The sequence below is a fragment of the Heterodontus francisci genome, chromosome 4 (genome assembly GCF_036365525.1).
Source record: "Heterodontus francisci isolate sHetFra1 chromosome 4, sHetFra1.hap1, whole genome shotgun sequence".
Lineage (NCBI taxonomy): Eukaryota > Metazoa > Chordata > Chondrichthyes > Heterodontiformes > Heterodontidae > Heterodontus > Heterodontus francisci.
The window spans coordinates 185530251-185602339 of NC_090374.1; positions in this window are offsets into that span (position 1 = coordinate 185530251).

Sequence of the window (72089 nt, forward strand, 5' to 3'; positions counted from 1 at the left end):
AATTTCATTGCCACTGCTCTACCCATTTTACCAGCCCATCTATATTGTTCTGTAATCTAAGGCTTTCCTCCTCACTATTTACAACACAACCAATTTTTGTGTCATCTGTGAACTTACTGATCAAGCCTCCTATATCCGTGTCTAAGTCACTTTTTTATGCAAAAAGTTTTATTATACAAATACACAAGTAAATTAAAAACAGTATATTACAATGTAGAATTTCACTTCATTTGTATACTTGAAAGTATGATCAAATTAATGCATTTTAAACGTAAACAATCCTATACAAGTTACAGCCGGTTCAAAACTTCTAGATCATCTTCATGGTAAGCAGCCGTAGCAGAAAACCTGATCATAGGCTTCATTATAATCATCAAATGAACACAGTGAACAGCAAATTCTTGCACAGTGGTCACACACTTTGCTGCAATGTTGGCATATTAAGTGGTCACACTGTGAGCATGGCTCCTTGAAATTTGACGGTTTCAGACAGGTAAAACAGTTCATAGTTGGTGGCTTGATTGATGATCTGTACGAATATAATGACCCCTTTACGAGTTGACCATTATGTCCTAGACATCTCAGGGTGTGTCAAACCTGAACCTTGACTTTGACTACCAACTCCACTTAATGGTTGGGACTGTGAAATTGATTAGTCTTAATCAAAGACCCTGACTCACTTTGCTCTACCGGTGGATTCTGTGATACCAGCACACTTTCAGTTCTTTGCAACATTGGTTAGACACCACCTCAAAAGCATCTGGCCTATCATGGTGAGGAAAACATATACTTTATCTTCATCTCCTATTTTACTTGCTTTTACCAAATGTGTAACCTTCATTTGTAATTACACCACTCCTCTTTGTTGGGATTGAATTCAGTGTCATTTTTTTCAATTACGTACAGTGCTGACTCACGGAATTGCAGCTGAACGTCTGGAGCAATCTTTCAAATCACCCAAACTTCCTCAAAATTGTCTTTGGGAGTTCTAAAAAGTGTGTCACAATGTTCTTCAGACCATAATTTTTCAAACGAAATGTAAAAGAAAGAATTCAGTCCCATCTCATTGCCATCTTTTTGTTGTGTATTCATTCATATTTGTCTAGCATGAGGTCTCACAGTGCAAGCAACTATTGTTAAACAAACCTAATCGTCCACACATGCAGTAATAAAGCCATTGTTGAACAAACTTTATTCCACCTCCCCAACAGGGAGGACAGCAGAAAGGGCAGTATACAAAATGCTCAACTATTACAATATATCACACAGACAGGCCTGCAACACCAGGCCGCAGCCTGAAAGAAAAGCGTTGGGAGGGAGGGATTTTGTGTTTCTCTCCAGAAATAATTGCATTTTTAAAAACTGCAGATGTTAAAATGTTATTTCTGTTGAACATAATTGACTTGAACAGGATCCTGACTGAGAGATTTCAGGACACAATCCACTGCATCTTTCTGCAGGCCATCAGAACATCTAGTTTATTTGTGGCCACTTGAGGGGGACATCTGGGGGGAATGGGGTGACTGTTGCGGGGCAGAGAGATTGTGGGTCAGAGGGACATGGGGGTGTGTGTGGTAGAATGGGTGTGAGCAGAGCAATCATGGTCTGAGTGGCTATGGGGGCGTGCAGAGAGATGGTAAATCGGGGGGAATGGAGGGCATCGAGAGATGGTGGGTCAGGTGAGCATTGGGGGGAGGGAGAAGGTTACAGATCGGGGAGGCTATGGGAGGTCGAGAGTTTGTGAGTTGTGGGAACTTGGGGAGAGGCAAGCTGGAGAGTTGGAGTGGGGGTTGCATCGATCACGAGGAGGTTAGCTTGGGGAGATGGTGGAGGAAGCACTCCTGCTCCTTCTGGCCCACAAGCAGTGCTAGAAGGGCACTTACCTGTTGGATCCAACCATTCTCGCCTCGAATCAGCGGCCAGGTTTCCCAAGGCCTGGAAACCCTGCCTGCAGTTGTTAAATCTGAAACAGAGGTCAAATTGCGATTCACATCACTTACCGTATCTCATCTCGCCACAAATTTCTGTGTTTATTATGTAGCAATAATGTCCTGTGTATTAAACTCACCATTAATTTCCCAGTAAATTCTAAGTCATTGTCCCAGGGTTTGTGGTAGAAATCCCACATTTACTCAAATCAAAGCAATTAGGGAGTCCTATTGTGATTCATCTTGCAGTCTTACTAATGACTCATTAATAATTCTGGAAGCATGTTGCTTTGCACAAACCTGAAAAACAAAAGCAATTATTTTAGAGTTGCAACTTTGACCTCGCAGAAAAGCTTATTTCATTGCTGTGGCATTGAAGATTTGTGATTCCCCAGTTGTTGCTGCCACAGCAACTATTGTGGCCGTAACTCATACTGCGCTGTAATGACTTTATATACGGTGTCAAACTGTTCTATACTGGTGATATTACATACTTGCTTGGTGTTATTCAGCTTTCTTTCCTAGTTGTCAATATTTAATTGCTCAATGGCCTGGACCCCTGTTTAGTTACGATCATTTCTTAAGCAATGTTGCTAAACTTGATCGAGTTTGTTATATGTACATCTATGCTGTGTGCTCCCATATGACTCCACACGCATATGCACACATTTTGGGGTGGAGTTTACACTTGCCTAATCTACAGGGAGCAGGTTTGTCAGAAAGTCCCATTTGGGATTCGCCCCACTATGCTGGAGTTTTAACTTCACAGTGTGTTGCTGGCATCAGTGATCGGTTCCCTGCCTGGAGGCCCAGCCTGTTTGAGAGCTGGGCATTCAATCAAGCAGGGAGATGGTCACTGTCAGCCGTAGCAGCAGGTAAATCTGCCATGGGGGCGTGGTGGTCTACCAGAGAGGGGGAACAATCTAAGAGGAAGCAAGTGTGTTGGTGAGGGGGGGGGGGGGAGGGGGGTGGCAATCAGAGCGGGAGGAAGAACGGAGGGGACTACTGAGCCTGGGAGTGGGGAGGTCAGGTCCTTAAGGGTGATCAGATGCCTTGAGGGGAATTGGCGCCTGGTGGGAGGGGGAGGTCAGAGGCCTTGTGGAGAAGGTCATAGTGGAAGGGAGAGGGACCCGATCATGGAGGCTTCTCAGGCAGGCCCCTGGACTGGGGAGTACACTTGAAGGCACTCACCTCCTGAATCCACCAAGTCGTCACCTTGAGGAAGCTGCCGGGTTCCCCGATGCTTGGGAAACCTGGCCGACAGCAATTACATTTCAAAAGCTGAATGACAAAGAGGCTCATAGCCTCATCATATTTAACTTTCCAACATGCCTTCTGGCTTCATTTAAAGCTGGAAATGGGCAGTTTGGAATCAGGTTTGTGTTGGGAAACTGATTTCCAACACTTTAACCTTCCACCAGACTCAAACCAGCCTGTTTTCTTCCAGTTAAAATTCAACCCATACAGAGAGAACAGATTTAAGATGACTGGCAAAGGAACTAGAGGTGACATCAGGAAAAACCTTTCACACAATGAATGGTTAGGATTTCGAATGCACTTCCTGATAGGGTGATGGATATGGATTCAATAGTAGCCTTCAAAAGGAAATTTGTTTAGAGATACAGCACTGAAACAGGCCCTTCGGCCCACCGAGTCTGTGCCGACCATCAACCACCCATTTATACTAATCCTACACTAATTCCATAATCCTACCACATCCCCACCTGTCCCTATATCCTCCCTACCACCTACCTATACTAGGGGCAATTTCTAATGGCCAATTCACCTATCAACCTGCAAGTCTTTGGCATGTGGGAGGAAACCGGAGCACCCGGAGGAAACCCACGCAAACACAGGGAGAACTTGCAAACTCCACACAGGCAGTACCCGGAATTGAACCCGGGTCACTGGAGCTGTGAGGCTGCGGTGCTAACCACTGCGCCACTGTGCTGCCCCAAAATACTTGACGGAGAAAAATTTCTGGGATATGGGGAAAGGGTGGGAAGTGGGACTGACTGGATTGCTGGATTACTTTTCGAAAGAACTGGCGGAGTCTTGATGGGCTGAATGGCCTCCTTTTGTGCTGTGTTATTCCATGGTTCTATGTGTATGCACAAATATGCAAATATATACTCTAACATGCACACACAGAAAAGTATTCACACACAGCCACATACACAAATGTGAACACGGAATCACACATACACACATATATGCAAATGTACAGACCTATACACTCATATGTACACACATACACACTCACACTCCTATACTCACACACATACATGTAAACACATACACACACACACATACACATAGACACATATACACATGCACAAATGTACACACATATGCCCACACACACACTCACATGCTTCCATGCATTCACACACAATATACACACGCACAGACATACACACCAATACACATGCCCATATGTGCACACACACACACCAACACACACACACACACATATAAACACACACACACACCAACACACACATGTGTACACAGGGCAGCAGCTTACCTTTGGGTTTATTGGTCATTCTATCTAGCCCTGAACACATTGGAAAGGAACAACTAGTCGACAATATTCAATTGAAGCAGTGATACGAATGGCTGCTGTGCAGTTATCCAATCTATGATCACACAACTCCATATGCTGCTGGGATTCAGCTAGGAGCCACTGGTCATTGAATTCTTATTTGCTGTGACCAGCATTCTGCCAACTTCCATTACAAGGCTACAAAAACCAACTTAAACAGATCTGACTCTTTCATTTCCACTCACTAATCGGCATCTAGTTTAATGCCTTGAGCTTTCAGACTTTTTTCACAATCAAGAATAACATTTCATCAAACACCCTGTTTGAGCCACAGCAGGAGGCTTTGTGGAGGTCAGATGTTTTCTGACTGCATGATCTGCAAGCTGCAAGAAAGATTTCTGATACAGCTGAAAGAATAGCCTTGGTATTAGCCTCTGCCCTCACCTCCCCCCATGATGGGAGGTCGTAGGTCGGAGTTTGAAGGGGTTTCAACACAGAAAACCCAGAATGCAACCTGAACCTGCCACATAGACGTCTACCACCATCTTCATGCCAATGAGTTTTGTGGCATGCGAGTGTCCCAGCTTGAGGAGGTAGGACACTTCATTAACATATTTAAATTAGGCTCCCCAGTGCAACTGGGAGCTTGATTTAAATTTAACTGCAGCCGCACAGGTTTCCCATGAGGAGTATTTCCCCCAGCCCCCAAAGAAAGCTTCAGCCTCCCTTCTGCCAATCATAGCCTTTCGCTCAAGCCTCAGCTGCAATCGCTGACTCCACCCCACATCCAGACCTGATCTGCACCCCTCCCTCATTTAGTGCTGAACTCTCTCCCCGGCCCTGCCCACCCTCCCAACCAACTGTCCCCATTCAGCCCCGATCTGCCCACATCCCATTTGCCAGGAACCACCTCCAAGGATGCTGGGCTATGGCCTCCTGCTGCTCATTCTCCCATCCGGCAACCTCCCATCCGTTCTCCTGCTCTTGACAAACTTCGAAATAGTCTACTTTGACCATAATTAAGGGCCCTCAAGTTGCACTCTGGGGCTTCAATTGATTTTACCTGCATTGTGGCCTCATATTTGACTGGATACTTCTAGTGTAAGATTCAAATCTTTCTTGTTGTTTTATCTGTCCATTGTATGAATTTGTTTTATTCTTATGTGTTCTGTCATGCATTTTCTTTTCCTATTAAAATCCATTTGCTGTCCAATATACTTAAGTTTTCAGGATCAGTTTGAAAGGAATTATTCCCCCCCTAATTGGGGTAGAATTTTAACCCCCTCAAAATGGGTGGGTTTGAGACCAGTGTGATGTGAAAATATAATAAAAGTCTCAAACCCGACCGCAACCTATCTCGAAACTGCCCACTTCTGGGTTTAACAGAGATGGGATGGGGCATGGGAAGCCAACCAGTTCTCAGGAGGCAGGTTGATCATTTAACTATCATAATGAGGCTGTGTGCCTCAGGTTTAACCATCTTCCAGGTTTAAACCTGGCCGACTGGATTTCTTGGGTCTCAGGAAACCTGGCAGCTAAAACGAGGCAAGGATTACTTCATGGAAGAGCCTTTACAGCATTGCTTGTGGGCCAGGAGGAGCAGGATTGCTTCTTTCCAACTCCCCCCAGACCTAATTGTTTCCCTGCCTACCATCAGCACCCCCCACCCCTGCAATCAGCCTCCAACCCATGATTGTTGGCACCCCCATGATCAGATCACCCCTCCAGGTATTGGCCACTGTTCCTGCCCCTGGGATCGGTGATCCTCCCTGTCAGATCCTCCACCAATCCTACTACTAAACCAGCTGCAGAGTCCCTACCTGTCCCTGGTCTGTGGCTTCCTCTGGAGCATTCCCTACACAACAGGGAGCAAAGCCTGACAATCAGGCTGGCTTCTGGGCATGAAACCTGCTGGAAGTAAAAGATGCTCACAGTGGAGTTAAAACTGAATAGCATGAGTTTTACAATCAAGACTCGTCCCCTTCCATGCCACCCACAAAAGCCACCCCAGTCAATATCGGGGCATTGGTGGCTAGCCCACATAGCTAAGTGAAAGCACCAACCTCCATGGGATCAATATAACACAACTTGCATTTATTTAGCACTTTTAACAGACTGAACCATCCCAAAGCACTTCACGGGAGCACTAACAACACAATTTGACACGAAGCCACATAAGGAGATAGTAGGACAGGTGATGAAAAGCCTGGTCAAAGAGGTAGGTTAAAAGAACCATCTTAAAGGTGGAGAGAGAGGTGGTGAGCTTTAGGGAAGGATTCCAAAGCTTAGGACCTTGGAAGCTGAAGGCACAGTCACCAATGGTGAAAGGATGAAAATCAGGGATGCACAAGAGGGCAGAAATGGAGAGGCAGAGAGATCTCACAGGTTGCAGGGCTGGAGAAAGTGACAGAGATAGAGAGGGTCAAGGCCTGGGAGAGATTTGAAAAAAATATAAGCAGTAAAAACCATAAGCAGTAAAGGCTTCAAGGTCGACTGAAGAATATCTTCCCACACAGAGCCTCTTTTATCATCACCACCCACTCTCTCTTTCCCAACCAAATCTTAACTCACTCAACTAAACTAACTGCTATCTTTATAAGGTATTAGATGTATAACCTTGTCAAGCAGCTCTCAAAAACCAAGTAAATTATGCCCACTGAGTATCCATCATCCCCTATTTCAGTTGCCTTCCACAAATAATTCCAGCACTCTAACTCCTAACACTATGTTGCTTTGCCTTATGTCATGCATGAGTTTCAGATGAACTTCATTGGCATTCTATTCAATGCTATGATATTTTCATTATCAGGGATATATTAAACTAACTGATCTTTAATTTTTCTTTAATGGAAAAGGTCAGTCTATAAATTTGTGTTCTGCTCCCTTAAAAAGAATAAGTGAGCTTAAATGAGCCACCGTTCATTCTTCAGGCTCACCTCTGTATTTGTGCAGCTCCAGGAAGTATTAACCAGAACCTTATCTGTTTCTCTACAATGTGTATTGACTATTCTAAGATGTATCCCACTGTGACCATTTTAACAATGTGGATGGATAATGTTTTCATCTTCTATTATAATACTTAATTGACCTCCAACTATTATAGATCACCAAGTTATCTATTTGCAAGTAAGATTCCCTGTTCAGTACATTAAAAAAAAGCTACATGGAAGGATATAATTGAAATGTTAAGAACGCTTTAGTTACAAATAATGAACAATGTAAATTTCCTTCTGGCTATTGACCCTTTCAATTTTGAAGGGTGTTAACAAATTTCTTCAGCCCTTTCTGTTGACAATTATCCACCTCTCAATTATCATCATTCCCTTCTGTTGTAGCCAGGTTTCCTTTTTGCTATGATGGGAACCAGATGGTTAGCAGTCAGAAGGAGTTTTATCTTTTTGTAGTACTTGTCCTCTGAATAAATTAAAATAGTCTTGTGTTTACATTAGCCACGTCCTTTAGGAATTTAGAAATGTCGAGACAAGGAGCAAAGGGATATTATGAGAGATGATTAATTCTTCATTTTGTGGCTCAGTTGTTAGCACTTTTATCTTTGAGTCAGAAGATTGTAGGTTCATGTTCCAATCCAGGAATTGAGCACAAAACTCAAGGCTGACACTCCAGTGCAGTATTGAGGAGGAGCTGTCTTTCAGATGAGACATTATACTGAGGCCCCGTCTGCCCTTTCAGGTGAGTGTAAAAAATCCTGTGCCATTGGTTCAAAGAAGTGCAGGGGAGTTATCTCTGATCTCCCAGCCAATATTTATCCCTCAATCAACATCACTAAAAAACATTATCTGGTCATTGTCACATTGTTGTTTATGGGAGTTTGCTGTGTGCAAATTGGCTGCTGCATTGCCTACTTTACAACAGTGACTACACTTTAAAAAGTAATTCATTGATTGTAAAATACTTCAGGATGTCCTGTATGTGAAAGATGCAAGCCTTTCTTTTCTTTCTGAAACTATAAATGTGTTCTTTATGGGTGGATAACCAGAGGCAGCAGGAGCTAACTAGTGGGGTCAGGCAAGGCTGTATGTCCTTACCCCCAATGGAGGATATGGTGTTTATCATCATTGGATACTTCCGAGAGCTGCACAAATACAGAGACGAGCCTGAAGAATGAACAGTGGCTCATTTAAGTTCACTTATTCTTTTTAAGGGAGCAGAACACAAATTTATAGACTAATGCCCGAGGCCATGGCCAGTGGAAGGCCTGAAATCATTAAAGATGATGGTATGTTCATGCCTAATCCTCTTTCTCACATCCTACTTCCCTGGCCCTCATCCTACAATTTCTCTTCTGATTCACAAGCTGCAGATGGTGTAACCATGCACCTCTTGCTTTACCCCTCCTCCCCTCGTTACAATCCTACCCTTGTTCCTTTCTCCTTTCCGAAACCCAGAAACTGCAACCTGGCCAGCCTGTGGTGCAGACGCAAGAAGTGATAGAGGAATAACAGACTGATGATGAAGAAACCCTGTCACTCGCTCTGACACTCGCAGTCACCAGCTCAGATACTGACACTGCGCATACTTTAGAGGGTAGCTTAGAGGTAGGATCTGCACAAGGTGAGACACTGTGCACAAGTGGCCTCAAGACAGGATGGGGAGAGGGTAGCACAGCTGCCAGCTCGCCAGAGGGCAAGGTCGCACAGATGTTCTGCTGCTGCGGACTCAGATGAGGACTTCGATGGGACAGCATACAAAAAAAGGCTGATGTGTATTCACACCAAAGTACTTGGTGCATTGGAAAGTGTGCCAGAAAATCTGTGGTCATTGTTGCGGAGCATGGAGGAGCCCGGCACCAACTTTGAACAGAGCTTTGCACTGAGCTTGGAGCCCATCCTTTCCAGCATGAAACAATGGCCACTCCATGGCAACACTTGCAGACCCACCCTCAGTCATGGCCACTCCATGGGGAAAGGGCATGCAACCATGCCTGTCCCCTGCAGGCTAGCTCCTGTTGCCTCTGGTTATGTGTCACTTTGTCCTGCAAGAGAGAGGGAAATATGTCAGTGAGTGTGATGCAAGGTGTGGCTATCACGGATGAATAGCTGGCAGCATGTGCAAGCTGGGCGATGTCCGATGGCCAATATTTCAGCTTCCATTGCAGCACAAGCAGAGACCACTCAGCATCTGAGTGCTGCAGTGGAAGCTCAGACTGAAGTCATGTCAGCTCAACTTGCTGCCATGCAAGTTTAGACTGTTGCCAACATAGCTGCACATATCAGTGCTCAAAGTGGCTTGCAGGGTCTCACAGCAGTTCAGAAATTGCACTGCAGCTGCTTGCTAGGATTGCTGAGGCATCACCATGGGAGAATGTCACTGGCTCCGTGGAGCATGGACCTGATGTCTTCTCTGAGGATGAGAGAATTCATCCTCCAACTGCTGCCACTCCACCAGTGCCCTTGCGGTTGTCTCTAAGCCTGCCAGCACAGACTGTTGTTGCCCATGCCGAGATGATGCAATCCGAAGCTGGGCCTTCTGGGCCCAGAGTTGCACAAGGTTGTCCTGCAAGGCCATCTGCAGTCTCCCCCACTGAAAATCAGCAGCCTTTCACCAGCCATGCTGCAGCCACTGAGGTAGCAATGTGTAGGAGCACTGAGACATTCAAAAACACAATGGAAGACACCCACTATGGGAATGAATAAGTGATTAGTTGGCTTTTGCATGGAATACTGGATGATATGTTTGATAAAGTTGGCTTGGAATGTTAGTTTTTTGGTGGCTTTTATTTCAGCATTGTGGCCAAGAGGACACTAAGATGGCCTGTGACAGAGGTGGTGAGGTGTGGGACTGTTGTTGAATGGGGAATTGGGCTTGAGTTCACTGTTACCACAGTCAGATGCGTCAACCACAGATGTCTCGGCCAGAAAGAGGCTGTGTCCGTTGCCTTCTCCCTTCCTACTCCTCCTCTTCCTCCTCTTCCTCAGCTGCTTGCTGAATACCTGGTGGAAAGGGCTATGCCCTCATGCTGGCAAGGTTGAGCAGGATGCAGCACACCATGATGAATCGTGATACACTCTAAGAAGAGTACTACAGGGCTACTTCAGAATGGTCCAGACAGCAGAAGCATTGTTTAAGCACCCCAATGGCCTGCTGTATCACAGTTCATGTCGGCATCATGGCTCTCGTTATATGCATGCTGCCCACATGTGTGTGGGTTGCGCACTAGAGTCATGAGCCAAGAATCAGTGGATTGTCCGTGGCCCCCAGTCGTCACCATTTGATCTCTTGTGGGAGCTTAAATGCTGATGGTACAATGAACTGGTGCAGAATAAATGCACCATGACTGCTGCCAGGATATGGGGCATTTGGCCTGCATGATGCTTTGACCATTGTCGCACAGCAGCTGGACATTGAGTGAGAGGAACATTTTGCGATTGTGGTGCATGTCTACATTTAGATGTGGCACCCACAAAGCAATGTGTGCGCAGTCAATGACACCCTGCATTGTGCGGAAGCCTGTTCTCCTGGCAGAGCCACGTGCAAGCTCTACCTTCTTCTTTCTGGAAAGAGAGAAAGCAACGTATTCCCATCTCTTCACATATACTGCAGCACCCACTCCCCTTATACGGCAGTGAATATCAAACTGTCAGATGTTGGAGATACTCCATGCTGCAGCCTGGAAGGAGCCAATACGAAGAAGTTCATGGGCACAGTGACCTTCACAGCCACTGGTAATGCCGTCCTCGTCCTGCTCTGTGGCTGCATGCCTGCCTGCAAAAGGCAGCAGATTTCATTGAGCACCTCCTTAGAGAATCAGAGACATCGCACACACTGTTCCTGGATAAGGTTGAGGTAAGAGAATTGCTCCCTGAAGGAAAAAGCAAAATACTGCGGATGCTGGAAATGTGAAATAAAGCAGAAAATGCTGGAAATACTCAGCAGGTCTGGCAGCATCTGTGGAGAGAAAAATAGAGTTAACATTTCAGGCCGTGGCCTTTCACCAAAACTGGGAAAAGTTAGAAATGTAAAAGGTTTTGAGCAAGAGAAAGTGATGGGGGTGTTGTGGGGTGCAGTGGGGGTGTAAAGAAGAACAAAACAGAAGGTTTGTGATAGGGTGGAGGGCAGGAGAGATAAAATGACAAAAAGTTTCATGGTGCAAAGGCAAACAGAGTGGTGATGGGACAAGTAAAGAAACAAAAGATGTGTCCAGAGGAACTGTGAATGGTAGGATAGCTGCTGTCCAAATGCAAAGTAAAGGGATTAAAAAAAGAGACAAGAGAAAAAAACAAACCAGCAAAAAAAATTAAACAAAATGGGGACAGATGGTATGATCTAAAATTTTTGAACTCAGTGTTGAGTACAGAAGGTTGTAAAGTGTCCAGTTGAAAGATGAGGTGCTGTTCCTCGAGTTTGCATTGAGCATCATTAGAACATTGTAGCAGGCTAATTCAGAAAGGTCAGAGGGAAGCAAGGTGGAGAATTAAAATAACAGGTGACTAGAAGCTCAGGGTCATGCTTGCAGACTGAACAGAAGTGTTCCACAAGGCAGTCACCCAATCTATGTTTGGTCTCCCCAATGTAGAGGAGACCACACTGTGAGCAGCGAATAGAATATACTAAATTTAAAGATGTACAAGTAAACAACTAAAATAAGAGCTGTTTCACTTTGAAGGAGTGTTTGGAGCCTTGGTCAGTGTTAAGGGAGGAGGTAGAAGGGCAAGTGTTGAATCGCCTACACTTGCATGGAAAGGCACTGTAGGATAGGGAGAGGGTTCTGAAGGTGATTGACGAGTGGATTAGGGTGTCCTGGAGGGAACCGTCCCTTCAGAATGCTGAAAGAGGAGGGGAGGGAAAAATGTGTTTGGTGGTGGCATCAAGCTGGAGGTGGCGGAAATGACGGAAAATAATATGTTGAATATGGAGGCTGGTGGGGTGGAAGATGGGGACAAGGGGAACCCTATCATGGTTCTGGGAGGGAGGTGAAGGGGTGAGAGCAGATGTGTGTGAAATAGAATGAACACAGTCGAGGGCCTTGTCAACCATGGAGGGGAATCCTTGGTTGAGGAAAATGGAAGACTTTGCCAGAATGAGTAGATGTGCAGAGTATTTCTTAAATGGTAAGAGATTAGAAAGTGTAGATACACAAAGGGACCTGGGTGTCCTCATCAATAAATAACTAAAAGCTAACATGCAGGTGCAGCAAGCAATTAAGAAGGCTAATGGTATGTTAGCCTTTATCGCAAGAGGATTTGAGCATAGGAGTAGTGAAGTCTTGCTTCAATTGTATAGAACCTTGGTTAGACTGCACCTGGAGAACTGTGTGCAATTTTGGTCACCTTACCTTAGGAAGGATATTATTGCCATAGAGGGAGTGGACCAAAGGTTCACCAGATTTGTTCCCAGGATGGCGGGACTGTCCCACGAAGAAAGATTGGGGAAACTGGACCTGTATTCTCTAGAGTTTTGAAGAATGAGAGGTGTTCTCATTGAAATCTACAAAATACCTAAAGGGATAGACAGGGTAGATGCAGGTAAGATGTTTCCCCTGGTTGGGGAGTCTAGAACCAGGGGACACCATTTCAAAATAATGGGGAAGCCACTTAGGACCAAGATGAGGAGAAATTTCTTTACTCAGAGGGTTGTGAATCTTTGGAATTCTCTACCCCAGAGGACTGTGGAAGTTCAGTCATTGAGTATGTTTCAAGCAGAGATTGACAGATTTCTAAATACCAATGACATAAAGGGATATGGGGATAGTGTGGGAAAAAGACATTGAAGTGAATGATCAGCCATGATTGTATTGAATGGTGGAGCAGGCTTGATGGGTTGAATGGCCTGCTCCTGATCCTATGTTCCTACATCGGAAACGCTAGTATGGAAGGTTGTATTGTCTGAAAAGATGCAATGGAGACAGAGAAACTGGGAGAATGGAATAGAGTCCTTACAGGAAGCAGGGTATGAGGTCATGTGTACAAGGTAGCTGTGGGAGTCAGTGGGTTTACAGTGAATATTGGTTGATAGCCTATCCCCAGAAATGGAGACAGCGAAGTCAAGGAAGGGAAGGGAAGAGTCGGAGATGAACCATGCGAAGATGAGAGAATGGTGGAAATTGGAGCCAAAATCAATGAAATTTTCCAGTTCGGGGTGAAATCAGGAAACGGCACTGATATAGTCGTCATTGCACCAGAAGAAGAGGTGAGGGAAGGGGTCTGAGTAGGTCTGGAACAAATAATGTTCCACATATCCCACAAAAAGGCAGACATAGATGGGACCCATGCAGGTACCCATATCAACACCTTTTATTTGGGTGGAGTTGAAGGAGAAGTTGTTCAATGTGAGAACAAGTTTGGCCAGGTGGAGGAGGGTGATGGTGGATGGGGACTGATTGGGCCTCCATTTTGTGAAGAAGCGGAGAGCTTTCAGACCATCCTGGTGGGAGATGGAGGTGTAGAGGGATTGGGCATCCATGAGGAATAGGAGGCGGTTCGGGCTAGGAAACTGTTGAAGTGACGGAGGGCATTGGAAGATTTATGGATGTAGGTGGGGGGAGGCTGGACAAGGGGAGAAAAATAGAATTGAGATCGGAAGAAATCAGTTTAGTGGGGCAGGAACAGGCTGAAATGATGGGCCTACCAGGCAGTCCTGGTTGTGGATTTTGGGAAGGAGGTAGAAGTGGGCTGTCTGGGGTTGTGGAACTATGAGCTTGGAGGCCAAGGAGGGAAGATTGTCAGAGGAGTTGAGGTTAGGGACAGTCCTAGATACAATGGCATGATGTTCAGTAGTGAAGTCATGGTCCAGGGGAGGTAGGAGGAAATGTCAGAGACTTGGTGTTTGGCCTCTACTAGGTAGAGATCAGTATGCCAGACAACAACAGCACCACCCTTGTCAGTGGGTTTGATGATGATGATGTTGGGGTTGGACCTGAGAGAACAGAGTGATGCAAGTTCAGAGGGAGACAGGTTAGAGAGAATGAGGAGAGCAGAAAAGTTGAGAGAGCTAATATCATACCAACAGTTCTCAATGAAAAAATTCCAGAGAGCAAGAGGCCAGAGGAAGGGATCTAGATGGAGCGAAAATATTGGAGATGGATAAAAGGGTCTGCTGAGCGTGGGGGAGACTCCTGGCCAAAGACGTGGGTGCGGAGGCAAAGGCAAGGGAAAAGAGCTCAGCTTCGCGCCGAGCTCCAGATTCTTTGAGTTGGAGGTGGACGGTGATGAAGCTGAGGCCTTTGCATGGCCCAAATGCCATTTTAGACCCAAAACTCCACCAGTAGTACCAAATATACAGATGTTAAGAATACAAATTTTGTGGTCATCCTCTGTTCACACAGTGGGAACTGTAGGTAAGACAAATACTACGGAGCTTCTTCCCCACGATTAAAAGGGTAGTTGTTTATCTCTGCCTAGTAACTGACAAATGGCTTGGTGGGCTGACTTTGACAACCCATTTACCTACAAGAAAGTCTCCTTCTCCCCTCAGGTACAACAGTGGTAAGAAGCAGCCTGTTGTAAAAAAAAAGTTGGTATCAGTTTGAAAAACTTAGCTCGAGGAGCATTTACAGAGAAAGTGTCTCTTTGCAGAATCTATTACATTGCCCAATTTGCTCTGGATCATGGAAGAATTGATGTTTTGCTTGTGCAAATAAATTTGATCGGAAACTTGAATTCCAACCGAATCAACGCAATTTCAAGGGCATTTTGGACGCAATTTCCCAAAGCGGAAACTCTACCGTGAGTTTGAATGCAGTTAAAGTGATATTGCAGACAGGAACTAAGTTGTACACAGTTCAGTATGGACAATTCGTAATCCAGTGCAGATAGCCTATAAACAACTGTTGCTAGCTGAGTTACAAATAGACTGAGACCATTAGTTCAAATAAAAAATGAAATGGAATTTATGTTTTAAATGAAAGACCATATTTCCCATCTGCTACAGTAATAATGAACAGTGTCATGTATTTTAGTCTGGAGACCAGTTCTATGCAGCGTGGGAGGAAGCTGTTGTGAGATTGGGAATCCTGGAACAACAGGTTTCCTGAATGTCCTGTAGAATTTAATTGCAGTGCTCCTTTAAGAGGGGTTCCTGCCACAGGCAGTCTGGAGGCCTTTTGAGTTGGATCTGCTTAACAGGGCTATAAGAGCAGGTAGGTGTATTGGGGGAGTGAGAGACATGGTGGGGCTGAGGGCTGGTCCAGATTGTGGGGGTATGTCCCAATGGTGGCCTAGCTGCACAGATAGCGAATGTTATGGTTTTGATGATGGTCTGGGCATCCCGATTGCAGGGGTGGGGGTGCAATGGTGTTCTGGGGGGACCTGATTGCGTTGGGGTGGTAGGATGGTGATCATAGGGCAGATAGTGGTTGGGGGGCGGATCTGATGGTTGTTGGGGGATCCAATGGTAGTTGGTAGGAGGGAGAAGACAGATCATGGGGGTGGAGGGTGGTTTACTGAGTACTTTGTTGAGCCTGGACAAAGCATTCCTGCTACCCCGGTCCACAAGCAGTGCTGTAAAGGCACCTTATGGATTCAGCCCTTCTTGCCTTCTATCAGCTGCTGAGTTTCCTGAGGCCTGGGCAACCTGGTCACCTGTGGTTAAAAATAGAATGAGCATTAAAATGAAGACAGACAGCCTCATTATAATAATTAAATGAGCAACCCGCTTCCCACGAGCAGATTGGTCACCCGTCCATTGTCCCGCCTCTGTTAAAACCGAATGTCTTTGAGGAAGGGTCAGTTTCTTTTCCAAATTGTTTGCATTTTAGCCTCTGACATGACTCAAACCACCTGTTTCTGGGAGTTAAGATTCGGACCAGTGTTTCTTCAAATCCCAAGGTCATTTTCTAATTATATTTCTATGTTTGTTTAGGTAAGAATTATCTCACAGGTTTCTGTTTGAGCCGCTGCTGCTAAGTGTAAAGATCTGGCAGTTTTTTACTGTTAAAGTAAAGAACGCTGAATTTGGAACAGATGATGTAAACTCAACAGTGGCCACCATAGATTTGCAAACTCTTTGACTAACTGTGAAATGATTAATATGTTCAGCGAATGCTTCATCAATGGGATTTTGTCGTTTCACAGTGCAATGGGTATTCTGAATAACAGATCCACTGATGCAACAACACAGAAGTGTTTTGTATAATTAAACGTTTTGGTTCTAGTGCATTGCATGATTCTTTTCAAAACCACTACATCTGAAAACATGACCTCAGAGATGTCACAACTCAGGGTATCACATCTCCAAAGTATCAGTCCTCCATCGGGCAAACACATGGTTCATGATTGGTTCAAGTAACCCTTTTTCTGTTAGGTTACCAATCAAATATTCAATTGACTAAATGCAAAAAAGTCAACAGCAACATTGTGAAACAAGCAACCAGTCGAATATCAGGCAATCGAATTCCCCATTTTTTTTCAAACCTAGCATGGACAAATCACCAAATAACGCTAAACTGATTATCAGGCTATTACAATCATGGCTTTGCTCTTTTATCAACTGCCATTTTTCTCCTTCAGATATGTCAAAGCATTCAACCGGGGTACATTTTGTACCATAACTGTGACAAATAATCATGTATTTTAGCTGAATGTTGTGGTAACTGTCACTTTAAAATTTGGTCATTGTGCAAGGTGAGTCTAGCAGCCAGCTAACACCCATGCGGGGATAATCTTGTAAGATTTGTTGCTGGAAACAGGCCTGAGAGAGATTTCTAGCGCACAGTTTTCAAAGGTATATCGACTTCACGATTGATTCAGTTTGTATTTGACCTTTCGAATTTGAATGATCGTATATTAAAGTCATTTCCCAGATATAAATTAGATAATTTAGTTGCATATTGGGCAGTTGGCAGCTGAAGAACTTCATTGGCAATCAGCGAATCTCATCATCCTGAAAAAAAAAACAACTTGGAAATCTCCAGAAAAAAAATTATCAACATTGATATTCCTGAAAGATAGGAAAATGCTGGGCTGAATTTAATGAGCCTGTCGCCTAGCCCGGAAAAGGGCGGTGTTCCCATGTGTCACGTGTGCGGCAGATGGTAGACCAAGGGTGGCCCCATGCTTCAATGATGCCTCCTTGAAGATTCTCCTCCAGGCGGCAAGGGAAAGGCGGGAGGTTCTCTTCCCCAGTGATGGCAAGGAGAGGTCTGTTGTATGTTTGTTTGTACAGCTTCACACTAGTCTGTGTGACTCCTTCAAAGTACGCTACATTTATCTTCAAGTCTTTCTCACAGGTGATCTCTTACATCATCCTGGTGGGAGGTATTCTTTACACTTTCTCAACATTAACACTTTCAGACCATTATACTACAAGATCCTCCCGTCTGACCAAGCAAGCCTAGGTGGAGATCACAGAGGAGGTCAGCAGCCGTGGGGTCACCCGATACAATTGGGTCCAGTGCAGGAAGAGGGTCAATGACCTCCTGTGTTCAGCCAAGGTGAGTGCTATGTTCCAGTGCTCTTTTCTGTGCTTTGGATGTGACTACAGGGTGTACGACATGGTAAGGGTGCAACTGCCAGCAGGATGACAGAGAGGTTATAACCTCACCATGACAGATGCATGGCAGTATCTGGGCCACACGCCACCCTTGTTCTTAGCTCACCCCCAGTAAATCCCAAGAGAACGTGCATCAGCATGAGATATATCAGATTCCCCATTGGAGGATGAGGAGCCCATAGTAGCAGAACTGTCATTGTGATACTTACACGAATTTATAATTTCTTCATCCTTCCTATTGCAGGAGAAGGGGGCCCGTAACAGGAGGGAGATGGCCAGGGCTTGTGGAGGGGTCCCTGATATCTGTCCTCTAAGCCAGGCTGAGGAAGAGGCTTTAGACTTGAGCTTGAGCCTGGGAGGACACATTATATCTGACAGAGAGACTGGAGCCCATGCGCAAGACAGTGATTATTGCCATTCATCGAAAAATTCATGAATGATAGAGAACCACCTCAGGTATTTTTGGCATAACGAGATATGTGCAGCCTAACCCACAAATTTCTCTGTACTCTCATGCAGGACAGTGTTCGCAGGTGACTGCAGCCACAGAGGGACATCCGTCAAACTCTGAGGAGGAAAACATTGAGGATGTACCATCCCATGACTCTCCTGCACCTTTCATCAGTGCAGATACTTTCACCTTGGTGAGTAATCGATCGCATTAGAATCAGGGTCACAAGCTGGTGAGAGTTTCACACACGCTCACAAGCAGCTAGCTGTGGCTGAGACCACTGAGGCCACTGGTATTTAGACAGCTGAGCCCCAGGCTGTTGATGAGCTTTTGTTGTCAACAGCACAGGGCATTCTGGAGTTGTAGGGAGCAGTCAGGCAATATCTAGCAGAAATGCCAGAGGCCATGCGCAGCCATAAGCGGACAATTGAGGGGTCCATCCATGCCATAAATGCTGCCATGTCCCAGGCATACAAGCGCATGGCTTCTTCCATCAAGAGATTGGCAACCCTTACGGAGAGCCAGATTCCACAGATGCCTTGAGGACCTACACACCATTACCTTGGCCATGAACTCAACTCAGCAGTGGAAATGCAAGAGAATTTCCAGGAGCCTGGAGACTTCTCCCACTCCTTGTCCTTCTCTGGCAAGCAGGGAGATTCCAGCAAGTCTCGAAAGGGAGAAGGAGAGGCTGCCCTTCACATCTGGGGGCTCCCCTCAGGGCACTCTGAGTGTGGATAATGGCTCCTCAGCCCCTCCGCCAGTGAGCCCAGCTCCAGCAACCACGGCGCCTGAGTGCCCGAAACCCTGAGGCAGCCAGGGCCCACCAGGCCCCAGGCACCCAGAGAACAGCTGCCAAAGTCATCTCAGGCCAAGGGGCATCCTCATCAGCAGCCTATCTCCAGCACAGCTGCTAGTGCAAGGGTCACACCACCTAGGAACAGCTGCAAAATTATTACGTAAAGCACCTAATCACACAGGCGTTGCAAATATGTTCTTTGCAAAGTAATGAGATGATCTTTTGTGCCAATCGTTAACCATCACTGTGTGAAAACCATTTTCCAAAATGCATTAATTGTGAGCTTCTGACTTCCACTGTGCCAATGTGACCACAGCCCTCATTATCATGGTAATGTGACTGCAGATCCATTAACATATGTTCTCCCATGGGCACTAGCGTGCATTGCAGTTGGTCGGCATTCAGAGCACACATGTGAAATGGAAGTGACAGACTACATGCATGAAGTTGAGTCTTTATTGGATTCTCAGTGAGTGGACATCAGGGGAGCTGAAAGTGTGTCATTATGAGGTTGCCTCTTGCCTCCTTTGCACATCACTCAACATGTCTGGCCTCCATCGATGTGTTATCATCATCCATTGCTGGCTGTGCCTGTCTATCCTCTGTGTCCTCCTTGTCAGAGGTTGATTGTCGCTCAGGCATTTTTCCTCCTGTAAGGGCTTCCTCCTCTGTAGTGCGAGATTATGCAGAGCCCAGCAGACATCCACAATAAACAAGACCTTTGACAGGACATACTGCAGGGCTCCACCAGATCGACTGAGACAACGGAACCTCATCTTCAGCAGCCCAATGGCCTGCTTGATGGTCACTCAGGTGGAGCCGTGACAAGTGTTGTACCTTTCCTCCGCTACATTACACGGGTTCCTCACAGGTTTCAGGAGCCATGTCTTCAATGGGTAGCCCTTGTCCCCAAGAATCTATCCCTGAAGGCGAGCGGGGCGGCCATCAAAAGCTGTGGTACTCTGGACTGTCGAAGTACATAGGCCTCGTGGCTGCTTCCTAGCAAGTGGGCACAAACCTGTAGGAAACGTTTTTGGTGGTGGCAGACCAGTTAAACGTTGATTGAATGGAAACCCTTCCCATTGATCATGGCGGCTGGTTGGTCCGTGAAGCCTTGATGGCCACATGTATACAATCTATCACACCTTGCACCTGTGGGAATTCAGTTATGGTCCCAAAAACCAATGGCCCTCTCGGCCTGACTGTCATGGTCGATTCAGTACTGCACATAGTTGCCAGCCCTCTTGAACAAGGCATTGGTCACCTCATTGATGTAGTGGTGAGCTGTTGCCTGGGAGATTCCACACATGTCCCCAGTGGATCCCTGGAAAGATCCAGATGTGTAGAAGTTGAGTGCCATGATAATCTTTAGGGCTACTGGCATAGGGTGACCCCCAAATCCCAAAGGTTGCAAATTGTCATGCAGAAGGTCACATAGGTCAGCGACGGCCTCCCTGGAGAGCCATAGTCTTCGCTGACAGTGTCGCTCAGCCATTTGCAGGTAGGTGATGCGAGTCTTGAAGATTCTCTGGCATATGTGGACCCTTCTTAGCCTGGCCAGTCAGGGTCAGGTGCAGCTGCCTCTTGGGTCTGCCTCCGTCGGATACGCCTCAGCACTAAATGGGGATCCAAAATCAAAAGGCGTATTGAGACCCATGGCAGGTGTCCTGTGGTCTTCGGTTCACTTCAGACGCAGAGACAAGCCTACCTTGGCAACTATTCTTATCACAAAAACACAAGAACACAACAAATAGGAACAGGAGTAGACCATATGGTCCATGGACCCTGCTTCGTCATTCCATACGATCATGGCTGATCTTAGGCTTCAAATTCACCTTCCAGCCCACTCACCATATTCTTTGATTCCCTGAGAGACCAAAAATCTGTCTATCCCAGCCTTAAATGTACTCATTGATAGTGCATCCACAACCCTTTGGGGTAGAGAATTCCAAAGATTCATAGCCCAAGTAATTTCTTATCTCAGTCCTAAATGATAGGCCCCTTATTGTGAGACTGTGCTCCCATGTTTAAGATTCCCCGACAAGCTGAAATAATCTCTCAGTGTCTACCCTATCCAGCCACTTCAGAATCTTGTATGTTTCAATGAGATTGCCTCTCATTCTTCTAAACTCCAGAGAGTACAGGCCCAATTTATTCAGCCTCTCATTATAGGACAACCCCTCATCCCGGGACCAATTTAGTGAACCTTCGCTCTACCACCTCCATTGCAAGTATATCCTTTCTCAAATGTGGAAACCAAAACTGTACACAGATGTGATTTAACTAAGTAAGGCTCTGTAAAGCTGTAGCAACACTTGCCTAGTTTTATACTCAATTCCCCTTGCAATAAACGCTAACATCCCATATGCCTTCCTAATTATTTGCTGTACCTGCGTACTAACTTTTTGTGATTTATAGCTATTACAGAAACATGGCTTAAAGAGGGACAGGAATGGCAGCTCAATGTTCCTGATTGCAGGGTTTTCAGATGAGATAGAGAGGGGGATAAAAAGGGAACAGGGTGGCAGTTTTGGTGAGAGAAGCAATTACAGCTGTGAGGAGGTATCTGTTGGAAGGATCATCAATTGAGGCCATATGGATTGAGCTTAGTGTTACATCTTCTAGTTGTTTTCTGGTACCCAGATGTTGGAAATAATCATATTTTAAACTTGGAAAGGCTGGATTCTTTGTTTATTCATGCAGCCAGCACATGCTGCCTGGTGCAGGACTGCTTGAGACTGGTTGCCTGCTGCAGGTCACATGACTGTCCAATGCAGCCATGAATGTGGCCCCACCGGAACACTTACACATAACAATTAGTTTCGAGCTAATTAGTTCTTAGCATTTTACAGATAGTATAACAATATATAATATCCCTCTTTCTTTAAAATATAATGCCCCTAAATCAATATAACTGTCCCAGTTATTAACTTTTCTTTAAACTAAAGAAGATTATCAACTGACTTTTGGAAATAATCTGAACCCCTTTTTAGAATCTTTTATAGCGTGTATTATTTTCTAAAAATATTGGATGGTAAGATGTTGCCCCTCCATCTTGTAGATTTGGCATTCCTTGCTCTCAGTGGTGAGTTGGCACGCAGCACAGGCAATATTGTGTCACTTGCTGGTGATGTTAATGTTTTCTTGCTGGATAATGATGATTCTGGTGTTGTTGATGGTCTTTTCTGTTGTTCCAGCTCAGGTGTAGGTCGAATATGGACTCTGTTCCTTCTCATTTGTTTACCAGTTTTGGTCTCAATGATATATGACCTTGGGGTCTCAACTTCACCAACAACTTTTGCTGGGCTCCAGGTTTTCATGATTGGATCCTGTACGTGCACAGCTTGTCCTTTCAACAGCTCGGGTAGGGATTTAGCATGCTCATCTCTTACCTGTGCTTCAGTGAGTTGTTGTCTCCCTTTGTCTTGGTCACTTGAAGGATGTATTTTGCTTGGCAGAGTAGTCTTATATTTTCTTCTATTCAACAGCTCTGCCAGTGATTCCATGTCAGCCTTGAGAGCTGTGGATCAGAGTGACAATAAGGCCAGGTTTGGGTATTCCTTCATCTCTTGGAATTTCACAAGTGTTCTTTTGACCGTCTGGCTGTGTCTTTCTATAAACCCGTGTCCCCGTGGGTAGTGTGGTGATGAGGTGATGGTGTTGAACCATGCTGGTCAGCGAATTCCTTAGATTCTCAGGATATAAATTGGGTACCATTGTCACATATTAACCTTTTAGGAATCCTTTGCTCAGCGAACAGCACTCGTACTGCTGAGATGATTGTTGTGGCTCTCAAGTCTTTCACCTTCGAGATAAAAGGGAACTTTGAGTAGCAGTCTGTGACTATGAGATACCATTCTTGATTATGTGTGAATAAATCGGCTCCTACAGTATGCCATGGTCTGGGTGATATTTCAGCAGCTATCATCTCTTTTTGCTGTGTGTTTCTGTACTTCTGACATACATTGCATGTAGACACCATATTTTTGATGTCTTTGTATATGCCTATCCAGTACATAGATGATCTGGCTCTGAGCTCCTGCACATTGTTCTCTCTGTCTGGTGTACATTCTTTCGTTGGTGTTTCACTGCATTAACCTTGCTGCCTTCCTCTTGGCTTAACTGAAAGCTAGCTGTTTGGCTAGTGAACGTCTTCATCTGTCTGCTCGTGGCTTCATGTGCTCTGGCAGTGTCTACAGCCTGTGATATTGTGAGCTTGTCCTTTCTAATTAGAGCTTTCTGTACTTCAGGATGTGCAGAACCCCAAATGAACTGATCTATCAGCCGTTCATCTACATTTACATTTTCTGGCTGCGTTTTTCAATCTTGTTATAAAATTGTCAATCGGCTCACCTAGCTCCTGTCTGAGGCCTTGAAATTCATTTCAGTATATCCGATGATTTGATTTTGGCTGGTGATGGGTGCTGAATCTTTCAAAAATTTTCTCTGGGTTTCTGCTGTCCTCTTCGCTTATGTCCCAGCTGTTAAATAAATGTACTCCTTTATCTCCAGCCCACAGAAGGATATAGCTGATCCTCTGCTCTTCACTAGTGCCTTCAAGGAAACTACAGAATGTCAATCTGCACTTTTGTTTAAACTTCTCAAATGCCTCTATGACATCATTAGCTTCCCAATTCATGATGGGCTGCAGCTGTGCATTCATTCCTGTGCCAGCTAACATTTCATTTTTTTTTCTTTTTCGCACGAGTCACTCAGTTTTTCTTTCTCTCTCTCTGTCCCTAATTTGGGTCAATTTTTTCCCAATCTAATTCTTTTAAAATGTTCTAGGTTTACTCATTGACACTCGCTGCCACCATGTTACAACTTCTGGTTGTTTTTTGGTTCTCAGATATTGAAAATAATCATACTTTAAACTTGGAAAGGCTGGATTCTTTGTTTATTCATGCAGCCAGCACATGCTGCCTGGTGCAGGACTGCTTGAGACTGGTTTCCTGTTACAGGTCACATGACTGTCCAGTGCAGCTGTGAATGTGGCCCCATCACAATTAGTTCCTAGCTAATTAGTTCCTAGCACTTTACAGATAGTATAACAAAATATAATACTTAGGAACAAAAAAGGGGCAGTCACACAACTGGGAGTATTCTATAGACTCCCGAGCAGTGAGAGGGAGATAAAAAAGCAGATAGATGGGCAAATCTCTGAGAAGTGCTAAAACATTAGGGTAGTAATAGTAGGGAATTTTAATTACCCCAATATTAACTGGAATAGTTTTAGTATGAAAGGAATGGAGGGAACAGAATTCTTAAGGTGCATTCAGGAGATCATGTAACAAGACCAACAAGAAAGGCACGGTTCTGGACTTAGTTTTAGGTAGTGAAGCTGGGCAGTAGAAGAGCATTTTGGTGGTTGTGATAATTATTCAGTTAGCTTTAACATAATTATGGAAAAGGTAAACATAGGAATGGAAGTTCTAAATTGGGGCAAGGCTAATTTTACTCAGCTAAGAAGTGATTTAGCAAAAGTGGACTGGAATCAGCTACTTGAAGGTAAATGAGTGCCAGAGCAATGGGGGATGCAAGGGGTTCTGAGTAAACATGTTCCCACAAAGAAAAAGGGTGGGACGGCCAAATCTAGAGCTCCCTGGATGTCAAGGAGCTTACAGGGTATGAAAAAGCAGAAAAGGAAAGCTTATGTCCGACACCAAGAACTTAATACTGCAGAAAGCCGAGAAGAGTGTAGAAAGTGGAGGGGTGAAATCAAAAAGGAAATTAGGAAAGCAAAGAGACTGCATGAAGAAATATGGGCAAGTAAAATCAAGGAGAACCCAAAGATATTTAATCAATACATTAAGAGTAAGTGGAAGAGGAAAGAGTAGGCCCCATAAAAGACCAAAAAGGTAACCTATGTGTGGAGGCAGAAGATGTGGGTATGGTTATTAATGAATACTTTGCGCCTGTCTTCACAAGAGGGGGACGATGCAGACATTGTAGTTAAGGAGGAGGAGTGTGAAGCTTTGGCTGTGATAAACATAGGGAGAGAGGAAATATTAAGGAGATTTGCATCCTTGAAAGTGGATAAATCACTAGGGCCGGGTGAAATGTAACCCAGGCTGTTAAAAGAAGCCGGGGGAAAATAGCGGAAGGTCTGACCATCATTTTCCAATCCTCACTGAATACAGGTGTGGTGCCGAATGATTGGAGCACTGTTAACGTTGTACCTTTGTCTAAAAAGGGAGCGAGAGATAGACTGAATAATTACAGGCCAGTCAGTGTAACCTCGGAAGTAAGCAAATTATTGAAATCAATTCTGGAGATAGGATAAACTGTCACTTAGAAAGGAATGATTAATCAAGGATAGTCAGCATGGATTTGTTAAGGAAAGGTCGTGTCTGGCCAGCTTGATTGAATTTTTGAGGAAATAACAGGGAGGATTGATGAGGGTAGTGCAGGTGATGTGGACTACATGGATTTTAGCTAGGCTTTTGACAAGGTCCCACATGGCAGACTGGTTAAAAATTAAAAGCCCATGGGATCCAGGGTAATGTAGCAAGGTGAATACAAAATTGGCTCAGTGGCAGGAAACAAAGGATAATTGTTGATGGGTGGTTTTGCGACTGGAAGGCTGTTTCCAGTGGGGTTCCGCAGGGCTCAGTACTAGGTCCCCTGCTTTTTGTGGTTTATATTAATGATTTTGACATAAATGTAAGGGGAAAGATCAAGAAGTTTGCAGACAACACAAAAATTGGCCGAGTGGTTGATAGTGAGGAGGATAGCGTGTAGACTGCAAGAAGATATCAATAGACTGGTCAGCTGGGGAGAAAAGTGGCAAATGGAATTTAACCCAGAGAAGTGGGAGGTGATGCATTTGGGGAGGTCAAACAAGGCTAAGGAATACACAATAAATGGGAGAATACTGAGAGGTGTAGAGGAAGTGAGGGACCTTGGAGTGTATGTCCATAGATCCCTGAAGGTCGCAGGACAGGTCAATAAAGTGGTTAAGAAGGCATATGGAAACCTTTCCTTTATTAGCCGAAGTATAGAACATAAGAGTAGGATGGTCATGCTGGAAATATATAAAGCATTAGTTAGGCCACAACTTGAGTACTGTGTGCAGTTCTGATCACCTCATTTCAGAAAGGATGTAATTGCACTAGAGACGATACAGAGGATATTTACGAGGATGTTGCCAGGATTGGAAAGTTGCTGCTGTGCAGAAAGATTGGATAGGCTGGGTTGTTCTTCTTGGAACAGAGGAGGCTGAGGGGAGATTTGATTGAGAAATACAAAATTGTGAGGAGCCTGGATAGAGTTGAAGGGCCTTTTCTCTTAGCAGAGAGGTCAGTGTCCAGGGGGTATAGATTTAAAGTGATTGGTAGAAAGATTAGAGGGGAGATGAGGAAAAATATTTTCACCCAGGAGGTGGTGGGGTCTGGAACCCGCTGCCTGAAAGGGTAGCAAAGGTAGAAAACCTCATCTCATTTAAAAGGTGCCTAGATATTCACCTGAAGTGCTGCAACCTGCAGGGATACGGACCAAATGCTGGAAAGCGGGATTAAAGTGGGTTCGGCTGTGTGGCTCTTTTTTTCCTGGCCGACACAGACATGATGGGCCAAGTGGCCTCTTTCTGTGCCGTAAACCTTCTCTGACTCTATGTACCAGGGTACCCAGATCCCACTGTACCATAGAATTCTGCAGTCTTTCTCCATTCAAATAATATACTGCTCTTCTATTCTTCCTGCCAAAGTGGACAAGTTCACATTTTCCCAAATTATACTCCACTATTATCACTATTTGCTTGGTGGAATGCCTGATGTGCCTCAAGACTAAAATTTGTTGATGGCCCACCATCTTTTCCAGCAGTGTGAGTCACCACTACAGAAACACAGCAGTTATGATACACTCTAATGCCCACCACACCCAAACTAAACCCTTGCAGAGTCACCAATACATAGAAACATCGAAAATAGGAGCAAGAGTAGGCCATTCGGCCCTTCGAGCCTGCTCCGCCATTCATTATGATCATGGCTGATCATCCAACTCAGTAACCTGTTCGCGCTTTCGCCCCATACCCTTTGATCCCTTTAGACCCAAGAACTATATCTAACTCCTTCTTGAAAACGTTTAATGTTTTGACCTCAACTGCTTTCTGTGGTAGCAAATTCCACAGGATCACCACTCTCTGGGTGAAGAAATTTCTCCTCATCTCAGTCCTGAAAGATTTACCCAGTATCCTTAGACTATGAGCCCTGATTCTGGAATCCCCCACCACCAGGAACATCCTTCCTGCATCTACCCTGTCAAGTCCTGTTAGAATTTTATAGGTTTCTGTGAGATCCCCCCTCACTCTTCTGAACTCCAACAAATATAATCCGAATCGACTCGATCTCTCCTCATACGTCAAACAATATCCAGGCTTGGGCTGATAAGTGGCAAGTAACATTCGCGCCACACAAGTGCCAGGCAATGACCATCTCCAACAAGAGAGAATCGAACCATCTCCCCTTGACATTCAACGGCATTACCATCGCTGAATCCCCCACTATCAACATCCTGGGGGCTACCATTGACCAGCAACTGAACTGGAGTAGCCATATAAATACCATGGCTACAAGAGCAGGTCAGAGGCTAGGAATCCTGAGGCGAGTAACTCACCTCCTGACTCCCCAAAGCCTGTCCACCATCTACAAGGCACAAGTCAGGAGTGTGATGGAATACTCTCCACTTGCCTGGATGGGTGCAGCTCCAACAACACTCAAGAAGCTCGACACCATCCAGGACAAAGCAGTCCGCTTGATTGGCATCCCATCTACAAACATTCACTCCCTCCACCACCGACGCACAGTGGCAGCAGGGTGTACCATCTACAAGATGCACTGCAGCAATGCAGCAAGGCTCCTTAGACAGCACCTTCCAAACCCACGACCTCTACCAACTAGAAGGACAAGGGCAGCAAATACATGGGAACACCACCACCTGCAAGTTCCCATCCAAGTCACACACCATCCTGACTTGGAACTATATCGTCGTTCCTTCACTGTCGCTGGGTCAAAATCCTGGAACTCCCTTCCTAACAGCACTGTGGGTATACCTATCCCAAATGGACTGCAGCGGTTCAAGAAGACAGCTCACCACCACCTTCTCAAGGGCAATTAGGGATGGGCAATAAATGCTGGCCTGGCCAGCGACGCCCACATCCCATGAATGAATAAAAAAAAGTCCCGCCATCCCAGGAATCAGTCTGGTAAACCTTTGCTGCTCTCCATCTATAGCAAGAACATCCCTCCTCAGATAAGGAGACCAAAACTGCACATAATATTCCAGGTGTGGTCTCACCAAGGCCTTGTATAATTGCAGCAAGACATCCTTGCTTCTGTACTTGAATCCTCTCACTATGAAAGCCAATACACACCCTTGCAGACCCTACATGAGGAGATCTGCAATGGACGCAGAACCCCTCCCTTCCCCTGGCCTGCAGGATACCTCCCTGTCGTGGCATTGAGGCCTCTCACCTCGGTGCCGCCAGTTTTTAACGATCACAAAGCTGAAGGCACATGACTGCCGCCTGCCATTCACAAAATCACAGTCCAGTCATTAAATCGGAGATAATTACATTTAAATTCATGTTAACCAGCATTTCAGCAATTTAAATTAGGTTCCTGTTGCGTCGGCATCAATACCGCTATGCTACTTCCCCACCTCTGACAAAATCGGAAAACAATGGAATGACGCCGGATTTCAGGGTGGACAGCTCCGCTGCAATTCTCCATCCCCCCATGCCACCGGACCTGCCTTAAATGGCTGCACAAATTTCAGCGCAATACATGTATTTGAAAATCAGCTCTAAAAGATTATCTTGGTTCTTAAAGCTGTAATCTTTTATTTATTATCTTAGTTACTTGAGATAGATAAAAGAGATTCTGCTGTGTATGTTATTCCCTTGTTCACTTATTTCATAAATTAATTTCATATTTTAAACTATATATGTGGTTTCACATCATTTTAAAGACTGAAGTGAAGTGAGAGTTTGTGGAGGTGTAGGATAATACATGGCTTAAGTCCAATGACAAACAAGGATTGTCATTGTTTATTTGGAATTTTATCCGGATCTCAAGGCAAGACATTGTCAAACCTTTAGGGATTGAGAATAAGCCATAAGAGATAGGATTTAGAGACAAAATATTTCAGTGGAAGAACATGCATTAATATACTGCCTTTCACAAGCTCAGGACATTCCAAAATGTTTCTTGAATGGTAGTCACTGTTGTACTGTAGAAAGTGTAGCAGCCAATTTGGGAACAGTGAGATCCCACAAACAGCAATGAAATAAATAACCAGATAATCTGTTTTAGTGATATAGTTAAGAGATAAATGTCAGCCAGGACACTGGAAGAATTCTCGCACTCTTTGAATAGTGCCATGGGATTTTATATGTCCACCTGCAAGGACAGATGGGCCTTGGTTTAGCATCACATCTGAGTGATGGAACCTCTTACAGTGCAGCACTGAAGTGTCAACCTCGATCGCATACTCAAATGGGGCATGAACCCACAAGCCTCAGACTCAGAGGCTAGAGTGCTAATCGCTGTGCCATGGCTAACATCTGTAAGAGATTAATAACCCAAAATATAATCATGAAACCACAGAAAAAATAGGCAATTCTTAAACACATTTCTAAATTTTCCCAAAAATTGTTTATTTAATGTAAAATAAAGGCTACAAGAAATATCCTTGTTTGCTGCCTAGGGGTTTAGTTGGAAATTCTTTGTTCTTTTGGGCCTCCTTATCTCGAGAGACAATGGATACGCGCCTGGAGGTGGTCAGTGGTTTGTGAAGCAGCGCCTGGAGTGGCTATAAAGGCCAATTCTGGAGTGACAGGCTCTTCCACAGGTGCTGCAGAGAAATTTGTTTGTTGGGGCTGTTGCACAGTTGGCTCTCCCCTTGCGCCTCTGTCTTTTTTCCTGCCAACTACTAAGTCTTCACTTGTAACAGCCCTTCAAAACACTCCCACAGGGGATGCTGAGACCAAGTGGGCCCACATCAGAGACGCCATCTATGAGTCAGCTTTGACCACCTACGGCAAAAGTGCGAAGAGAAATGCAGACTGGTTTCAATCTCATAATGAAGAGCTGGAACCTGTCATAGCCGCTAAGCGCATTGCACTTTTGAACTACAAGAAAGCCCCCAGCGATTTAACATCCGCAGCACTTAAAGCAGCCAGAAGTACTGCACAAAGAACAGCTAGGCGTTGCGCAAACGACTACTGGCAACACCTATGCAGTCATATTCAGCTGGCCTCAGACACCGGAAACATCAGAGGAATGTATGATGGCATGAAGAGAGCTCTTGGGCCAACCATCAAGAAGATCACCCCCCTCAAATCTAAATCGGGGGACATAATCACTGACCAACGCAAACAGATGGACCGCTGGGTTGAGCACTACATAGAACTGTACTCCAGGGAGAATGCTGTCACTGAGACTGCCCTCAATGCAGCCCAGCCTCTACCAGTCATGGATGAGCTGGACATACAGCCAACCAAATCGGAACTCAGTGATGCCATTGATTCCCTAGCCAGCGGAAAAGCCCCTGGGAAGGACAGCATTACCCCTGAAATAATCAAGAGTGCCAAGCCTGCTATACTCTCAGCACTACATGAACTGCTATGCCTGTGCTGGGACGAGGGAGCAGTACCCCAGGACATGCGCGATGCCAACATCATCACCCTCTATAAAAACAAAGGTGACCGCGGTGACTGCAACAACTACCGTGGAATCTCCCTGCTCAGCATAGTGGGGAAAGTCTTTGCTCGAGTCGCTCTGAACAGGCTCCAGAAGCTGGCCGAGAGTTGGAAATAATCCTTGGATATTTGTAATGAGTTTTGATGTCAACAACATCGCAAATAAGTATATGCAAAATCAAGCAAGTCAAGTAGGAAGAGATTAGGAAGGGCAAAGAAAATCTAGGGCATTGAGAAGGAATTTGAAGAGATTTTTCGATATGGTGAATTAAATTGTTTTAAGTCGGGAGTTCAGAAAGTAGGGATGAGTTGGCCTTTGATCTGACACCAAAGGTAAAACAAATGAACAAGGGGATGCATTGAAAGGCAGAGTCAGAGAAACAAATCATCTAGTAATGTATACAGAGCTGGGGGAGATTGCAAATAAGATGGGAAATGCCACGGAGAGATTAAATTATTTCCTGTTGGGGGATAGAGAGCCAATATAGGTGTTATGGTCAAGTGAGGAGAGGGCAAAGGGCTTCCCACTTTTCCCTCTCCCTGTTTGACCACAACAGGTTTAATTCTTTTTTAAAGTGGATGTACTGGCCGCTTCAGCAGATGCTTAATTACTTATTTGCTATGATCATAACAAGAACCAATCAGATATTCTTGAATTAACAAAGAAAGAGTTTAACTTTACTGCACCTAAACCTAACTAATAAAATAAGAAACAACATGCGACCTTGCACTCTCACACACAGACTCTGGATGTTTACACACACACAAATAGGTTACAGGGTGGGGAAAGGTAGATTGGTTGAGTTAGAGGCCATAGAAAAGGTATACAGTCTGTGGAGTTTGGTAATTTGTCTGGCTTGTGGTCTTGAGGCTTTTAGTTTGAAGAGGTAGATGACTGGTTCAATGAGTCTCTTGGAGATAGCAATGTGGATGATTTCCTCCAATAGGGTATCTGATTGTAGCTGGAGTATGCATAGGTGGTCAGTCAACAAGCAGGATTTGAAAGCTTTCAAGCTGGAATGGAGAGAGAGAGAGAGAGAGAGAGGGAACCCCGCACTTAGAGTCTGTTCATGTCAGAGTCCAGTTGCTTCTACTCTGCTGCAGAGAAAACACCAGCTTAAAACGACAGATAGGGAGGGGCTTGTCACATGACAGTCACTCAGTTGTTCAAACATAGCAGTTCGCAATATTTCTCTGCTTGCTGAGAGAACAGGTAGTTCCTTTAAATTTCCTGGTCTTGGTTCTTGCTGAGGACTGAGCAGACATTTCGGGCTGGATTTTACCTCTCCGGGAGAGGCCCGCCATGAGCCTCGACACCGGGAAGACCACACCCTATATTAGCGGCAGCGGCAAGGCCTTGCAGCAGCCACCCAACACCCCCCCCACCCGCACCGCCACTCAATGACATAAACTTAATTTAAATATTTAACTAAATGGTAATGAATGAATAGATACTTACCTCATCGCGATGGCCCTCCCGCTGCGATATTCCGGGCGGTTGATGGAACTCCCGCACCATTGGATCTCCATTCAGAGATCCAAGGCGGAACACTGGTGGGGAGGGGTGAGGAGTGAAGTTTTCAGGGCAGGGGGTTGTGCGGGGGGGTGGGGGAGTAAGGAAAACTCTTGCTTTTGGTTGAGGGGATGGTGGGAAGGGGTTGAGGGTTAAAGTTAATAAAGTTCGGGGGGCAAGTTCCAGATCAGAAGAAGGTTTCTTGGGGGTAGGGGCAATTAATAATGTGATTAGTCATGGGTGGGGGAGAGGGGATTGAAACTCTGAATAAATTTTTATGTTTAATTTTCTGTCCCCTTTCACTTTAAATATTGAAATGATGAGGAAGGGCCTGAGGCCCTTTAAAAATGGTACTGGCGCCTGCGCAGTGGCACCAGACGCCATTGCTGGGGACAGAGCGCCCACCCCCTCCACTCAATCGGGGCGGGCATTCCGCCCCCTACATGTAAATGAGCTGCCTCGCTAAATATCGAGGCGGCTCCATGGCGCAAATCTCGCACGTCCGTCCTTCTGTTTTTGAAGCTCGTGGCTGAAATCGGCAACAAGCTGGAAAAACTCATCCCTTCGTCTCTCTCTGGACAGTCCTTTGCAATGTAGGTTACAGTGTAGTAAACTAGATGATCATCTTAAGCTGAAAGGATGACTTTGCTGGCAGCTTGTCTTTTAAAAAATTATAAAGTCAGATCTCCAGTCAGTGGATTAAATAAAGTTATCATTCAACAAAACACATTGGCGTAACAATAGGTCTGGGAAGGATATCTGAGCAATTTAGAGCTGATGGAGGATGAAGATTGAGAGGTTAGCATGGAGAGCATAACTGCAGTCAAATCTGACAAATACAAGTATCAAAGTTTCAAGTTTTTTTAATTCATTCATGGGATGTGGGCGACGCTGGCCAGGCCAGCATTTATTGCCCATCCATAATTGCCCTTGAGAAGGTGGTGGTGAGCTGCCTTCTTGAACCGCTGAAGTCCATTTGGGGTAGGTATACCCACAGTGCTATTAGGAAGGGAGTTCCAGGATTTTGACCCAGTGACAGTGACGGAATGGCGATATAGTTCCAAGTCAGGATGGTGTGTGACTTGGAGGGGAACTTGCAGGTGGTGGTGTTCCCGTGCATTTGCTGCCCTTGTCCTTCTAGTTGGTAGAGGTCGTGGGTTTGGAAGGTGCTGTCTAAGGAGCCTTGGTACATTGCTGCAGTGCATCTTGTAGATGGTACACACTGCTGCCACTGTGCGTCAGTGGTGGATGGAGTGAATGTTTGTAGATGGTGTGCCAATCAAGCGGACTGCTTTGTCCTGGATGGTGTCGAGCTTCTTGAGTGTTGTTGGAGCTGCACCCATCCAGGCAAGTGGAGAGTATTCCATCACATTCCTGACTTGTGCCTTGTAGATGGTGGACAGGCTTTGGGGAGTCAGGAGGTGAGTTACTAGCCACGGTATTTATATGGCTACTCCAATTCAGTTTCTGGTCAATGGTAGCCCCGAAGATGTTGATAGTGGGGGTTTCAGCGATGGTAATGCCGTTGAATGTTAAGGGGAGATGGTTCGATTCTCTCTTGTTGGAGATGGTCATTGCCTGGCACTTGTGTGGCGTGAATGTTACTTGCCACTTATCAGCCCAAGCCTGGATATTGTCCAGGTCTTGCTGCATTTCTACACAGACTGCTTCAGTATCTGAGGAGTTGCGAATGGTGCTGAACATTGTGCAATCATCAGCGAACATCTGACCTTATGATTGAAGGTAGTTCATTGTTGAAGCAGCTGAAAATGGTTGGGCCTAGGACACTACCCTGAGGAACTCCTGCAGTGATGTCCTGGAGCTCAGATGATTGACCTCCAACAACCACAACCATTTTCCTTTGCGCTAGGTATGACCCCAGCCAGCGGAGGGTTTTCCCCCTGATTCCCATTGACCTCAGTTTTGCTAGGGCTCCTTGATGCCATACTCGGTTAAATGCTGCCTTGATGTCAAGGGCAGTCACTCTCACCTCACCTCTTGAGTTCAGCTCTTTTGTCCATGTTTGAACCAAGGCTGTAATGAGGTCACGAGCTGAGTGGCCCTGGCGGAACCCAAACTGAGCGTCACAGAGCAGGTTATTGCTAAGCAAGTGCCGCTTGATGGCACTGTTGATGACACCTTCCATCACTTTACTGATGATTGAGAGTAGGCTGATGGGGTGGTAATTGGCCGGGTTGGTCAAGTATATTTTTCCCTCGTGTTGGTTCCCTCACCACCTGCCACAGACCCAGTCTAGCAGCTATGTCCTTTAGGATTCGGCCAGCTCGGTCAGTAGTGGTGCTACTGAGCCACTCTTGGTGATGGACATTGAAGTCCCCACCCAGAGTACATTTTGTGCCCTTGCCACCCTCAGTGCTTCCTCCAAGTGGTATTCAACATCAGCTGAGGGAGGGCGGTAGGTGGTAATCAGTAGGAGGTTACATTGCCCATGTTTGACCTGATGCCATGAGACTTCATGGGGTCTGGAGTCGATGTTGAGGACTCCCAGGGCAACTCCCTCCCTACTGTATACCACTGTGCCACCACCTCTGCTGGGCCTGTCCTGCCGGTGGGACAGGACATACCTAGGGATAGTGATTGCAGTATCTGGGACATTGTCTGTAAGGTATGATTCTGTGAGTATGACTGTCAGGCTGTTGCTTGACCAGTCTGTGGGATAGCTCTCCCAACTTTGGCACAAGCCCCCAGATGTTAGTCAGGAGGACTTTTCAGGGTTGACAGGGCTGGGTTTGCCATTGTCGTTTTCGGTGCCTAGGTCGATGCCAGGTGGTCCGTCCGGTTTCGTTCCTTTTTATTAACTTCGTAGCGGTTAGGTTCAACTGAGTGGCTTGCTAGGCCATTTCAGAGGGCATGTAAGAGTTAACCACATTGCTGTGGGTCTGGAGTCACATATAGGCCAGACCAGGTAAGGACAGTAGATTTCCTTCCCTAAAGGACATTAGTGAACCAGATGGGTTTTGACAACAATCGACAATGGTTTCATGGCCATCATTAGACTAGCTTTTAATTCCAGATTTTATTAATTCAAATTCCGCCTTCTGCTGTGGTGGGATTCGAACCCATGTCCCCAGAGAAATACTCTGGGTTACTAGTCCAGTGATAATACCACTATGCCACCGCCTACCCGCAGAGGGGTTGAGGTTAAGGATGGAGGCAGATAACATTGTGGAGATGGAAATAAGTGGGCTTCATCCTGAAGAGGATGTGAGATTTAAAACTCAGCTCAGGGCCAAATCGGATGCCAATGTTGGAAACGACTAAGGAGAGGAATGGAATCAGTGGCATAGGAGCAGAATTTTTGACAGTGGCCAAAGATTATTGGTAGAGAGAGTGAACTCACCCGGAGTTGATGTTGAACAAGTAGTTTGATAATACAGAGGTAATTAGTGGGTCAAGGATAGTGGTGGGGTTGGATAAAATGCTTGAATCTTAAGTAAAAAATGGGAAATAGTGGGACAGAATCTGTTGTCAAATGAACAGTAAGGCTAATCGCATTCATCGTAATTTTGCATAAATGGTAGAGCAACTTCAAAAGAAGGACAGATGCGCAGTTAAGTGCAAATATCCAAAAGTTGTGAACCGAGCTGCAGCACTGCACCTTTAGCTTCTTTAAAGTGACATCTTGTTGACTGCCTCACCATTGAAATGCATTGAACGTCATGGAGTTGCTTCATTTGTGTAGTAGGTACAAAGTTAACCTCCCTGAGACATTTAGTGCTAATAATTAGTGATGCAAATAAACTTTTACCTATGTGATAATTGTTAATGACTGCCAATCATCCTCTCTGGCACTGAAAGTTAACTATTACAAGTGTGGGGCTTCATTTGTCCAGGTTTTGAATTTGTCGGGGGGATTTTTAAAGTATCAATTTTTAAACTGTACATATTCTGCTTACTTTGCCTGTCTCTTTTTTTCCTCTCAAAATTCAGTATTTCTTTCACTCTCTTTATTTCTCTTTCTGTACCTCATTTGACATCGAATTTAACCAACTATAATTCACCCTCTTTCACAGTCCATCCTGTGTTTATTTATCAATCTTTAAATCTCATTGATTAAGAAGATATCCTGTTGTTGCCCTGTTCACTCTGGTCCCAGATGTCTGGTTTCCCTCCCTGTGATATTATCTGCTCGCACGTTCGGCAATTGTGTGGGAAAAAGTATTTTGAGCTGAAGGGTGCAGAGGCAAGTCTAACAAACACCATATATTGTTAGATGCCCTGCTACAGCAAAATCTGACCCAGTATTCTAAACATTATATCTGTGAAGTTCAGTATGATATATCATTTCTTTAACTTAAGTCAATTGGGATATATTAGTTCAGTAAATTTTCTGTAATAGTGATGGGAAAACCATTATCATACTTACACTGCAGGGAATGTCTGGAAACCTCAAAAACCACAGCTCAGGTCTAAGACTAACTGTGAATGCAATTAGTCCCAATGGAAATAAAAGATGGCATCAGGAAGGAAACATCTGAAATGTATTTCTAACAAAACAAACTAACTTGCTTGTTAAATGATGTATGTTCTGCCATTCAATCTTTTCATTCACGTCCCTTAACTCTAAGAGAGGATTAAAATAGCAGCAGCTTTATCCAGCACCTCTGTTGCGTTCTTCCTGCTAATGTTCCCTGTGGGTTAGTTTTATAAAGGCAACTGTCTTCTTCCTAGAATTTGCTGTAACCATGGATCTGATTTGAATCTATACCGTAGCTGCTGATTATTCTTAATTTTGTTTGTTGGAAAGATTCCAGGTTTAGTTTTTTCCCTCATCTCTTTTTGCAGGTCCCTTGTGCTCCCTCCAACATCTCCTCCAGCTTGAGAGAGCAGTGCCATCCAAGCCGTGGCCCTTTTCTTTATCAGCACCAACATTTCTGACTTAAAGACCAAATTGAACATGACATCAGTCAGCTTGGGCTCAGTTTTAGCCAAGGGCAGGGTCGTGCAGAAGCTGAGATGGGTGCCTCACCCGAAAGACATCACTGCCAAGAGGCCTGGTGGATTTCAGCCTCCGGGCCTCAGTATAATACGATTGGCGGGCTGGCCAGACAATCGTGTCAGCAGAAAAATGTCTGCTCTCATTTCCTCCACAATTTCTGACTGGAATCCCAAAGCTTCATATTTAAATATGAATATATCTCATAAAGGAAAGTTGCATGCATTGCATTTCAGAGTGCTTTCATCTTTAATTCTCAACATGCTGCATATTGGAGATGGCTGGAAAGAGGGGAAATTTTGCCCCAAGGTTTTCTGAGACATTCCTGAAGGCTGCCTTCATGGCTGTGAGGTACCGACTGACTCTGAGAGTGCTTCAACTCCCAAGAGAACACAACCCAGTTTCAAGGCCTGGAGTCACCAGCACCAGCTTTCCAGGCCATCCATGCTACTGTGTGGCTCCTGACCAGTCAGGATTTTCTGATCTTTAAGAGAAAATGTCTTATTCATATATTATTTGGCTACCTTGTGTTGCACCGACACACAATGTATTTAGGTGTTTACCCCTCTTCTAATCTTTCAGTCTGCATTCCTGTTCTACAAGTTTTGTTTTTGGTCCTGGAAAATGCATAAGCCAATTGGCCTTTTACGTTGTGTTTTATCAACTGCTCTCTTCTCTCTATATGGGTATTTCTTGACCTGGGTGTTCGTCATTCTCTGTCAAATTTCCTGATTGTCTTTGCTCGTACGCTTTTCCCTTTGCTCCATATTCACTCTCGGGCTATAATACTAAAAAAAGCATGCTGGAAATCTTTGATCAATTTAAAGCATTTTCAGATATTTTAATTTATACCTAATTATCAGAAAGTTTCTGATGGAAACTAGTTACATCAGACTGCAGAATGGAGCAACCCAAACAGAATAAGAATGGAAGATGAAGCAAAAACAGCAAATGCTGGAGCTCTGATTCCTTATTGTCAGTGCACAATATCAAGCTTTCAGGGTTGAACAGTACAGGCAAAGCAGCAGTGATAGTTTAGGCGTGATCAGCAGCAGGGTTTTTACAAGGTTACGACCGAGGTGGGAGGAGTGAGCTGTTAATTCAGTCTCACTTCTCTACAGGTAACCTGTAAGGCTATGGACCAGGTCCTGGAAGGTGGGATTAGATTGGGAGGCTAGTTTTCTCAGCCAGCGCAGACATGATGGGCTGAATGTCCTCCTTCTGTGCCATAACTTTTCTATGGTTCTACTCAGCATGTCAGGCAGCATCAGTGGAGAGAAAAACAGAGTTAACGTTTAAGGTCTGTAAGAGAGGAAGATGTTAAAAGGTTCAAATGTAAAATCACTAAGTATATCACATTCTTTTTGTTGGTGAATATTGATGCACATGAAGGGGGGAGATGTTTTAATGTTGGAAAATTAAACAATTCCTTGTTTCTAGCACCCGGTGCCAGCATTGAGTACTTCTTAGTCTGGTATGGAATTCCAGCACAAAGGATTTGGCCCATTTTACCTTTAGATTAAGGTTTCTGGTACTTTGACTCAGCAAGATTCCTGAGCTGAAATGACCTAAAGAGCATCCCATCTGCACCAGTGAAACAACTCAATTTCTCACAACAACGATATCTGGAGCTACCTTGAGTTTAATTGCCTAATTTAATATAAGTCAGCATGAAATTGTAGGCGTATTTATGCTGTGATGCCATACACACGAGGAAACAAAACTGAGAATGTACAGAATTCTTTGATGTTCATCCCTTACTGTCAGCAGGGAGAGGGAAATGTTATCACATGCACCTGGTCTAGATTCAAAGTAGGTTCCAATTGTGAAAATATGATGTCCTGACGGACTGTGTCATCCACATCGCCATCATTCTATTTCCTTAGGTTCTTCAATACAGACCAGGGTCTCCTTGGTTTGATCTGACAGGATTCAGCCACTGGTCTCACAAACCCAGAAAGGAATTGTACTCAGTGGGAGTGCAGGTGCAGTGAATTTATCGCCTCCCACTCAATATAAGCAAGATCAAAGCTATCGTCTTCAGCCCCTGTTGAAAGCTCAGTGACCTAAGCGTTGATTCCAACCACCTCACCAGTCATTGTCTCAGGCTAAACTTACCTCCATCCCCCTGCCCTTAACATGACCCTCTTCTTCCCCACTTCAACCCTTCTGCTGCTGAAATGTTCATCCGTGCTTTTGCCATCACCAGATTTGACTGTTCCAATGCTCTCTAGGCCAGCTTCCTAGCCTCTACCTTCAATCAACTTCAGCTCATCCAAAACTCTGGATCCCCATGCCTTATCCACACTAAGTCACTCATCCACCACCCCTGTCCTTGTCCTGGTCCCCCAATATCTCAAATGTAACATTCTCATCTTTATGTTTAACTCTCTTCAATGACATACCCCTCCCTACCTCTGTAACCTCCTACAGCCTGAACTCTATGTTCCTCTGAGTCTAGCCTTATGCATTCCCCCCTCCACACTTCCCTTCACCAACTATTAGCAGATTTGTCTTTAGCTGCCTAGCCCACAGGCATTGTTATTCCCTCTCTAAATCCCTCTCCACTTTCTTCTCCTCTTTTAAGTCTCACCCTATAACCCACTCCTTTGACCAAACATTTGACCAGTCCTCCCATAAAGCTCTGCTCATCATTGAGGCTCAATGCCATTTCCAGTATCATCACATTCTGCTTCATATTTTTATGCCATCTTTTAGTCACCCTAGCTCATTTTTGGTTAATTTCATCAGCCTTAATAAACATATGGAATTTTATCAAATTCCTTATGAAAATCCAATTACATCATTATATATCCCTAATCCTATAGTTTAGTTATCTCCTCTAGGTATCTAGTGGGTTAGAGAACCAATGACCATTGTTCATCAATCCATGATGTCTCTTCTCTTCTTCGTTCTTCTTCCTTCTTAGGCAGTCCCTCAGCAACGAGAATGACTTTCTTCCACTCCAGGTTTGTGGATCCTTAGTTGACTGAATAGACCAAATCTGGATCTGCACACTCTGCCACAGGTGGGGCAGGTGGTGTTTGGTGAGGCGAGTAAATGGGATGTTCGAATTTCCGAACACTCCTTCTGCTGTTTGCATTTGGTAACTACCTGGGCATGTCCACGTTGTTCGAACTGGCTGGCACTGTCGTGGATACTTCTTCTCCAGTTTGGGCGGTCTTGGGCAAGAGCTTCCCATGAACCGGTGGAGATGATGTCTACTGATGTCTACTCCTTATAGTCTCTCTGAACTTTTGATAAGCAAGGATAACATTTCACAGGATGCTTTTAAGCACTTTCTCAACCACAAATGTTGCCTTAATTGGTCTATAATCTTTAGATTTGTGTCTATTTTGGAATAGTGGGATAACATTTGCTGTTTTCCGCCCCTCAAGTGCAGCTCCAGTGTTTATAGAATGCCTAAAATTATTCAACAGAACCCTTGTCTGATTATATTTACACTTAATATTTCTGTCTCATCAATATCATCACCCTCTATAAAAACAAAGGTGACCGCGGTGACTGCAACAACTACCGTGGAATCTCCCTGCTCAGCATAGTGGGGAAAGTCTTTGCTCGAGTCGCTCTGAACAGGCTCCAGAAGCTGGCCGAGCGCGTCTACCCTGAGGCACAGTGTGGCTTTCGTGCAGAGAGATCGACCATTGACATGCTGTTCTCCCTTCGTCAGATACAGGAGAAATGCCATGAACAACAGATGCCCCTCTACATTGCTTTCATTGATTTCACCAAAGCCTTTGACCTCGTCAGCAGACGTGGTCTCTTCAGACTACCAGAAAAGATCGGATGTCCACCAAAGCTACTAAGTATCATCACCTCATTCCATGACAATATGAAAGGCACAATTCAACATGGTGGCTCCTCATCAGAGCCCTTTCCTATCCTGAGTGGTGTGAAACAGGGCTGTGTTCTCGCACCCACACTTTTTGGGATTTTCTTCTCCCTGCTGCTTTCACATGCGTTCAAATCCTCTGAAGAAGGAATTTTCCTCCACACAAGATCAGGGGGCAGGTTGTTCAACCTTGCCCGTCTAAGAGCGAAGTCCAAAGTACGGAAAGTCCTCATCAGAGAACTCCTCTTTGCTGACGATGCTGCTTTAACATCTCACACTGAAGAGTGCCTGCAGAGTCTCATCGACAGGTTTGCGGCTGCCTGCAATGAATTTGGCCTAACCATCAGCCTCAAGAAAACGAACATCATGGGGCAGGACGTCAGAAATGCTCCATCCATCAATATTGGCGACCACGCTCTGGAAGTGGTTCAAGAGTTCACCTACCTAGGCCCAACTATCACCAGTAACCTGTCTCTAGATGCAGAAATCAACAAGCGCATGGGTAAGGCTTCCACTGCTATGTCCAGACTGGCCAAGAGAGTGTGGGAAAATGGCGCACTGACACGGAACACAAAAGTCCGAGTATATCAGGCCTTGCTCTACGGCAGCGAGGCCTGGACAACGTATGCCAGCCAAGAGCGACGTCTCAATTCATTCCATCTTCGCTGTCTTCAGAGAATACTTGGCATCAGGTGGCAGGACTATATCTCCAACACAGAAGTCCTTGAAGCGGCCAACACCCCCAGCTTATATACACTACTGAGTCAGCGGCGCTTGAGATGGCTTGGCCATGTGAGCCGCATGGAAGATGGCAGGATCCCCAAAGACACATTGTACAGCGAGCTCGCCACTGGCATCAGACCCACCGGCCGTCCATGTCTCCGTTATAAAGACGTCTGCAAACGCGACATGAAATCGTGTGACATTGATCACAAGTCGTGGGAGTCAGTTGCCAGCATTCGCCAGAGCTGGCGGGCAGCCATAAAGACAGGGCTAAATTGTGGCGAGTCGAAGAGACTTAGTAGTTGGCAGGAAAAAAGACAGAGGCGCAAGGGGAGAGCCAACTGTGCAACAGCCCCGACAAACAAATTTCTCTGCAGCACCTGTGGAAGAGCCTGTCACTCCAGAATTGGCCTTTATAGCCACTCCAGGCGCTGCTTCACAAACCACTGACCACCTCCAGGCGCGTATCCATTGTCTCTCGAGATAAGGAGGCCCAAAAGAAAGAAAAGAAAAGAAATATTTCTGTCAAAGTTCAGTTCACATGAAAAGCACAGGCAGTTCAGTATTTTTTTGATGCAAAGTGTACATGATACAGAAACCAATAAACCAAGCAGCTCAAACATATAGGCCTATGTCGAATTTATGAAAAAACGTTTGAGAGATTGAAACGCACATTTTGCTCTGAATACATCAAAAAAGCTCTGTTAACTTTCCAAGGCATTGAGTGGAAATTGGAGGCTGATTGTCTTTACATTCGAAGGAGAGTGAGTAGGCATGGGTCTATGTGGTACATCCTGTCATCATGGTTATCTAGTAATGTGTTCCCTTTCTAGTTCAATGACTGTTAGTAGTATTGCAGGTTGACATTTTGAATCATTGCCAGTTTATGGATTCCGAGGTTCCGCGATATCTTAAATTGCTTTGTGATTCCTGAGGTTTCTTTTCCCGCCATATTAATTAAGGCTGACCTTTCCTTTCAGATTCTACTTGAGATATTCCCAGAAACCTAATTGCACAATTTTGCACTGAGCTTCACTAAAGTCACTATGACTACTCCAGCACCTAGCACCCGGACTGTGATGTTACGTGAATTGTCAATCTGTGGCCATTGCTGATATTACTACATGTTTAATCAGCATCATGCTGTCTTCTACACAGGCTAACAGGATGGAGCCATTTTGTGTACAGCTTTAAGTTTGTGCTTTTAATTAGTCCATTATTTTACAGAACACTGTTCTTAGATGCACATCTACTGCTAGCTGTATTCCTGTCCTCATTTTGGTTGCTTTGAGAAAAAAAGCAATACATAAGATAAAAGACACATACTATTGTGTGCAGGCAAATTCTGTGTTTCAACAACTGCCTAAATAGTACCTAGAATAACAGAAATGACTGGCAGTGTAAACCAGGCAAGGAGTGAGGGTTTTGTGCCATGAGAAGTATGTGGATTTAATTTGTTTTCAAGATGTGAGTGGCAGGTCGCATTTATCACCTGTCCTTGAAACTCCAGGAGGCATTAAGAGCAATTTAAATGGTGTGGGACTGAAGTCAGGTGTAGGCCAGACCAAGTAGGGGAGGTAGGTTTCTCTGATGAAGGTTATTGAGTTGATTGGGTTTTTATAGCAAGCCAGCAGATGGGTCATTTAGTTTCAGCTGTAATTCAATATTTATTGAACTGAACTTGTGATTCTAAGATTTGATCTCAGCACTGCTATATCCTATACACTTTTGCACCCCTGACTGAACCACTTCGACTTGGTGAGATTATATACAAAGTGTATCGCTTATGTGTCTGGCCCCAAGGTAATTCCCATTTTATGGACTCACATGGAGAGATGTTATCAGCTTCCCAATCAGTCCAGCTTTGCTTAGTTCATTAGCTTTGTTAGCTTAATGATAAGTAAGCAATTAGATGTTTTTCATGCTATGCACTAAATCATCAGGAATTATGTACTACCCACTGGGTAATAAGATGGCAATTACAAAATTAATGAATTAAGAATAAACAAACAAACCCTTGCTGCTGTAGGCCTAGCCACATACGATAATACCTCCTTTTACCCACCAGGACAACAAGAAACTAAAGGACCAATTTTATCCCCTCCTCCATCTGTGGACAGAGGCTAAGGTGGCAAGGAGGGGTTTGTGCCCCATTCCCAACTCATTCATGCCCTCAGTGCCCTCCCCCCCACCCCACCGTTTTTATTTACCTAACAAGGCACAGGAACACTCACCTGCCACAGAGGAGCAGGGGCCTAATCTAAATGGCAGTGTCATGTCCAGATAATGTCACCGTGATGTGCAAGCCATTTTAATTGTCGGCCCGACTATGGTCTGAATGGCCTCTGGCCCACTAGCAACACCTGGCAGTAACAAGGATCTAGGCCCTATTAAATGATGCTTTCTTAATTTTTAAGGGTTCCTTGTGGCCTTGTCCAACAACCTTCAGCCTCCTTTTCCTGGGCTTCCCTCACTCTCATGATCGGGAGCTTGCTGGCCCCCTTCAATCCATATTTGCATTGCCGGGGACAATATTCATGGTTCCCAGCGGTGGTCTGACCCCCCCCCCCCCCCCCCCCCACCCACCACTGCCACCCCCCTCTGCACCACCATCCCCCCCCCCACCCCCCATCCACTTTGGCTCCTGCTTGCCCGCCATGACATCATTCCCGCTGGCTTCGGGTGGGAGACTTTATAGGGGCAAGCAAGTGAGGAATTCCTGCTCAAGCTGGGGTGGAATGAAGGTCCATCCACTCCAAGCTGTCAGGAGCAGACTGAGTTCACCTCCCCCCACCATCCCCACACCGAAACACCCCCAGAATTTCTATAATTCCCTCCTCCTGAGAACCAAGGGTCTGGATGCTGGAAAGTGACCAGAAATTGGGGTCATGTAGGAGTCCAAGTGGGCCATGGTCTGGAAGAAGACTTGTAACAACATCAGAAAAATTAGTCCTCTTATAAAGAGTATCTGATTGCCCTATTTTAATATACTTTAGATCCCAACACCCCATTCTCCCAAATGTCTTGCCAGTACCTAATTTTCCTTCATGCACCTCCCTACCGCCCTCCCCATCTAGCAGGTGGCCTAGTTTGAACCAAACTAATGTAGCCTCTGGCTGGAAATATTTAAAATTGCTGAACCTGCCCTGACCCCAGACACTCCAGTGAAGTCAGAGACACAGGTGAGGAGTACAGCAGGATTCACATTCCAGTGTACTACTGGAGGTGCAGCAGATCCAGGGTTTTCCACTCCTGTTGCTTCTAAAGTTTGGACTGTTGAAGATAAAATTATATTTGAGGGCAGTGTTTGCAGGTGGATATTCAATAATACTGATCCTTGTATAGCATATTGAAATACAAACACACTGCATTACTGACTGGTCAGATGCCTGTGTTTCATCAGCTATTGAGCTCCCTCTCTTAGTCAATCTATGAGGGGAAGGTGATGAGCAGGCACTGGGTACTTCCCTTAAGCGTAAAATGAATAACTGGAAGTTGTGATTCCAGAAAAACATTGACAGTGGATGAGCAAGCTGCTTTGCAAGCAGATTCAGCTGAATTCTATTCAGTCCTCCATTTCCCAAGGGCCTAAATCTCTAACTAGGTGGTATTGACCATTTTCGCTGAGCACACTGGTACTGAGAATTTGAGCAGCCACTAATTGGGAAGCAAATCCTCTGTAAACTTTGCATACGTTTTGCGTGCCCTTTATTAGTTGTCAGATTAAAACAATTGATTTGGCTGCAGGAAGTACAGCTTTGATTACCTTCCCAAATGCCATTAATTCAAATTAATCCTTGTACACTGTCAGGAACAAATCCAGTGATGAGGTAAATAGAGACAAGTAATCAATACAGCACTGGTTCTGCAAAGAAGAGACAGTAGCAGAAATGAAGCATTATTGGTTTTTCAACTGAATGAAAATAATTAGTAAAGTAGAAAGACAATTGAATAACAGTACCCAAGGGATGATTTCTCATTTATTCCATTTTAGTCTTTCGCAAACTTACACCACTTAGATGAATCTTACTTTTTCTCTCTTTAATTCTTTGTCTTTTCTCTTTTCTCTTCCCTTTCACATGATTAATCTTTCTATTTTAAGAATTCTATGAATTCTATTGTTCTATTAATCAAGGACCTATCCTTGGCCCCTTCTATTTCTCATCTACATACTGCCACTCAGCGACATCATTGGAAAGCACAGTGTTTGTTTTCACATGTATGCTGAGGACACTTAGCTCTACCTCAGTACCACCTCTCTTGACTCTTCCACTGTTGCTAAATTATCAGACTGCTTATCTGACATCCAGTACTGGATGAACAGAAATTTCCTCCACTTGAATATTGGGAGGACTGAAGCCATTGTTTTCGGCCCCCACTCCAAACTCTGTTCCACAGCTACCAATTCCATTCTTCTCTCTGGCAACAGTCTGACATTAAACCAGGTCTATTTGCAAACTTGGTGTCATATTTCATCCCATGATGAGCTTCTGACCACCTATTTCCACCTCTGTATCATTGTCCGACTTCACTCCGCCTCATTTAATTTGTTGCTGAAAACCTTATTCATGCCTTTGTTACCTCTAGACTTGGCTATTACAACAGCTAGTCTCCAACATTCTATCCCCAGTAAAGTTGAGGTCATCCAAACTCTGCTGCCCATGTCTTAACTCCCACCAAGTCCCATTTTCCTATCATCCCTGTGCTCGCTGGTCTACATTAGCTCTCAGCCATGCAAATCTTGATTTTAAAATTCTCATCCTTGTTTTCAAATCTTCCTATCTCTGTAATCTCCTCCAGTCCCACCACCTGGAACTCGCTGCCGACAAAGGTGTTGGAAGCAGAGACAATCAATGATTTCAAAAGGAAATTGAATGGACACTTAAGGGAAATAAACTTGGAGGACTATGAGGATAGAGTGGGTTTGGGACTGACTGGATTGCTCTAAAGAGAGTTGACATGAACTCGATGGGCCGAATGGCCTACTTCTATGCCATTATGACTCTCTAACCCTCCACTCATCTAACTCCAGCCTCTTGTGCATCCCCGATTTTAATTACTCCACCATTGGTGGCTGTACCTTCAGCTGCCTAGGCCCCAAGCTCTGAATTTTGCTCCTTATACCTCAGCGCCTCTCTACCTTGCTTTCCTCCTTTAAGATACTGCTTAAAACCTGCCTCTTTGACCATTAGGTCATCTGACCTAATATCTCCCTTTGTGGTTCAATGACACATTTTGTTTTAAAATGCTCCAATGAAACGCCTTGGGACGTGTCAGTACATTAAAGACACTATATTAATAGAAGTTTTTGTTAGTATATCTTTCATAACTTGCTTTGCACATGTCTGAATCACAGGAGAAGCAGAAAAGGTTGATATCTTGAGATTTTGATAAATTTGAGTATTTTCTAAATGGAGAAAATCTAGGAACTGTGAAAAGAGATTAGGGTGTTCATGTACATAATCGATAAAAGCTAGTCGACAGGTATGAAAAACAGTTAAAAAGGCTCATGGAATATTGCCCCAATGTCTCAAGGGGGCTGAAATATAAAGGGGATGAAGTTATGCTTCTGTTATAGACAGCCTTGGTCAGATTCCATGTGGAGTATTGTGTTCTGTTCAGGGTACCGCACGTCAGGAAGGATAGATTGACATTGGAGGGGGTGCAATGCAGATTCACCAGAATGATATCAGGTTTAAATTCCAAAGGCAAGTTGCATATTGGCTTGTATTCTCTTGAGTATTGAAGATTGAGGGATGATCAAATCGAAGCCTTAAAATGATGAAAGGATTCGATAGTCGAGATGAAGGGAATCTATTTCTTTGATGAGGAAATCCAGAACAAGAGGGCATAATCTTAAAATTTAAGCTAGATCTTCACCAAAAGGGTAATAGAAATCTGGAACTCACTCCCCTAAAAGTTGGAGCTTTTGAGACTCAGAGATAGATTTTTGTTCAGTAAAAGTATTGAAGAGTTATGGGTCAAAGGCATGTAAATGGGGTTCGGGTAAGGATCTAATTGAATGGTGAAACAGGCTTACAGGGCTGAATCATCTATTTCTGTCCCTACATTCCTAAATAAAGGCTGCAGCTGGAGATTGCTGCGGACAGCTGGTTGGGCACACTGGCAGCTGTTTTCTGCAATTGGATGAAATGTAGACTTACTCCACTTCATGTGTAGGATATCAAATTGTGTGTTTCACATGAAAACTTAAATCTGTCATCGTCACTATGTACAGACAGCTAGAACTCAAAGACTGTGAGGGAAAAATCCCATCAGAAACAAAACATCAGCAAGCAGCCATTCACTTTTCATTTCATCATAGGCCGGCATTGTTATGTCATAAAGTATCTAGAACTTACCATTTCAATCTGCGTGATGTCTGGTATTTCCTTTAGCCACGCCAATACTGTTTGCACTTTACTCAGCATCAACACCTCCATAAGTATTTAGAATCAGTTTTATAAAATAAAGTTCCTACTTAGATAATTTTTAACTTATATCTGTTTCTATATGCATTTTAAACCCCATCTAGTTTTATTTGAAACATTGAATACTTTTTATATTCTGGCAGTGCTAATATTATTTTGCAATACAATATCTGTCCATCCATTGTGTGCCTCCTTAGGACAGACCCTAACTCGAGTCTCACATTAGATTCTTCAGCCACTTACTAGGGAAGAGTAGATAAGGTGGTTTCCCATTGTCCTCCTCTCTGTTTTTCTCTTCATAGTATCTTCTTCGAGGTGGGCTTCAATCAAAACTAAAGTGCATCACCTGCCCTTTATGATGGGGAGGGGCAACAAACACCCATTGGAGGTGAGTACCCATTAGAAAATATTTAAAGCCATCGCTCCTGTCTTTGCTCACAGGAGCTATTTGGAGTAGGATCTGAATCAGAGACGAGAATACTAACGCTGAGCCAATGGTCACTCCAGTCGACTGCAAGCCCCACGCTGGACATCAAGATAGCATCGAGAGACCAGATTCTAGCCTCCACTCATCCAGGACTGTGTGGAGTGGGGCTCAAATCATTCACCTTCTGACTCAGAGGCAAGAATGCTACCATTAAGCCAAAGGCTCACTCCCACATCATGGAGCATGGCACAATGAATATCTGTTGCTCTGAGATTAAATGTATCTACTTCATCGCTAGTTTTGCAGCACAAGGATTCTCCTGTAGTAGAATGATTAATATTAAGTTACTGTTGTTGCATCATTCTTTTCCAATGTTCCAGTGAATTCAAACCTGTGTTATGTTTGGTGATCTCAATTGGGGTGGCTTAGAAGATTGCTAAGTGTCCCCCAGGGTAAGAATGTCCTTATCTTTTGTAAAGACTGACGTAAAGTACTTTTCCCGTTAAAATATGTGTTCAATTCCTTTTTGAATGCATTACTGAATCTGCTTCCACCATCCTTTCAAGCAGTGCATTCCAGATCACAACAACGCACTGCATAAAAAATTCTCATCTCCCTTCTGATTCTTTTGCCAATTACCTTTAAATCTCGTTACTGACCCTCCTGTTAACGGAAACAGTTTTTCATTATTTATGAAAATTCTTCATAATTATGAATATCTGATTCAATCTCTTCTTAACCTTCCCTGCTCTAAGGAAAACAACCCCAGCTTCTCTAGTCTCTCCATGAATGGAGAAGTTAAATAAGGGTGAGGAGAAAGAGCTGGAGGGTAGGACTAACTTGTTTGCTTTCCAAGAGAGTAGGCTCAGATGCGATGGGCTGAAAGGCCTCCTTCTGCACTATGATTCTATAAACATATTTGGCAACTTGCTTTTAATCAGTGTACAGTGGGTACTGCTGGACAGGATCCATACATGGATGTTAGCTATGGACAGGATTGGGTTTGCCTGGACTATCTTCTATGATGAAATAGCCAGTTGCCATTCATGAAGAGTGACATCCAGAGTGAGGTGGGGAATGGCCACTGGCACCCACAGAACTATACGTCAACAGAAGTCACTGCTTTCAATGGAGAGAAAAGAAAAAGGAGAACGCCTAAGAAAAAGTAGTCGAAGTCACATGGGTTTTATCCTGATTTCACTGGGAGTGGTGGCACTATTAGACAGGGAAGCTCTGACTCAACTGTGCCATTTGGTCTAAGTTTACCATCTTAGAACTGTGGAAGTAAAAGTCACCACTGCCTACAACTCTTATGCAATTATGTCTATTCAGGGTCAACTGTTTTGCCGTACTTCACTCCCGTGAGGAAGTTATTGAAGGCCTTTATTGCCACACGCCCAGTTACATGCACTTCAACAGCAATCAGAAGCTCAAATTTTGCCCAGGTATTCCTTACAATGGAAGATATTCATGTACCTAAAAACAACTGTGGCATACTTTAAACACCAAAGGCTATTCTGTAAATGTCCAAATGGTAATGAGCCTCCAAGATAATTTCCTGAAGCTATAGATCCTGAGGCCTATGTTCTGGGACAAATGTGGCACAGTACCTTGATGTAGAAGGTAGGATGGATAGCTGACTCCTCAGAGAAAAGATAGAGAGTCCAATCATAAGTGACGCCACTTTTCCCCAATACCCATACTCCAGTAGGGATTAGATACAACATGGCACATGGATGAGCGAGGGCCCTCAATGAACATACATACGAACATGCAATTAGGAGCAGGAGTAGGCCATTAGGCCCTTCGAGCCTGCTCCACCATTTGATAAAATAATGGTTGACCTGATTGTGGCCTCAACTCTACTTTCCTGTCTACCCACTAAAACCTTTGACTCCCTTGTCAGTCAAGAATCTATCTAACTCAGCATTAAAAATATTCAATGACCCTGCCTCCACCGATCTCTGGGGAAGAGAATTCCACAGACCAACAACCCTCTGAGAGAAAAAAATTCTCCTTATCTGCTTCTTAAATGGGAGACCCCTTATTTTTAAACTGTGTCACCTAGTTCTAGTCTCTCCCACAAGGGGAAACATCCTTTCAGCATCCACCCCATCAAGTCCCTTCAGGATCTCATTCTTCTAAACTTCAATGGATACAAGCCCAAACTGGCCTTGTAAGAAAACACCTTCATTCCAGGAATCAGTCAAGTCAGCCTTCTCTGAATAGCCTCTAAGGCAATTATATCCTTTCTTAAGTAAGGAGACCAAAGTGAGTGTAGAGGCTAAGAATAAGATACCCGAAAGTTATAATGAATTTTTGTCAAAGGGAAAAGTAACTCCATATCCTTTAAGTGAGGCAGGAAAACCTATCATTATACTCAGGGATACAGGAGCGACCCAAACACTCTTGCTGGGAAGATATAATGTTTCCACCAGAGAGCGCCTTGAATGCTAAAGTTTTTATTTATTTACAGATACAGCATTGAAACAGGCCCTTCGGCCCACCGAGTCTGTGCCGACCATCAACCACCCATTTATACTAATCCTACACTAATCCCACCAGATCCCACCTGTTCCTATATTCCCCTACCACCTACCTATACTAGGGGCAATTTATAATGGCCAATTTACCTACCAACCTGCAAGTCTTTGGCGGTGGGAGGAAACCGGAGCACCCGGCGAAAACCCACGCGGTCACAGGGAGAACTTGCAAACTCCGCACAGGCAGTACCCAGAATTGAACCCGGGTCACTGGAGCTCGTTAATGGAATTGGTGGGGAGTATATACCCCTACCTTTATATAACGTATGCCAAGAGAGTGACTTAATATCTGGGTTGGTAACTGTAGGAGTTGTCAACAGTTTGCCAGTAGAGGGATTTGATCTCCTCCCCGGAAAAGATTTGGCCAGATCAAAAGTATCAGTTTCTCCTATAAATACAGAAGAAGCAAGTGAAGTTAGGGAAATAGAACAATTACAGGAACAAGTTCCAGGAATATTTCCTGCATGTGTAGTCACCTGAGCAATGGCTAAACAGGATCCATTGTCAGTTGTAAAAGTGGCACCTAAAATAGATAGCCGCATATCTGAAACCTTATTTGGGAATTTAGATAATCCAAATGAGATGTTTAACAGATCTCCTATAATTGAAGCACAGCAAGCTGATCCAGATTTATACCGAATAGCACAGACGGCTCTGACAGAAGCTGAGGCGAAAGGAGTTCCAGAAGGCTATTATATGGAAGACAGGGTTTTGAGGAGGACATGGAGACCGCCTCACAGACCTGCAGATGAAGACTGGACAGTTGTTAAACAGATAGTGGTACTACCTAAATATCGCCAGGGATTATTAAGGTTAGCACATGACATTCCTTTTGCAGGACATAGGAGAATTCAGAAGACCAAATCATGTATAAGCCAACATTATTATTGGCCAGGCCTTACAAAGGATGTGAGACAATTTTGTAGGACATGCCATACATGCCAAACGGTGGGAAAACCACAACTTACCATAAAACCAGCACCACTAGCTCCCATACCAATGATTGAGGAATCATTTAACAGGGTATTGGTAGACTGTGTAGGACTTACTAAAAACAAAAGCTGGACATCAATACATGCGTACGATCATGGATATGGCTACTCAATTTCCAGAGGCCATTCTTTTGAGGACAATTACTGCTAGAATAGTAGTAGAAAAGTTAACCCAATCCTTTCCGAGATATGGGTGACCACTTGAAGTTCAATCGGATCATGTCTAAGATATTTCAAGAAGTCATGGGCAATTCGGGCATTAGACAGTTGAAATTGTCGGCATATCACCCACAGTCATAGGGAGCTATAGAGAGGTACCACCAAACTCTCAAAACAATGATTAGAACATACTGTCATGAATATCCGCATGACAGGGATAAAGGACTAGACTTTCTTTTATTTGCCACCAGAGACTCGCCGAATGAATCTACAGGCTTCAGTCCTTTCGAACTGGTTTACGGACATAAAGTAAGAGGCCCTCTAAAACCCGTAAAAGACAGATTCTTAGAACAAAAAAATGAATCTTTGACACTGGACTATGCATCTGTGTTCCAGGAGAGGCTCACGAAAGCTTGTGGTGAGGCCCAGGAACATCTTAAAGCATCCCAAGCCAACATGAAAAACTGGACAGACAAGAATGCAAAAACCGCAATTTTCAATCGGGGATAAAGTATTGGCATTGTTGCCATTACGGCGGAACCATTAAAAGCACGGTTCAGTGGCCCTATAGAGTGATCAGAAGAGCGGGTAAGGTAGATTTCTTGATTGACCTCCCTGATCGCCGGAAGAAGAATCAGTTGTGTCACAACAATATGTTAAAGCAATTTTCGCACAGGGAGGAGGAAATGCCAGTACAGGTATGTCAGATAATTGGGACTGTTGAGAAGGGAAAGGATAGTGAGGATGAGGCAGAAGGAGGCCTAGACAATTCTCAGATTGAACCTCCAACTATCAGATTAGAGAATATGGAAAGCCTAGGAAACTTGTTCAACATGCTTTTGCACTTAGAGGCAAAAATAACGTGAAGACCTAACCAGGCTTTTCACAACATTTAAGAGTCAGTAGGGATAAGCCGGGATGTACAACCATAACCACACATGATGTGGATGCAGGGGGAACCGTTCCTTTAAAACAACATCCTTGCCACTTGGGTCCAGACAGACCAAACCAAGTAAAAGCAGAGATCCAATGCATGCTGGAGGGCAGCTTAGTTGAGCCTAGTCAGAGCAGCTGGAATTCACCGATGGTCTTGATGCCTAAACCTGGTAGGTCGGCCCAGCTTTGCATAGACTATGGAAAAGTCAATATGGTAGCGAAGGCAGACCCCTACCCAATTTCTCATTTAGAAGACTGTATGGATAGAGTGGGCAAGACCATGTGTCTTACAGAGATAAATGTGTTGGAGGGATACTGTCAAATTCCTTTGACACCCCCAAGGTAAGGAAAGTCAGTTTTTGTTACACTGGACGGGGTTTTTCAGTATCAAGTGATACCACACAGGTCAATGGGTACTCGAGAAACTTCTCAGAGAATGGTGAAGCCAGTAGTGGCCAGTGTTCCTAGCTGTGCAGTTCACCCGGCGAAGGTGATGGACTATAAAGGCGCTTGGAAGGAAAACGTGAAACAACTGGGAGACTATGTTTGGAAGGTTGCAATAGGCTGAATGGGACAACCTTTGAAAAAAAAAACTGAAGTCAAAATGTTTTGATGAAGTTTATTGTTATAGTCTTATCGATTGAAACTTTTACATATTCTGGGGAAAAACAATGTTATCACCAATGCTTTGTCACAAATTTAACCATGTTGATGGCGATGGTACAAAGAAAATTCAGTAAATTATCAGTGGAGTTAATGGGGGCATTAATGTGAAAATTGTATAGAGTTTTTATTGCCCATTTTCTTTTTTTTTGCATTGCAATGAAACACATTTTAAGAATGACGTTTCATTATGCCAAGGGCAGAGGTGTCATGGAACTGTGTTTTTTTCTGTTTGAAACAGTGTGCCTTTAAGACTCTGTTAAAAATAGTTTACCTTTAACACAGATGAAGAAGATTCTTTGAGCATAGCGTGCCACCTGTTACCTAGGCAACAGCAGGAGAGTGAGGAGGTCACATGGTGTAATGTTTCAACTTGATTGTGTGCAGGAACTGGCTGAAACCAGTTTTGAGAGAGAAAGAGACACCAGCAAAGTATGCTTGCCTTGAAGGAAGAGAACTCTCTCAGCAGCAGTTCTACAATGAGCCACAGGCTGTGCTAATTGCCTAAGAAAAAAATGACTTTTGAAGAGGACATTTGTATTGCTGGAGGTAGCAAACATTCCTTTTCTTTACTTCCAATCTAAGAGTCTTTGCTTCAAAATTGACTCTCTCTTGACTGATTGTGTTTTCTGGAATTCACAGTAAAGCTTCGACTGAAATCTACCAATTTTAAAATCCAAATAATAGATCTGTTGTTGTACTCCATGTTGAAGGAACTGTGTGACGCCTGCTGCAGCTGAAGTGCTTTGAATGTCTATCAAATAAAGACTGTTCATCAAATCCGCGTGGAGACTTCGAGTGGCATTAGATTTTTCTAAGCTGGACACCTCATCAACCAGGAACGTAACTCACAAAGACTTATAACCCAGTTATTTATTTATTCTTAAGAAACAGCTAATTTTTTTAACAACATTTTTAAAACCAGTTAACCATTAGTTTTTGAATGTATGTGTGTGAATAGGGGAGTTAGAATAAATAAGAAGTTATAAGGTCTTTTAGCATAAATTTATCTTAATCGTGTTTATGATTTAGTTTATTAATAAATAGTTAATTTGTTGTCTAAAGATACCTGGTTTGGTCTATTTTTATTCTGGGGTTACTAAAGTGTTTAATTTGGCTGTTTTCCAGTTAGGTTGAAAAACATTAATAATATGCTGCGACCTGTGGAGTAATGGGACTGAACTGACTGTGCATTCCTCGGTCATAACAACCCACATTTCTCACTCTCAAAATGAATGTGAAATTCAATAATATTATGATCACTGCTACCTAGAGGCTGCTTTACTATGAGATCATTAATTAATCCCATTGCATATTACCAGCTCTAGAATAGCTTGCTCTTTGGTTGGCTCTAGAACAGCTGCTCTAAGAAATTGGCCCAAGTACATCACTACGAACTCATCCTGCAGGCTACCACTCTGATTTGTCCAATCTATATGCAGATTAAAATCACCCATGGTTGTTGCTGTACATTTCTTACAAGGCCCTATTATTTTTTCTGAGTGGGCATTTTAGGTGTTAAAGCAATGATTTAATTGTTTGAATTGATGGGACTGCAGGGTTTACAATCTATCCCAGAGAAGTGTGCAAAACTTATAACAGTAACCAGTAAGCATACAGCATGGTCAGAAGTTTCACAATGGATCTGGATGAAGAGTTCCTGCAAATCATGGAAGACAAAAAGGTCAATGATGCACATCTGTCATCAGACTGCAGCCAGGGAGATGGATGTTTGAAAGTTTAAGTTATTCCAGAAAGCTCTTCTATTGGATACTTTCTACTAGACACACTTACTATCACTGAGCTGCTTTTTGCTTTACTTGATTTTTTTTTGGGCAGAGATCAGCAAATAGTGTTTAACTATCTTAGTGAGTTTTGTGATGAGGTCACAGTGATGGTTGATGCAGGTAATGCGATTGATGTGATGTATGTGGACATCCAAAAGGCATTTGATAAAGTGCCACAGAATAGGCTTGCCTGCAAAGTTGAAGCCGATGAAATAACAGGGACAGTGGCAGCATGAATACAAAGTTGGCTGAGTGACAGGGAACAGAGGATAGTGGTGAATGGTTGTTATTCAGACTGAAGGAAGGTATACAGTGGGGTTTCACAGGGGTATCATAATCTGATGAACTCTCATCAGGCAACAGTGAATAAACCTCATGGTCGTTTCCTGTTAGTACGCTCTGCAATAACAGTATTCAGCTGTCTACTGGCCACTTAAATGATTTGTAAGCTTTTCAAAAGAGATGAAAAATGCTTCCACATCCCCCTTATTGAACTTTGGTATCAATTGGGAGAACTTTAAAAGATCAGCACTCAGTCCTGAGCTAAGGGTATTTCTCTCACGAATGGTTCCTTCACTGGTTACATTGGGTCTTCCCCTGTTCAATTCAAGCTGCTTTGACTCCCTTTGGAAAGCTCTTTCTTTTTCCCTTTCTTTCTCTCTTTCCTGGGACACTCTCTCTTTCTCTCTCTGGAAAGCTCTATCTTTCTTCCTTTCCTGGAAAGCTCTTTCTTTCTCCCTTTCTTTTTCTTGGAATTCTAATTCTAATTTCCTCTGTTCTAGCTGCATCTTAGCTAATGTAACTCTGTTTCAGAGTCCATGTCTGTCTCCAGTTCTTCAGTGTCAATTTTAAAATGTTGGCCAGAAGTTTTAGGATTGCAGGTTTCCTAGCTTTTTGACAGATAGTAATCTCTAACTGCCCAGCTACATTCCTCAACTCTTCAACAGTTAGGGCTTTTAACTTGGCCCAAGTTACTTCACTCTATTCTAGAAAGGTACTGGTCTTGAATGTGGACATTTGAGTACTCTAACACTGAAAAGCACAAGAAAACCTGTAGTGAAGTTTTTAAGTTATTGCTCGGGATCAATTTGGTTTCCGCGTCCAATTTCTCGTTTGTCTTTGAGTTTGAGCCCAGATGTGAGACCCCAAATTTCTGTTACTGTCCAGTGAGGAGGGGTTGAAGGGCTTCCGTCTTTTCCCTCTCCTTGTTTGACCACAACAGGTTTAATTCTTTCTTAAAGTGGATGTACTGGCTAATTAAGTAGATGTTTAATTACTTATTTGCTATGATCATAACAAGAACCAATCAGACAGGTTTTCTTCAGCTAAACAAAGAAAGAGGTTAACTTTATTTAACCAAACTAATGAAAATAATAAACTATGCACCAACTTTCACTCACACAAACAGACTAGAGGTTTACTTACATACACACACAAATAGGTGACAGAGTGGGGAAATGTAGCTTGGTTGGATTAAAGTCCATAGAGAAAAGGGTATACGTGGAGTGCTCCTCCTGTGCAATGTGGGAAGTCAGGGACACTTCCAGTATCCAGGGTGAACACGTATGCAGGAAGAGTCTCCAGCTGCGGCTACTCGAAATCCACATTTCAGATCTGAAGTGGCGGCTGGAGACACTGTGGAGCATCCACGAGGCTGAGATCATCGTGGATAGCATGTACAGGGAGGTGGTCACACTGCAGGTAAAGACTGCTCAAGCAGAAAGGGAATGGGTGACTGCCAGGCAGAGTAGAAGAACTAGGCAGGTAGTGCAGGAGTCCCCCGGGTCCATCTCCCTATTTAACAGATTTTCCACTTTGGATCCTGTTGGGGGAGATAGCTTCTCAGGGGAATACAGCAAGAGCCAAGTCTTTGGCACCACAGGTGGCTCAGCTGCACAGCAGGGAAGGAAAGGAGTGGAAGAGCTATACTGATATGGGATTCTATTGTAAGGGGTATAGATAGGTGTTTCTGTGGCCGCAAAAGTGACTCCAGGATGGTATGTTGCCTCCCTGGTGCTAGGGTCAAGGATGTCATGGAGCGGCTGCAGGACATTCTGAAGGGGAGGGTGAACAGTCAGAGGTCGTGGAACACATTGGTACCAATGACATAGGTAGAAAGAGGGATGAGGTCCTGCAAGAAGAATTTAGGGAGCTAGGTAGCAGGTTAAAAAGCAGGACCTCAAAGGTTGTAATCTGGACAGAGCAGATGAATGTGTAGCTGAGGAGATGGTGCAGGAGGGAGGGCTTTAGTTTCCTGGATCACTGGGTCTGTTTCTGGCAAAGGTGGGACCTGCACAAGCTGGACGATTTGCACCTGAACTGGAACAGGACCAACATCCTTGCTGGGAGGTTTGCGAGTGCTGTTGGGGGGGTTTAACCTAATTTGGCAGGGGGACGGGATACAGAGTGGAGGTACAGTAGGAGGTGATGCACAGTCAAATATAGAAGAGAAACTGAGTCAGTCTGGAAGGCAGAGCAAATATAGACCTGTTAAGGCACAAGAGAAAAATGCAAGGCTGGATTGCATCTATTTTAATGCAAGGAGTCTTACTAGTAAGGCAGATGGATTGAGGGCATTGATTAGCACATGGGATTATGATATTATTGCTGTCATAGAGTATTGGTTGAGGGAGGGACAAGACTGGCAGCTCAATATTCCAGGGTATAGAATCTACAGACGAGACAGGGGAGGGGGTAAAAGGGGAATGGCATTGCACTGTTGATCAAGGAGCCAATTACTGCAGTAAGGAGGGATGATATCTTGGAAGGTTCCTCAAACGAGGCCATATGGGTAGAACTTAAAAACAAAAAGGGGGCAATCACTTGGCTGGGAGTGTACTACAGGCCTCCAAACAGTCAGGGAGTGATAGAGGAGCAGATATGTAGGCAAATCTCAGAGAGGTGTAAAAATAATAGGGTATTAATAGTAGGGGATTTCAACTTCCCCAGTATTAACTGGGATAGTCTTAGTGCAAAAGGCTTAAAGGGGGCAGAATTCTTAAAATGTATACAGGAGAGCTAATTGAGTCTGGACATAGAAAGTCCTGCAAGAGAAGGGGCAGTACTGGACCTAATCCTAGGGAATGAATCCAGACAAGTGATAGAAGTGTCAGTGGGGGAGTATTTTGGGGATAGTGACCATAATTCTGTAAGATTTAAGGTAGTTATGGAAAAGGACAAAAATGGACCGGAAATAAAGGTACTGAATTGGGGGAAGACCGATTTCAATAGGATAAAACAGGATCTGGCCAAAGTGGACTGTGAGCAGCTACTTGTAGGAAAGTCTACATCAGACCAATGGGAGTTATTCAAAGAGGAAATAGTGAGAGTTCAGAGCCAACATGTACCCGTTAAGGTGAAGGGTAGGACCAACAAGTCCAGGGAACCCTGGATGTCAAGGGATATGTCAAGAGGATTGGATCAGGAAAACAAAGGAGGCTTATGGCAGATTCAGAGCACTGAAAACAGAAGAGGCACTAGAGGAGTATCGAAAGTGTAGTGGGGGTACTTAAAAAAGTAAATAGGAGAGCGAAGAAGGGACATGAAAAATCACTGGCGGGCAAGATAAAGGAAAATCCAAGGGCGCTTTATAAGTATATTAAGGGCAAGAGGATAACCAGGGAACGAGTAGGGACCATTAGGGACTGAAGTGCAATCTGTGTGTGTGGAGCCGGAGGACATAGGTGAGGTTTTAAATGATTACTTTTCATCGGTGTTCACTATGGAGAAGGACGATGTAGTTGTAGAGATCAGGGAGGGGGATTGTGATATACTTGAACATATTAGCATTGAAAGGGAAGAAGTACTCGCTATTTTAGTGGGCTTAAAAGTGGATAAATCTCCAGGCCCAGATGAGATGTATCCCAGGCTGTTATGTGAGGCAAGGGAAGAGATGGCAGGGGCTCTGACACAAATTTTCAAATCCTCTCTGGCCACAGGAGAGGTACCAGAGGACTGAAGGACAGAGAATGTGGCACCATTATTCAAGGAGGATAGCAGGGATAAACCAGGTAATTACGGGCCGGTGAGTCTAACATCAGTGGTTGGGAAAATATTGGAAAAAATTCTGAGGGACAGGATTAATCTCCACTTGGAGAGGCAGGGATTAATCAGGGATAGTCAGCATGGCTTTGTCAGGGGGAGATCATGTCTAGCTAACTTGATTGAATTTTTCGAGTCGGTAACTAGATGTAAAGCAGCTGATGTAATCTACATGGACTTCAGTAAGGCTTTTGATAAGGTCCCACATGGGAGATTGGTTAAGAAGGTAAGAGCCTATGGGATCCAGGGCAATTTGGCAATTTGGATCCAAAACTGGCTTGGTGGCAGGAGGCAGAGGGTGATGGTCAAGGGTTGTTTTTGCGAGTGGAAGACTGTGGTCAGTGATGTACCGCAGGGATCAGTGCTGGGACCCTTGCTGTTTGTAGTGTACATGAATGATTTAGATGTGAAATAAGAAGGTATGATCAGTAAGTTCGCAGATGACACAAAAATTGGTGGTGTCGCAAATAGTGAGGAGGAAAGCCTTAGATTACAGGACGATATAGATGAGCTGGTAAGATGGACAGAGCAGTGGCAAATGGAATTTAATCCTGAGAAGTGTGAGGTGATGCATTTTGGGAGGACTAACAAGGCAAGGGAATATACAATGGATGGTAGGACCCTAGGAAGTACAGAGGGTCAGACAGACCTTGGTGTACTTGTCCATAGATTACTGAAGGCAGCAGCACAAGTAGATAAGGTGGTTTAGGAAGGCATATGGGATACTTGCCTTTATTAGCCGAGGCATAGAATGTAAGAGCAGGGAGGTTATGATGGAGCTGCATAAAATGCTAGTTAGGCCACAGCTGGAGTACTGTGTACAGTTCTGGTCACCACACTATAGGAAGGATGTGATTGCACTGGAGAAGGTGCAGAGGAGATTCACCAAGATGTTGCCTTGGCTGAAGCATTTCAGCTATGAAGAGAGACTGAAAAGGCTCGGGTTGTTTTCCTTAGAGCAGAGGAGGCTGAGGGGGAACCTGATTGAGGTATACATAATTATGAGGGACATAGATAGGGTAGATAGGAAGAAACCATTTCCCTTAGCAGAGTGGTCAATAACCAGGGGGTTTGGTTTAAGGTAAGGTGCAGTAGGTTTAGAGGGGATTTGAGGGAAAAATGTTTCACCCAGAGGGTGGTTGGAATCTGGAGCGTGCTACCTGAAGGGGTGGTAGAGGCAGGAACCCTCACAACATTTAAGAAGTGTTTAGATGTGCACTTGAAATGCCATAGCAGACAAGGCTATGGGCCAAGTGCTGGAAAATGCGATTAGAATAGTCAGGTGCTTGATGGCCATCACAGATACGATGGGCCGAAGGGCCTGTTTCTGTGCTGTATAATTCTATGACTCTATGACAGTCTGTGGGGTTTGATGGTTCATCTAGCTTATAGCTGATTTCAGTGGTCCTGAAGCTTTTAGTTTGAAGAGGCAGATGACCGGCTCAGTGAGTCTCTTGGAGATAGCCAGGCGGATGATTTCTTCCAACGGAGTTTCTGATTGTAGCCGGAGTACAAAAAGGTGGTCAGTCAACAGGCAGGATTTGAAGCTTGCAAGCTGGAATGGAGAGAGAGAGAGAGAGAGAGGGATGAGCAGACATTTCATCTCCCTCCTCACAGACCTTGCAATGTAGGATACAGTGTTGAAAACTAGGTGGCCATTTTAAGCTACTCGCCAAGTCATCTTTTATCTGTTCTTTTTAAAATTTCTTTCAAAAAAATAAATTCAGATCTCCAGTCAGTGGATTAAAGAAAATTATCATTCAACAAAACAATTTGGTGTGACATGAGGCAATATAAAATCACAGAATTTTTACAGCACAGAAGGAGGCCATTTGGCCCATTGTGTCTGCGCCAGCTGTCCGAAAGAGCAGTTTACCTAGTGCCACTCCCCAGCCTTCTCCCCATAGCCCTGCACATTCTTTTTTTTCAGATAATAGTTTGATTCTCTTTTGAATGCCTCAATTGAACCTGCCTCCACCACACTCTCAGGCAGTGCAATCCAGATCCTAACCACTCGCTGCATGAAAAAGTTTATCCCCATGTCGCCATTGTTTCCTTTGCCGATTTCCATAAATCTGTGCCCCCTTGTTCTCGATCCCTCCATCAATGGAAAAGGTTCTTCTCTACCTACTCTGTTCAGACCCCTCATGGTTTTGGATACCTCTATCAAATTCCCTCTCAAACTTCTCTTCTCCAAAGAAAACAGTCCTAACTTCTCCAATCTATACACATAACTGAAGTTCCTCAACCCTGGAACCATTCTCGTGAACCTATTCTGCACTCTCTCCAATACCTTCACGTCTTTCCTAAAGCTTGTTACAATACTCCAGTTGAGGCCAAACTAGTGTTCTATACAAGTTTAACATAACCTCCTTGCTTTTGTACTCTATGCCCCTATTAATGATGCCTAGGATACTGGATGCTCTATTAACCGCTCTCTCAACCTATCCTGCCATCTTCAATGATTTCTGCATATATACACCCAAGTCCATCTGCTCCTGCACCCCCTTTAGAGCTGCACCCTTTATTTTATATTGTCTCTCAACATTCTTCCTACCAAAATGAATTACTTCGCACTTCTCTGCAGTAACTTTCATCTGCTACTTGTCTGCCCATTCCACCAATCTGTCTATGCCCTTTTAAAGTTCTACACTATCCTCCTCACAGTTCACAATTAATGATACAATTCTATAGGTGGTGCAGGAACAGAGAGACCTTGGGGTATATGTGCACAAATCATTGAAGGTGGCAGAGCACATTAATAAAGTGGGCTCCTGGGCTTTTTAAATAGAGACATAACAGTACAAAAGGAAGGAAGTTATGATCAACCTGTATAAAACATTGCTTTGGCTCAAACGGAACATTGGGACAGATCTTGTTCTCATCCCAATAGTGGGTTTCTTGGTGGGGGGGTTGGCCGGCGGATCGGGGCAGAATCGCCCGCCACAGAAACTGCTGCCGGGATCCTGCTTCCGATACACCCAGGGACGGGATAGGCTGACAATGACCTTCCCGCTCAGACATCACTTGAGCCCCTTAAGCAGCCTATTGACAGCCAACTAAGGGCCTCTTCTCACTGCCGCTGTGATCTCACCCGCAGCAGGAAAGGGGGGGTGGCCTCTGTGAGTCGGTATGACGCCTTGAAAAACAAGGCACCTCCCTGTAGGCTTGCGGGGGGGGCGGGGGGGCTCCCTCCTTTGTGGGCAATTTATGGCCCACAGATGACTCCTCTATGGGAGCAACTGTAGCCCTACCCTCTCCCTGCACGAACCACCCCCCAGCCCCCCTCGCCGGGGCTTTCCAGACTGGCCCTGGTGACCCTGCCTCACCTACCTGTGTTCCGGGCTTCCAGCGTTGGGCCTGGGTCTGAGGCCTTTGCAGTATCGGCAGTGGCCACTGCTTCCAGTGGTGGTGCTGATGCTACTGAGTTGCCAGCCCTGTGATTGGCCAGCAGCTCTTGGAGGTGGGATCCCTGTCCCTATATTTTTAACCCCAAAAGACCGGAGGATCACTCTGGGGGTCGGGGGTGGGGGAGAGGTGCGGGGGGGGGGGGCGGGGGGGGGGGTGGTTGGTGCTGAAAAATGCAGAGGCAGCGTTCCCCCTGCCTTTTTGGCCTGGCGCTGGGAGCTCCACCTCCAGCACAAAACCCAGCCCATTGTGTCCAATTGTAGGTACTATACTTTCGGAAGGATATGAAGACATTAGAGTGTGTGCAGAAAAGATTCATGAGAACGGTTCCAGGGATGAGGGACGTCAGTTATGTGGAGAGATTGAAGAAGCTGGGGTTGTTCTCCTTTGAGAAGAGAAGGTTGAGAGGAGATTTGATAGAGGTGTTCAAAATCATGAGGGGTCTGGACAGAGTAAACAGAGAGAAACTGTTCCCATTAGTGGAAGGGTCAAGAACCAGAGCACACTGATTTAGGTAATTGACAAAAGAACCAAAGGCAACATGAGCAAAGACCTTTTCATGAAGGAAGTGGTTAGGATCTGGAATGCACTACCTGAGATTGTGGTGGAGGCAGGTTCAATCAGGGCCTTCAAAAGGGAATTGGATAATAATCTGAAGAGAAAAATATTTGCAGGGCTTTGGGAAAAGGTAAGGGGGTGTGAGATCAGCTAAATTTCTCTTGCAGCAAGCCGGTACAGACACGACAGGTCGAACAGCCTCTTTCTGTGCTGTGACCACTCTATGATTCGATGATTTATTTGCTTGGAACAGCATTTGGCCACACAGCATCCCTTAATCCAAATGTGTATTTCCGAAGGTGGTGATGAGCTGCCTTCTTGAACAGCTGCAGTCTGTGTGAGTGTAGATACACCCGTGATGCTGTTGGGGATGGAGATCCAGTATTTTGATCCAGTGCCGATGAAGAAACAAGGACACATTTCCCAGTCAAAATGGTGTGATCTGGAGAAGAACTTGCAGGTGGTGGTGTTCCTATGAGCCTGTTGCCCTTGTCGTTCTAGGTGGTAGAGGTTGCAGGTTTGGAAGGTGCTGTCAAAGGAGCCTTTGTGAGTTGCTGCAGTGCATTTTGTATATGACACACACTGCAGCCACCGTTTGCCGGTGGTGCAGGGAGTGAATATTTTAGGTGGTAGATTGGGTGCTGATCAAATAGACTGCTTTGTGCTGGATGGCGTCGAGCTTCTTGAGTGTTTTTGGAGCTGCACTCATCCAGGCAAGTGGGGAGTATTCTATCACACTTCTGACTTGTGCCTTGTAGATGATGGGCAAACTTTGGGGAGTCAGGAGGTGGGTTACTCACCAAAAAATTTCCTGCCTCTGAACTGCTGTTGAGGTCACAGTATTTATGTGCTTGGTCCAATTCAGTTTTTGGTCAATGGCGACCACACCACCTCCCCCCTATCTCACCACCATCACCCCAACCACCACGCCCCTGGATATTGAATGGGGGAATTGAACGATGGTAATGCTATTGAACATCAAGGGGAGATGGTTAAGTTCTCTCTTGTTAAAAATGTTAATTAACTGGCACTTGTGTGGCACGAATGTTACTTGACACTTATTTGCCCAAACCTGAATGTTGTCCAGGTTGTTAATGCATGTGGACATGGACTGTTTCAGTATCTGAGGAGTTGCTCTACTTAAAAAAACTCACCAATGTTCCGATGAAGGGTCACTGACCCGAAATGTTAACTCTGCTCCTCTTTCCACAGATGCTGCCAGACCTGCTGAGTGATTCCAGCATTTCTTGTTTTTATTTCACCAATGTACTTGCAGTTTTACAAACCTGAGAACTCTACCACATCCAGAACTGGGCTCCTATTCATGAACAATTAAAGGCCTGCTCAGGACAGGAAATAAAAACCCGACCCGAACCCAACAGAACCACATCGGACCCAAGCCTGACTCGAGCCCGAGTCCCTCCACTTTTTTCCGTGCCTGACTGACCCAAGCCTGACCCGACCCGTCCCGACCCGAGCCCGGCCCGACCACCGGAATGGTTACCTACCTTGATTCCATAGTGCACTCACTCACTGTACCGCTTCTGGATGGATGGATTAAGGAAGCTGCAGTGTGAGCGTGATGACATCATTGAGATGCTCACTGCGCAGACTCAGCGCCTCCCTCCTTGATGACCCGGACTCCCAGCTCAGGTAAGTTTTTTAACTTTCACACTCTTCACTCCAGCAGAGCAAAATGCAAGACTTCCTACGTGTGTCTGACCTGGACCCGACGCGACCAGGCCTGATCTGGACCTGGCCCGACCCAACCCGAGCCCGAAAGCCGGACCCGGAGGAGCGACCAGACCTGACCTGAACCGAACCCGACACATGTCGTCGGGTCCCGTCGGGTTCGGGTCGGGTAACAGGCCTTTATGAACAATGGCCAGAAGGAAAAAAAAATTCTTCTCCCCTTCAAGTAATTTTGCTTGTAGATTTATGCTTCCATTTCTACCTGACTTAGCAGACAATGCATTTTTGAACACTGTCTGGAGAACTTTGTCCTTCTTAAGGTGAGGATCTTCATGCTGGGAACTCCTAAGTCATATCAGAAATGAGAACAAATTAGACGTTGGATTTTATTTAAATAAAATAATTTTGCTGCACACTAGCTCATTTCCCCCATTAGGAATTTGTGTGATTTAATGGTTGGACTAAGAAATACAAATGGTTTCAAAGTAAATAAATGTAATGTTATGTATGTTGAAAAGGAAACATTTAACCTGCGTACACATTAAATCAATACTCAATAGCAAAGATTAGAAGGAAAGGGATATGAATGTAGTTACTCGCCATTGTTTGCTGCTAAGATGATGAATGTGGAATTTTACAGCTCAGCTCAAAGTTGAGAAGTGTGGTCTGCAAAACTGAACTAATATCTGAAATTAAACTTGACTACATTTGAGCATCAGATTTTAAATTTCACACAAACTTTATCTTCTTGGAATGGGGTCTGATGAAAAGTCATCAACATGAAACGTTAATTCTGATTCTCTCTCCACCAGATGCTGCCAGATCCGCTGAGTAATTCCAGCATTTTCTGTTTTTATTTCAGATTTCCAGTATTTTGCTTTTTGTATCTTCTTGGAGATGTTACCTGAATTTGGTCATTTCCCAGAGGAGATTGCGGAGGTTGCATTGGATCAAGTCCATGACAACAAGGGACAATTTTACACTGTCTTTGGTGTTAACGAGCTTGATGTGTTGAAATGCCTTCTCTCTCATGTTCTCTAAACAGGAACTAAAACTCTATCAAGACTGGTTGAATTCATTAGAATCCTTGCGATCAACAAAAGGAGGAAACTTTGTTCCTGTTAGTCAGAGTGGATTCAAATCTAGATACCAAAATTGAAGAGGCGTTAAGAGCAATTTTCTGACCTTGTGCTCCCAATAGGGAGCGTCATCTCATGAGAATGCAGAACAAGAAATTTTGGCTCACACTACTGATAATTTTCTGACATGCACTGAAATGATTAAATGCATCTCAGCGGATGAGGCTCTTTGATAGAAGCACAGGCCTGGGTATTTACAGGGATTGTGTGGCGGGGTGAGAGGGGGTGGTGTGTGGGGGGGAATGAGACGGTGTACTTCATTTGTGTCTGACAGGTTCCCCACTCAGAAGTCACCCTTACTGACAGGCTTGGCTTCCAGTCGAGTGGGAAGCCCTTTGGAGCAAGCTACAGGACCAGGTAGATCTAATCCCCAGATCAGACCCCAGAGAGAGGCCTGATCCCAGATTGTGGCAGGGTGGGGGTGGGGAGGGGTGATCCACAACTCTGGGCAGGGGGAATCTAATATTAGGTCCCAAGGGTTGCCGTAAGGGGCTGCGGTTGTCTGATGCAGAAAGGAGTTTGGGGAGACTGGGGGAAGAACTCCTGACCCATAAGCAGTGCTGAAAAGGTACTTTCAGCCTCATAAATCTACTTAAAATGCCAACCCCCATCCTCTTGGCAGTGGGATGACTGCCTGGCCCCATGTGCCACCTTCGTAAAACCCAGAAGTTGGTGAGTTGGAGTCGACTTCCTGACTTGCTCAAAACGTTTTGCGATTTAACTCGCTGCCCACACCCAATTGCACTTGCTCACGCAGGTTAAAATCACAACTTTAGACCAGGATTTTATGGAGCCATCTGGACTATCTGGAATGGGTTCAGAGTCAGAGGGGTGTAGGTGGTGGCATTCAATCGGAATGGAAGACTTGGACCAGAAGCCCAACATGTTCACATCGTTTCTGCATTTTACTGACAACGGCTGACATGGAGGGTGGACTTTGCACATCAACGTGGCAGGAAGGTAATTAAGAGACCTAACTGGCTAATTCACTGCAATTTTATGATGTATGTTGAATTTTATTAATGGCGCACAGGAACCATGGGGCTTCAGAGCCTCACCTGGTTAAAAGAGGCAGCAAGCAAGTGGGAGCAAGTGTTGGCTCTCTCTGGCAGCCATTGAAAGTGACAGTGTGCCATGCCAGAGAGGATGGAGCAGCGCAGGCATCGGAAACTGAAGGCATGTGGGCAGGGAAGGTGCCAGAACGTGCTGCCAGGATGCCACTGGGGCAGTGGCATTTGCTCAAAAGAAATGAGTGAGGAAAAGTTGGGGGGATGGGTTTCCGTCTGCGCAAGAAGAGAGCCTCCTGCCGTGGGCGTCATCCACCCAGGCCTCAGATAGGCAGGATAGTCAATGCACCAGCAGCAGGATATCAGCAACCTCAGGGCCAAGAAGTGGGCAAGCCTCAGGGTGGGAATGCTAGGGAAGGGTACAGAGGGGCATGCAAATTGCCTCCTGCATACAGAAGAAGCTACACTCATAAGAGGGCCTACCATCCAAGGCTAAACTACCTGTAGATGTCCAAGTGTCAGTTTCAGTGGAGACTGTGCCTCTCCAGGGAGGCCATTACTGCTGTCTGCGCCATGCCACAAGACAAGCTAAGACCCATGGGTTTTGGTGGACACCCAGTGCCTGTGTTGCTGAAGATCACCATGGCTCTGAGCTTCTATACCTCTGGATCTTTCCAGGGATTCACTGGAGACATATGTGTAGGATTTCAAGGAGGAGACAAATGCTATGTTTAAGAGGGCCAGCGACTATGTGCGCTATCACACCAATCTGGAGATTCAAGCGGAGAGGTCCATCAGCTTCGGGGCCATCGTCGGGTTCCCCTAGGTGCAGGGTGTGATCAACAGCATACATGTGGCCATCAAGGTTCCCACAGACCTGCTAGCAACCTTCATCAACAGGAAGGACTTCCACTTATTCAATGTACAACTGGTCTGCGGCCACTGGAGACGGATCCTTCAGGTGTGTGCACGGTTTCCGGGAAGCAGCCACAACACCTACATACCAAGGCAGTCCCAGGTGCCACAGCTTTTCTGGTCTGCCATGTGCCTTCAGCGATGGATACGAGGAGACCATAGCTACCCACTGAAGACATGGCTACTTACACCTGTGAGTAACCCACGCACGGATGCAGAGGAGAGGTACAACACCTGTCATGGGGTAACCTGAGCAAACATCATACAGGCCATAGGTCTCCTGAAGATATCATATCATACCATACCATACCATACGAGTTAGGAGCAGACATAGGCCGTTCAGCCTGTCGAGCCTGCTCTGCCATTCAATAAGATCATGGCTGATCTGTTTGTGTCTCCAATTCCACACTCCTATCTACCCCCAATGATCTTTGATTCCCTTGTCTAAAAACAAACTATCTACCTCCGCCTTAAAATTATTCAATGACCCTGCCTCCACCACCTTCTGAGGCAGAGAATTCCAAAGTCGCACAAACCTCTGAGAGAAAAAATTTCTCCTTGTCTCTGCCCTAAAAGGGTGACCCCTAATTTTAAAACAGTGCCCCCTTGTTCTGGACTCACCCACAAGAGGAAACATCCTTTCCACATTCCCCCTGTCAAGACCGTTCAGGATCTTATATACTTCAATCAAGTCTCCCCTCACTCTTCTAAACTCCAGTGAAAACAAACCCAGTCTGTCTAACCTTTCCTCATAAGACAACTCACTCATTCAAGTTATCAATTCAGTAAACATCCTCTGAACCGCCTCCAATGTATTCACATCCTTCCTTAAATAAGGAGACCAAAACCGCACACAGTATTTGAATCTGGTCTCACCAATGCCCTGTATAACTGAAGCATAACATCCTTACTTTTATTTTTAATTCCTCTCGTAATAAAGGATAGCATTCCATTAGCCTTCTTTATTACTTGCTGTACCTGCATACTAACTTTCTGTGACTCATGCACTAGAACACCTAGATCCCTCTACGCTTTGGAATTCTGCAGTCGCTCTCTGTTTAAGAAATACTCTGCTTTTTTATTCGTCCTGCCAAAGTGAACAACTTCACATTTTCCCGCATTATACTCTATCTGGCAGATTTTTGCCACTCACTCAATCTATCTATATTAGTCTGCAACCTCCTTATGTCCTCTTCACAACATACTTCGCTACCTATCTTTGTGTCATCTGCAAATTTAGCTACCATGCCATCACTCCCCTCATCTATGTCATTGATATAAATTGTAAAAAGTTGAGGCCCCAGCACAGACCCCTGTGGGACTCCACTCATCACATCCTGCCAATCAGAAAAGGACCCATTTATGCATACTCTCTGTTTTCTGCCAGCCAGCCAATCTTATATCCATGCTAATATGTTGCCCCCTACACCATGAGCTCCTACTTTGCGTAATAACCTTATCAAATGCCTTTTGGAAACCGAAGTACAGTACGTCAGCAAGCTCCCCTTTATCCCCAGCACATGGTACACCTTCAAAGAACTCCAGTCAATTGGTTAAACATAAAGAAGCTTAAAGTGATCCAGTGAACCTTTTAGTATGCCTCAGCGAGCGTCTCCCAAATCATGGTAGTCTGCTGTACCCTTCACAACTCGACCCTGCAGTGGCGGAGATGTTAAACAATGAGAATCTTGTGAATTGCAATGCCTCCTCCAACAATGAGGAAGTGGAGGAGGCTGACGACCAGGTGATCCAAGGTGCGGGACCATAGGCAAGGCACAGTGAAATATGCGCAAGGAAGAATAAAAAAGCAGAGTATAACTTAAATGGAGAACGACTGCAGAATTCCGAGGTGCAGAGGGAGCTAGGTGTTTGAGTGCATGAGTCACAAAAAGTTAGTATGCAGGTACAGCAAGTAATAAAGAAGGCTAATGGAATGTTATCCTTTATTATGAGAGGAATGGAAAATAAAAGTAAGGCTGTTATGCTTCAGTTATACCAGGCATTGGTGAGACCACATCTCGAGCTGCGTGCTGTTTTGGTCTCCTTATTTAAGGAAGGATCTAAATGCATTGGAGGCGGTTCAGAGGAGATTTACTAGATTGTTACCTGGAATGAGTGAGTTGTCTTATGAGGTAAGGTTGGACAGACTGGGTTTGTTTTCACTGGAGTTTAGAAGAGTGAGGGGAGACTTGATTGAAGTATATAAGATCCTGAATGGTCTTGACAAGGTGAATGTGGAAAGGATGTTTCGTCTTGTGGGTGAGTCCAGAACTGGAGGGCACTGTTTTAAAATTAGGGATTGCCCTTTTAGGACAGCGTTGAGGAGAATTTTTTTCTCTCAGAGGGTTGTGCGACATTTGGAACTGTCTGCCTCAGAAGGTGGTGGAGGCAGGGTTATTGAATATTTTTAAGACGGAGGTAGATAGATTCTTGTAAGACAAGGAAATGAAATGTTATGGGGGTAGATGGGAGTGTGGAATGTGAGACAGAAACAGATCAGCCATGATCTTATTGAATGACGGAGCAGGCTAGAGGGGCCAAATGGCCACTTGTTCTGCTCTTAACTCATATGTTCGTATGTTCGTATGAGGCTTGGGACATACTTATGCATAGACGTGTCTTATGGTCCTTACTAACTTTTGGAACCATACCAATAAAGCCTTACATTTATGCAGCCTTGCTGTCACCCGCTTCACTTGCACTCCATCGCAGCGTCCAAATGCATATTGCACATCGGCAAGGTTGAAGCGTTGACCTAAGATGGCTTAATCAATTGCTTCCAGCCCATTTAGGGAGCTAGGGTATAAATGAAGTCCCAAAGAACAGCAAAAATTGGAAGGAGATGTAACAACAATACATTAAGCCTTTATTATACTGCACAACAAATGCGAGGCTTTACATCGACATATTGTTTTCACTTGTGAACCCCAAGTGAAGCTGGGTGTTCTTAAATCTCATATACGCGCTACTACGAGGAGCTCCCCCTGTGCCGTCAGCTGAGGCGGAATAGGCTGCTGGTCTTGCTGCCCCGTGGCTTGGGATGACCTTGGCAGTCGTCTTCTGGCTGCCTGAGGGCTCGAGGGCCTCAGTATGCAGAGGGCCTCCTGCACAGGTGCAGGACCCTCCTCTGTCATCACAGCTAGTTGAGGTGCTGGTGTCACTGACAGAGGGATTGAGGAGTCATTGTCCATGCTCGCAGCACCCTGAGAGGAACTCCCAGATGCAGAAGGCAGTCACTTCTGCTCCCTTGCAAAGCACACTTCTACCTCCCAGTGTGCACATCTCTGGCATCCACTGGCTGGTCTGCTGGATCAGGCTCTCCATCAGGGTTGCCAATCTCTCCATGGAGGAAGCCGTGCGCGCACACCTGAGACATGGCAGCACTCATGGCCTGGATGGACTCCTCCATTGTCTGTGAATGGGTGTGCACAGACCTGCACCTGTCAACTAGATGATGCCATGCCTCTGGCAATGTATA